The 60,948-nt window shown below is 40.3% G+C and overlaps 4 protein-coding genes across 7 annotated transcripts; 2 read left to right on the forward strand and 2 right to left on the reverse strand.

Moving 5' to 3' along the window:
- Positions 1–3,822: 3,822 nt before the first annotated feature.
- Positions 3,823–10,433, reverse strand: LOC121951675 (deoxyribodipyrimidine photo-lyase-like). The gene is given in 11 exon segments (XM_042498105.1): positions 3,823–4,153; positions 4,156–4,206; positions 4,303–4,462; positions 4,798–4,919; positions 5,117–5,269; positions 6,995–7,193; positions 7,762–7,920; positions 8,286–8,468; positions 9,166–9,314; positions 9,412–9,785; positions 10,223–10,433. Coding segments are annotated over 11 exon segments (1,668 nt in total). The 5' UTR covers positions 10,246–10,433; the 3' UTR covers positions 3,823–4,058.
- Positions 10,434–10,504: 71 nt separating this feature from the next.
- On the forward strand, positions 10,505–17,780 carry LOC121951676 (UAP56-interacting factor-like). Its single transcript, XM_042498106.1, has 9 exons — positions 10,505–10,695; positions 10,846–10,986; positions 11,069–11,232; positions 13,358–13,506; positions 13,736–13,808; positions 15,678–15,733; positions 15,935–16,009; positions 16,423–16,549; positions 17,262–17,780. The coding sequence occupies exons 1-9, from the start codon at positions 10,623–10,625 to the stop codon at positions 17,361–17,363; spliced, it is 960 nt and encodes a 319-aa protein (XP_042354040.1). The 5' UTR covers positions 10,505–10,622; the 3' UTR covers positions 17,364–17,780.
- A 1,203-nt stretch (positions 17,781–18,983) lies between these two features.
- On the reverse strand, positions 18,984–49,756 carry LOC121951677 (TSC22 domain family protein 2-like). Of its 3 annotated transcripts, none has more exons than XM_042498107.1 (4): positions 47,220–49,749; positions 34,494–34,568; positions 23,923–23,974; positions 18,984–21,993 (listed from the first exon to the last, which is right to left on the reverse strand). In XM_042498107.1, exons 1-4 carry the CDS (start codon positions 49,016–49,018, stop codon positions 21,631–21,633), a joined length of 2,289 nt encoding a protein of 762 aa, XP_042354041.1. In that variant the 5' UTR covers positions 49,019–49,749; the 3' UTR covers positions 18,984–21,630. The 3 variants fall into 3 exon arrangements, with proteins under 3 accessions (XP_042354041.1, XP_042354042.1, XP_042354043.1); XM_042498109.1 differs by lacking the exon at positions 34,494–34,568 and adding an exon at positions 24,556–24,670 and having other exon boundaries at positions 21,906–21,993; positions 47,220–49,756; XM_042498108.1 differs by lacking the exon at positions 34,494–34,568 and having other exon boundaries at positions 47,220–49,748.
- Positions 49,757–54,081: 4,325 nt separating this feature from the next.
- Positions 54,082–60,632, forward strand: LOC121951681 (profilin-2-like). Of its 2 annotated transcripts, none has more exons than XM_042498114.1 (3): positions 54,082–54,418; positions 56,180–56,372; positions 58,560–58,854. In XM_042498114.1, the coding sequence occupies exons 1-3, from the start codon at positions 54,290–54,292 to the stop codon at positions 58,655–58,657; spliced, it is 420 nt and encodes a 139-aa protein (XP_042354048.1). In that variant the 5' UTR covers positions 54,082–54,289; the 3' UTR covers positions 58,658–58,854. The 2 variants fall into 2 exon arrangements, with proteins under 2 accessions (XP_042354048.1, XP_042354049.1); XM_042498115.1 differs by lacking the exon at positions 58,560–58,854 and adding an exon at positions 58,876–60,632 and having other exon boundaries at positions 54,088–54,418.
- Positions 60,633–60,948: the final 316 nt, after the last annotated feature.

The following is a 60,948-nucleotide window of genomic DNA, read 5'->3' on the forward strand; positions in this document are numbered from 1 at the left end:
CTGCCTCGTAACTTAATGATACTGGTTGATGTTTACTCATGTATTGTAGCTAGTTTGCTATAATTTGAGGAAACTTTACTTGGGTAATTCCATTGGACTAGTTCATTGCATTTCAGTGGGAACTATTGTACACTCTACTACAGTATATTTATTTAACATAATTAAGTCTCTTTTCAAGGAAATTTAACTAGGCAGTTATCAAATTTATGAAAGGGAGTGCAAGTCAGATAACCTAAAGTTAACCAACAGCACTGTAACAAACGTGATGTTATCCAGCTTGTATCTAACGTTAGCTAGCAAGAAATCAATTGTTCACTGTTAATTTCTCCACCTTTTCATTATAATGCCGCTCCACACTGAGTAATAACCTCTTTCTCTGGGAGTCATCACACTTCTGAAAATAAGTACAATGAAATGCCACTTAAAGTCGAAGGTCTCATGTGTGAACTCAGAGCAAATCAATACCCCGACTTCAGCAGTCTGTCGTCACACAGCGGCATCCATGGAGGCCACAAAGGCACACATTGTAAATGGTAAGAAATCAACCAAAAGTTACAAAAAGTATACTTGCTTGTATCTAATTCAAAATATTACAGCTACTATCATGCCGTTAAACCTGTTCTGCGTGTAAATTGATGTCAAAATATTAGCATTGAGTATTATATTCTAAGATTTCATTAGTATTTATTTATAATATTACCATTAAATGTTTATATATTATTAAAATATAAGGAGGCAGCCCCGCTGATGGTGTAATTGTCAATGGATTAGCCGCAAAAAAAAAAACACTAATTCGTTACGTCTGTCATGTTGTTTCTTTAGTTTTGTGTTGGCGCCTGGTCACTTGGAAGCTGGAAGTTGCAAATCTCAACTGGGAAATTCCAACCTGAGATCGGATGATCCTTCATGATGATGGAGGGGGAACAATTTCTGGGTAAAAGGAGGAGAGAGGAGAGAAGGAGGCATAAGTTAACAAAATTAAAAGCATCCTTTGTCTTGTTTTAGAAAAAGCAGAAGGTGAAGGAATTTTCTGGGCACAGTGTTTTTAGCAAAGCAATTAATTTTGTTTGACATTTACCTGAGGAAGCAACAGTGGTGCTGAAGTGATAATGTGGGTGGGATTGGGATACAAAGTTCATATACAGAATTTAATGCCAGCTTTTAAGTTAGACACATCTCCAGGCTGCACAGGCCATTTGATTGGTAAAGTTACACAGCTGAGCTAATATTTGGTTAGACATCTCATTTTATGGTACAACTTAAGCTGTATACCTTCAGAAACCAAATATCAGCAGCAAAAACTACACCATCAGTTTAAACCTCAGTGTGTAACAAGAAGTGAGGTGTACTCTTGCAAAGCTGTAACTTAGTAGTTTTTTCTATCATTCTGCTACTGTGATCTGTTTAAGAAAGCTGCAGAGCCAGTAGTCCCCCCCAAAAGAGCTTGAAGATTACCAGCAGCATCCTGTTTGAGTCAGTGTTGATGTAATGTTCTGTGTTACAGTGAAATATTGATATTCCTGAGGGTTTATTGTCTCAGCATTGGATAAAATCATCTTTTACTAAGAACATTGCACATCTGTTTACAGTTGTGGCAGAAAAATAACATCTAAATATAGACATTCTTGTCAGCCAGTATATCCACACTCTTCTTTATTATAAGCACGACTTCTTGTTGGACTGGTTAAAAGAGAATTATTGAATAAGATGCATGTTGTGCAACAATGACAACAAAGTTAACCACACATCATAACCAAATTGATTTATGTCATGAAAGGCTGCATTTTCTCTTTTATGAGAAAAGATAAATCTAAATATAATTGATACTCTTCAAAAAAAATAATTGTTTTTTATTCTTCATACTGCTTTATAGGTTTAGGCAATGCAATCACATTCTAAAAACTGATATAGCGTTCATTTACAACAGAACGTGAAGGCAAATAAATAGCCAGTATGACAGAAACATAGAACAATTTTAAAGGGTTAGTTCACCCAAAATCAAAAAATACACATTTTTACACTTAGCTGTGGTGCTATTTAAATTTAGATTGTTTTGGTGCTAGTTGCTGAGTGTTGGAGAACTCAGCCGTAGAGATGTCTGCCTTCTCTCCAATATAATGGAACAAGATGTTGGTTTGTGGTGCTCAAAGCACTAAAGAATACATCTGAAAAACTCAGCTGCAGTGTCTCTTTTCAGAAATCATGATGCGGTTATACAAGATAATCCACAGACCTTGTTGTGAGCAGTTTTGTGCAGGAGCTAAATTTTTTAGGCCGAACTATATCCTCTAACTGAATCACTGCACAGAAGAAAGTGTCCTGGAGTAGACTGGTCATGGGTGTGTGGGTGTAGTTCAGCAGCAAGAAAGTATTTTCTATGTGGAACTACTCAACAAAGTCTGTGGGTTATCTAGTTTCATTATATTGGAGAGAAGGCAGACATTGCTACGGCCAATTTCTCCAGCACACGGCCTCCCACAGAAAACACTAATAAGCTAAATAATAAATAAATAAATATAATAAATACATTCATAATATGTTAAATAGCACTACAGATAAGAGGAACAATCTGCATTTTTGCTATGTTTTTGCATTTTTGCTTTGTGGGTGAACTTTCCCTTTAAGTGCTGAGGACTTAAAACCAGTAAATTACAGCATAAAGCCACACTGTAATGTTCTTGTTCCCTGTAACCATACCAAATGGTTTCAGCTAATTAGCACAAGAAAGCACAACCTTGGGAGAAATATTTCTTTCCCTTGAAAAATATTTCGAACTAACACCACAAAAGGGCCTGAAGCACAGAGGAGGTTTCATATTGTAATTTGTGAAATGGTGTTAAGTGTGTTTTTACCTGAAGGGGTTGTTTTTATCCACACAACCACTGAGGGTGCAGTTAATTAGGTTGGGTAGAGGTGTTTTTATGTTTCTGTGCTTAATTACATCAGTGATCAATTAAATTACATTTCCAACTGTGGTGTAACCCAGTCCCTGAAAATACAAGCCAGTAATACTATGCATATTTGCCTTTTTTGTTTCACATTTTGTATTGAAGAACATGAGTTTTTGTAATCGCATTTTTTGGTATCCATTTGTTAACAGCTCACCTGCGTGCAGGGCACAGTTGTAATTAATGATTATTTTTATTTTTAATTAATATGTTGATTATTTCCTTGAATACCAGTAATTGATAGTTAAGTCTGAAAATTGTCAGAAATTGTTGAAAAATGTCAGTGCATAGCAAAGCTTTAAACTTCTGTTTTGTTCTTTCCATACCCTAAAGATATTCAAATTAAGGTCACATGAGTAGAAAAATAAGAAAATATTCACATTAATCTTCATAAGCACATTATACTTGTTTGTCTTTACTAACTAAAATATAACTCCAACTGATCAATTGATTATGAAATTAGTTGGCTATTATTGATTATGAATTGATTATGAATTTAGTGTAAATGTGAGCTGTTGAAAGAGATTGTGTGAGGATGCATCCTTCGACCAAGGAATAATCAAACAAACTAGGGGCAACATGTATTCAGGTCTTACACATATAATATATTTACAGATGGAGAGCTGTAAAACCAAAAAAGAAACTGATAACACTGAATAAAAATGATATGGTATGAAAGACAGAAAAGAGTCAAATTCTCTTAAAGGACAAAGTGTTTAATTGAATCCTTTGTTAAAAACACCAATGGCAAAGAAAGCATTACTTGTGCTGGATTCAATTCAGTGAACATAAAAAAAAGCAGTAAAAAAAAAAAACTGTAATGTAAAAGTAGCATAAAACAAAGGGCCCGTATGCTAAGTGGGCACCACACAGATCGTAATCTGTTAAATTACACAGCACACTGTACAGTAAACTACCAGTCTTGAGAGTATAAAAAACTAACATATCCAGTAAAAGACACAGCCCATGTATTAATACACCAAACAAAACAGGCAGTGAGGAACAAAACATCCTCTGCAAGAGAGGCTGCACAAACTCTCCCTGAGGTAAAGGTGTAGGAGATATAGGCTGTCAGGCATTTCATTCCCATCCTTCAAAACATCTTACGCTTCAAAGGTTTTTAGGACAGTACTTTCGCTCAAACCCGGCTACGTCAAACTTCCGCATGCAGCCTTTGTAGTTCATGTAGCGGATTTTTCCAAAACGGGTCTCTCTGCCCAGCCCTGGTCGTGGACGCCACAAATAGACCACATGCAACCTGCAGGAGGGAAACACAGTAGGGAGGGCATGAATATGTGAGAAAAGTCAATTCAATACATTAGTGTCACACAGAGAATTTAATCTATGTCCTTACCGACAAACCCATTGGGGTCCTGGCCATCAAGCTCGTAGCGATCATTTAGGTACAGAGCGATTGAGAGCGCTTCCTCTGGTGAAGAAGTCCACTCCAAAATCTTTTTGGCCCAGTACATCCTCAGGAAACCATGCATCTTCCCCTCAGTGACCATCTGGTACTAATGGAAATGTGTTGTGTAAGTTAATACAGGATCAATAGTGAAATGAAATGAATAGAATAAATTGGATAGAAGATGATTCAGGTAAATATAATGATAAGGCAGCCAAAAAGAAAGATAAAATAGAAAAAAATAATAATAAAACATTAAAATAAATAAAGTAAAATAAGAATAGCAATAAAATAGATAAAATACAATAAAATAAGATAAAACTGTTAAAAAATATAGTTGAAATGAAATAAAATGGCAATAAGATACAGGATGGAAAGAGAAACAAAGCCTCACACAGCCTGGTGAGCAAAGTTTACAACAAAAACACTTGAATCAGAAGGTACCTGAGCTCCATTCCACAGTTTGTCATGTGTCTTTGCTTTCTCCAGCTGCTCACGTGTGTAGAGATAGGGCCTCTTGTCTTTGGCGTGATCCTTCAAGGTCTTCTGAGCCCACTCATACGCACCTGAGTCACACACACACACACACACACAATGCAGCACTCAAAATCAACTTCAAGAGCTGAATCATTTCAAAATGTAGTACACAAACTATCAATTTAGACATATTAATTCAGCTTGTGAGCAGATCTGACTGATGTCATAATGGGACACTTATCATAACAGAGTGAACAGGATGCACTTTGATGAGATCTAAACTGACCCTCAATGCTGTCGTATTTCTTGTTGTAGAAGCAGAAGTTGTCAGTCAGCTCCCTGCGCACCACCAGCTCCTCGATAAAGGAGGCCACAGAGTGACCTGCAGACTTCCCACTGTGCTGAACTTGCAGTGCAACACGCTGGGCAGACAGGTGGCCTTTTGGGGGAAATAAGAGATGAGAGGGTAAGAAGAGAGACAGAGATGATCAGAATGAGGAGGCCATGGTTTAAGGATTGAAGTTGGAATGGGGGGGGGGGGGGGGGGGTATTGTATGAAAAATGCCATAAAAATAACGTCCATTTGATTGATTCATTTACTGACTGACTAATCCATTGAGTGATATTCTGTGATCTGGTGCCATGGTTGTTCACTTTGAATTCAACTAAGCATGTTGAATATCTCAATAAACTTCAATAGCAAGCTATTATAACTGAAAACACAGTTAGGCTGATGCCCTCTGGATGTTTGTGATCACCATCTAACCTTTTTATAAAACTTGCAGTAGTGAATATGATAGCAGTCTTGAGTGATCAACCGAATAGCGCAATTGTAAGCATTTTTCTGTGGAAAAAAAAGCTCTGTTCTGATATAAATATGCGATTAGATTTTTAAAAAATTTTTGTACATTCAAGAGTTCAATGTGTTTCGTGGGACAATCTGCTATCTGACAAAATTTCTAATAACTTGTAATGCTGTGGAGCATGGAGTGAAGTAAAGGCACCAAAGCTTTTATGACATGTAGATTTGTCTTTTTAGAGTCTAGAGCAAGCTTTAAATTGATCTGTGGGGCACTAATATTGATCCTTGTGGGACACCAATCTATCATTTGCAGACTTTATTCTAAACCAGGATTCTCAACTTTTTTTGTTAGGCCCACTTCTGATTGTTAAAACATTTTTAGGACCCCCTTCTCAAATACGTTATTAAAAAATAAAACATAACACACAACAAAAAAAAGAGAACGAATAAACTAAGTTTGTTTTAAACCACGGTCTGTTTGTGCCTGAAGCCCATCCCTTTTCCTTAGGAAATATCCGTTGGGCTTCCCAGCACATTTCCAGTGGTTTGTGTTAAAGTCTCTCTGGAGCTTTGATGGTTTTAACACTTAATTTGAAAGGATTTAACCACATTCAACACTTTGTGCTTTTGGTTCAGCATCACTCCCAGCCATTATGAATCCAAATTTAATATATTCAGGATAATTTTTCCCCACCACATGCTTTAAAGCTTTTACTGGCACAGAGATGTCTCCTCAAAACTTTCCCATTTCAAAAACCAATCCATTTTGTGCCACTGCGTTATAGGCAACTTTAGCTGGCATAAACATGTTTGTCTTTACCTGATGATGACCTGATTTTAATTGGTCACTTAAATCGTGCATTTAAAGTTGACATTTTTTAATTTTATGCAGAGTCATGACCATATTTACACATAAAAATATCTAGCTTTGTAAATTACCAAAATTTTTTTTTATTTTTTTCTGATTTTATCTAACCAAACAGCATTGACTCAGTGGCCCACTTGTTGAGAATTGCTTTTCTAAACCATCGTCAACAACAGATTTCTGTGAAGTTGGAGAATAAATTGTACTATAACAAGACTTAAAGCTTGTTTGCTGTGGCTGAAGGACCTTATTTTCCTCCACAAAGACACAAAGATGTGAGTTAACCACGGGTTGTAGGATTTTAGGCAGACAGTGCAGCTTAGATTCAGGCCAACAGTTGTTATGGCCACTAGTGTGGAAGGGAATGTGGGAAAGAAAAAGGTGATAAAAGTGCAAATTTGACCTAATACAGAGTTGCTGCAGATCTTTACACAACCCCCCCCCCCCAAGACATGCATTAAATTCACACCCACATTTTTTGTCATGGTGCTACTGACCGAAGCGGATCCAGGGGGACAGCTGGCTGAGGGCGACAGCGTTTGGGTCGTTGCGTTTGGTGTCAAACAGTTTAAGGCGGACATCGATAAAGGACTCCAACATGGCCATCCCTCCTTTGGTGCCCGGCTTAGCCCACTCTGGCACTCCCACTGTTTGGTCAACCTGCAGGGAGGCCAGGGTTTTATCCCAGTCTACTGGCTGTGAGGTTAAGGTCGTGGAAAAGAGAAGAAAATAACATCAGCAGAGGTCACAACTGACAGTGAAGAATGAAAATATACACTCTGGTTTTGTAAAGAACTTCAAAAGGGGTAAAGTTGTGAGCATTTCACCTTGTTTCACATTATCTGGAGGCACAAGCTAGTGAATGGCATATCAATCAGCACTGCAGTGAAAGCACACACCCCTGCAGCTTTAATATCGAGTGCTGGGGAGGATATTTTAACTTTTGTGCGGTCTACTGTTTTTATTCACTCGTCAATAAATAATGTGCAGAGGAGAGGAGCAGCTGAAGGTTGAAAAGAAGCGCTTTATTACAGCAATCTGACTCCCAAACCCCTCATCAATGAGCTCAGTGACAGCTTACCTTCCCTTATACTGATCTTCAACAACAACAAGAAAACACTTCTGAAGCAATGAATATTTTTATGAAAGGACAAATTATGATCATGCTGTCATAACCAATCCAAAAGTCCTTGAATGTGACATAAAAACAGAAATGCAAAAGCATATTAACTTTTACTAAAATGAACCAAGCAGCAGCACTTACTTTGGCAGTTCTCGTAGCTGTGTGGGGGTGTTTCTCTACTGGAGGAAAGTCTGTGAAGAACTCTGGCAAAAGCTTTGTGATTTTTCCTCTGATCGTCCTGGCACCGTACTCAAGTTTAGGTGATGCCACCCAGCAGGGAACAACATTATGAGCATCAACCTATAAAAAGGAAAATTAGGTTTTTCACTCATATAACAGATAATGAAGAAATACTGACAGCACACAAGAGCACAGGCAATACATGTGATACAAGAGGGAGGCCAATCGCTTCATTTTTCATATCCATTTCTTTATGAGCGAATGTGATGAAGACAACAAATAAAGCAGAGAAACAATCAACGAAAAACAAGGGAGAAATCAAAACTAACTGCAAATAACCCGCAGAGCATCCCATCAACACACTCTTTCTCTGAGTGAGTTATATATATATATATATATATATATATATATATATATATATATATATATATATATATATATATGTGTGTGTGTGTGTGTGTGTGTGTGTGTGTGTGTGTGTTTACCTGTATGAGGGGAATGTCCTTTGGAAGAGCCTTTTTAACACCCTCCAACCACTGCACTGGCTCTCTGAGGGGGTAGAAGTCTGTCACCACTGCGCCCAGGCTGCGGTCTGACACAAAACCAGGGAGAACTTCTGCTGCTGAACCATGTAGCAAGTGGAACTGGATGTCTAAGGTTTTGCACTCCTGTTTGGTAGGAGCAGAAAAACAGAGTTTATTAGACTTGGCTAGCTGGCAATGCATTATTGTAGAGCCTGCATTTGTTTAGTAGTATTGGTTGATCTAGCTGAGATAGAATAAAAGGTCTTATTATGTACAACTTTTCCATCAATAAAGTGAATTTAGGCAAAATGACTGATACATTACTGCATCAGATTTTAAACTCTTACCTTTTTAAGATTGAACTTAACATTTGAAACGTAACCATGTGTGTTTGATATAATAACTAAAGGGCCATTGGTTTCCAAAAGGTTAAATAGCTTGTGAAAGGCATCTGAATGCAGCACATGAAAACTGATGTCGGTCCAGGTATCAAAGGGTTTAAAAAAAAGCTAAACTATGGCAATTTTACTTGATTTTTGGGAGGGCTGATGGCTCACCTTTGAAAGAAGGCAATTTGAACCATGTGTGTAGAGTTGCAAGGGTGATGAGTAGGATTTTTTTGTAATTTGTTTATTTCCAACAATTTGCATTTTTCCATTTGTTGCATGTTGTTTCCATCAAGGACCACTTTGGTAATAAGTGTTTTAGTAATACTTTTAAATGCTCCTCCTTTGGAATTTCAGTGTTGTGAAACTCCACTGAGCCAATGTGCTTAATGAAAACCAAATTAAACTCCAGACTGGAATTTATGGCTGTTGCATTAAAATCATGAAATTAGTACCTTTGCAACTTCTTCGAGACCTTTCAACATAAAGTTGTAATGTCTCAGAGTAGACAGCTCTGATTTTGGGACAACCAGGCAGAAACACACGTGTAGAGGAAGGTTCTCCTTCAAAGCAAGCCGCTGGGCATGAATCAGCGACCAGTTATCTACAACACAGAGGTTGAAACACAACATGTTAACATTGGAGACATGGAGAAAATAAGATCGAAGTCTCTTTGAGCATTAGTTGTGTGAAGTGTTTACCTTGTACTCTGTGGTCTCTTAACATCCAGTACAGGACACCCTCTGAGCCCTGCTTTATCTTCTCAGTCTCTGATATAAAGCGGAGGCGTTTTTTGTTGAATTTCATCTCCCTCCCTTCAGTCCTCTGCTGCTTCAAAAGGTCCTTCAGCCAGCCGACAGCTTTCTCCTTCTCATCCTTTTTCATGGGAGCCAACTTCTGCTGCTTAGCACTGGGCTCTTTTGCAGCAGCAGACTCTGACTTGCGTTTTTTGCCAGACATGATGGTTTGGCTGGTGTATGACTTGGTCAGGCAGGAGAAAACTGAGCTGGGTCTCTGCTGAACGTGGGCAAGAAACCTCAACAATCGTCTTGGTGCAACAGTGGAGAAAGATGAACTGCAGAGAGTCACAGTGGAAATGGTGAAAAACTGCGGTTGAAAGTTGTAGGCACTTTTCCTAATCGATTATTGGTCAAATTAACCATCAATAAAGCATAATTTGAAAAATAAAAACACAGAGTATTTTCTTATTTCTAACAATAGCCTACTAAATGTGTTTTTCCTCAATCAAAGCTCACAGCAACGTATTGCATATAGTATGACGCCACTGAATAGCCCAACACTTAACTGAATACATTTCACGTTCAATTAAATTCTTAATCGATCGTCGATTTAATGTTACCATGAAAAACGTAACGCTGTGTCCGTAAGCAGAAGAATGCAGAAGCCAAATATTTCGAAAACAAGCGTGTGTTTGAAACAACAGCCACATTGCAAAAAGCCACCACAACACAACGAAGACGCCCATTCAAAGGAGCGGTGCCTACAACTTACCTCCTCCAGATGCTATGCAACATGCAATAATTCAAACTTAGAAGTATTTAAAAGCTAGACAAGAAACGGTAGACGACGTGGCTAACACTTTCAGGGTGTACTTATGAAAATCACGTTTGTGGGCGTCGTATTTTTCTTTATGCAACCAGTTACATGAGCACGCTGGAGGCTGTACCATCCTCTGATGTGCAGGTTTTGTAACACTGCTTTTATGTCATCGAAATACATTCCCCACAATGCAAATGGAATGTCTTTACAGCGCATGCGCGGCGCCGTTTACGTTCGGGGGCGGTTCATGTCTGTTGTAGCGTAGCCTCAACAGGGACGAACAGCTAGCACGGCTGCTAACTACTATTGTATCTTTCTTTTTACGCGGGGCTCTTTTTGGTGGTTTTCAAGTATGAACAAGGGTGATTTTATATCCGGTCGCGGGAAAACACCAGCAGTCCTCGACAAAGTCGACATGTCATTGGGTAAGGTCCTTGATAGTAACGTTACTAAAATAGATAGCTAATGTTAGCTACTGGCGGGTGGGAGGATGTCTGCAACTAGCTAGCTAAATAGAGATCATTTGAGCATTCAGGCGCCCTTATTTATCATTGTCCATGTGATACATTTAACAGATGACATCATTCGGTTGAACAAGAAAGAGCAGCAGTTAAAAAGGAAACAGACCACCGTGAACCGCCGACCAGTGAAGAAGAAAGGCCGTTTGACCCAGGGAAAGGGACCCTCATCAAGAACAGCTGGGGCTTTCCAGAGAGGTTGGTGCCAATGCTGCCTCTTTTTATTTTCCATTTTCTGACGAAACAACTCCCTATATGTGGCTAATATTATCTTTACCAGGAGGTGGCGTGCCCCGAGGAGGAGCAACGAAATTAAGAAACAGAAGAGTCCCTCCCGCACCTGGTCGACGACGGGGTCAAGGGGTTATCACAGGACTGGCAGCCAGGCGGCCAGCTGCACTGCTCAAACGAGCTGGCACACTGAACAGAGCAGCAGTCAACCAGGTAACACAGGACATACTGGAGTGCACACACCAAGACAAATGTGTCTGGGCACTGATAGTGGCCTCTTATATTGGCACGAATCATCATTTTTAGACTACTGACAACACTGGCATTTTTGCACAGATCTTATTGAACCGAGCGGTAACAGAAATGAATGAATGGGAGAAAATTTGCTCACCATAGATCCTTCCTTATATACCAGTCAAGTTCAAAGTTGGCCGTAAGGCCAACTGTGGCCCTCACAGCAGTTTTGAATTGTAAATGGCCGTCTGCTTATCGCACAAAATATACCATATGATTATCATAATATTGGTTAATAAAACTAAAGATTTTAATTTGTATGTGATTTTTTTTTTCTTTTATAACCCATATGATGCAAGCTGAAGCAGCTGGCCTCCAGGTGTTTTCACATTATCTGGCCCCAGTTCAACAAAGTTTGGACACCTCTGGTATGGCTTAGTCTGTTGATGGAATGATGCAAAGCAGGGGTTTTTAACACTTATTAGGGACAAGGACCCCATGGCCAAAAGAAAGACGGAGCAGCTCACCCTTAGACATATGGTATATTTTATAAAATGGAGTTGCTTAGTAAATTGGGTGGATGGAGATAATCATGCAGAGGGATATATCATATCATATATCATATCATGTCTTGACCTGTATTTGCTTTATATGAAAGTTAGAGAGGAAAATTCACTTTCAGAAAGAAAAGCTGTTAAAAATTTCTTTGAATTCATGTTAATGTGTTAATTTTAATTTTGTAAAAAAAAAAAAAAAAAAAAAAAAAAAAAAAACATCACCCCCCACCCCACCCACCCTGGTAACTCCAAAGACCCTCTAGGGGTCATGGACTCCCTGTTGAAGAACCTGGATGCAAAGTGTCTGTTTTGGGGGATGATTGTTGAAGCTTCACATCAGGTTATCATTCAGTATGCAAAATCAGTAGGAAGGCATGGACTGAATGCAAAGTATAATGAGAAAACAATTTTTAAAGGTAATGGGGTCAATGTTTACCCCTGTCTGGTTGACAAACACCCATTTTTTCCTGCTGAAATGAGAGATATAAAACACATCACTTCTTTTACAAAAAAAAATCAAGCAGATAAGAAAGTGAAGCACAGAAAACTGTCATAAGAAGAGGAAATAATGAATATTGAGAGTACAAAAAAAACCTTGCCTGTACGGTACTGCTGATAAAGAAATGAAGCTCGGCCAAGTTCAGCAAAGACCTTGTACATGCTTACTGACAAAGAAAGACTCCACAAAGACACAGTTCAGACACTGTTCAAAAACGTCTTCATTTTTTTGTTACCTTGGTAACCAATGCCAGTCTTGGTTGTCTAATATAAGAGCAAGTACACCAGCAAACTGCACTCCTGCTTTGTTGACCTGGCTCTGCCTGACCTTCATCACGCCCAGAGGCAGAGTTTTCTCCACATCCTATCGCCTGGCAACAGACATCGTCTGGTATCCACGAACAGTGATCTCACTGCCTCTCTTGTAGTCTGCTCCAGACAAGTCGACCGTAGACACTTTTCCATTTTTTCCCCCATCATCCCAGAATTGAATCTATTGGAGGCTAGTAGAGCGCGATAAGAATCTCAGCAGATGTGATTGGGTCTTTGAACAGCCACACACTTTATTCTTTTTTCCATTAAATTTCAGTCAGTCATTGCTAAAGCTGCATTTTACATACTTAATATTGAGTTATGTAATTCCACTTTGGGATTAACTACTTTTTCTTATTCTTTTCAAAGTTATCTTTAAATTTGACTTATAATAAAACTAATAATTTTAGTGCATACAGAAATTCAAGTTTGATGCCATACACACTGATATTTCAAAGATAAATGCAAAAGCTTTTTGGGTTGGATTGTTTCAGCGTAGGATATTTATTTATTAAATCAAGCTAATGCTGGTTCTTAAACATGGCCAAAGAACTAAAGAGAAAAAGGAGATTTCTTATAACTGTTTCTCTGCCTTAACATTCAGATTGCTTATTGCTCATGTGACGCAGTACCACGAACTAACAGTGTTGTCTCTTGTTGTCTATTGTTAGAAGCAGTGCGGCTTTTCAAAAGTTTTGCCCTTGGTTATACTTTATCTCTCTTTTCCACTGCACCAGAAAACAAGACCCAAAACAAAGCCCTTCATTCAACGCACTGAAGCCCTGTACAGGAAGCCTGAGCTACAGAGGCGGCCGTACAGGCAGCCCGATCCACAGCGAGGCCAGAATGCAACAGCAGTCAGGAGACCATTTCAGCTGCGACGGCGGTGAGAACACCCCGCAACTACTTGCATGCACTCACACAGCACAGTTGCACTAATGTGTTGTTCTCTCTGAACACAAGGAGAATTGTGGGATTGGTGTAAGACCCCAAAGCAAGTCTTTAGCTGTGTCATCACACACAAGATTTATGTACATTTTCTACTTTATGTGGTTAACTGTGCAGTTTATAACCACACATAGCTGGATTTTAAAACTTGTGTTTCTTTTATGCAGACCACTACCGCCCATCCAGCAGACTCAGAGGGATGCCCGCCAGGCCACTTTTCTTTTTCACAGAGGACTCAAGGTACATGATGGGTGGTATCAAGAGTAAAATGTACTCTATTATTTGTACATTAACTTCAGTGTGTCATGGATTTTCTGTTAGTATGAGTAGTATAACCTGTTCATGTAGACATTTGAAGATAAATGGCCGAAATACATTGGGCATGGACGTGGTGCAATACATTGATGGTGTGCAGCGAGGTTTTTACCTGCCACATAGACTCTGTCTTTGCAGGGTGTGGTTGCTGCCATAGGCCGTATGAAGTGGCACTGAATGATCATTTTAACTACAGGATGCACTGATTTGATTGATTAATTTATAACATTCACAAGGCTGCTGCTTTGCATTGCCTCTGGAACAATGAGGTGTTCTTTGAAGGGCCATGCATACAGAAAAAAAGTAGCCTTGAATGAAGCCTTGAGAAGCCCAGTGCCTGCGGGGGCAAGTGTGGCTTCCGTTGTCAGGACCTTTCCAAAACCGAGTCTCACCCACTGCCACACCTTCTCAGAGCCTGACTCCGTCTGAGTCACCTTTGCAGGTGAATGAAGCATCCTCCATCAAGGTGTAGGGTATGAATACAACAGCATACTTAGAGACAAATGTCTCTCTGTGGCAGAAAAAGGTAGCCGTTGTCATATTTTGTAACCATGCAGAAAAATAAAAGTTACTCCTGTTTAATATTTCCGATATGTATTTGTATCACTTTTATTTGATTTGTGCTGCAGTTTTACAGATATTGGTAGCCCATATTATACTTTTGCTATTAAAAACATATTTTTAAAAAATTAAGAATGTAATCAAATATTTAAATGAATCATTCGGGAAATAAACAATAAATATATAATACATATAAGGGTATAAAGTTTACATTGAGCTGAAACTGGCATTTCCTTTCTTTTTCTTTTTAAATACCTTCTCGTTTTTCGCTCAGTTGTGTATGTTTTTTTAAAAAAAATTATCAACTTTTCCTATAAACATACAACACTTTATGATAAAATAAACATGCCTACCATTTTATAGAGACTAGAAAAGAGTGTATTTGATCCTAAATACAATCTAGCATCTAAGAAGTTAAAGTCTCATGACAATATTAAATGTCTATCTAAGTTTAACCAGTTTACATTCCTGCAGGCAGTCACACAGATCTTTGTTTATACAGAGCGTCTTCGTGACGAATACAATATGGTGTTGCATGTGGTCAATAAATGGGTTGGAGGGTATATTAAGCCACTTCCACTCCCTGCTTGTTGGTTTGGGACACTGTAACACAGAAACGGAGTGGAAGTGGGCAGGGCGAGGGTGTAGGAGGTGGTTTGGGAAAGGCCCTCAGTGTAGCAGCTTCAGCTGATTTATTATGGGATGCACTCTGCTGCTGGCATGCTGTGGCAGATGTGTTGTGCCGCATCCATGCTTCATGTATTTCACCTGTTATGCTGAGTTCCAGTGAAGTCGTAGTTTGGGATTTCTCCATTGAAATGTCCAGCTTTTAACTAAAGCAAAACAAAAGAAATGGCTGACGTTGCCAAGCTTAAGTTTTCCTTTAAGTCTCCCTGCATATATAATCAAAACACTGTTTAACGAGTCACCTAATATCATGACATCTTTTGACATCAATTTACATGCAGAACAGGTTTTATTATACTATGTCTTATTTTAATTGAACACGGAAATATACTTAACGTTGCCTCATATTTGATGGGGCAGATGGATTTGCCCTGAGTTTACCAGTAGGAACTTCAAGTTGCATTCCATGGTACTTTTATTCAAAGGGGGTCAAAAACTTTGGAGTTTCAAGTTGTCTGAAACGCAACATTAAATCTACTTCCAAACTAAATCACACATCAGTAGACCACTATGTTTATTCTTTGTGTGCATTTCTCCATACTACAGGTACAGGCCCAGGTGCAAAAGCCAAATCCTCACAGTCCTCCGGTCCGAACTCGGCAGTGAGTATTCTCAGTCAGTTTTAGCGCCAGTTGTTGAAATGCCTGATTAAGTGCCCGTATCACTTAGTCTTATGTGTGAAGGAGAGGAAATCGCACTGAGGATATGAATCATTGGGAGGGGAAACAAGACCATTGTTTGCCATTTTTAGAGTTGGTGTATGTTTTCTGTAATACAGTACAGCTCTCCTGTTTATCCACCAGGTGGCGCACATCGACAAGCAGCAATGGGATCTTGACTGTTTCCATAGACAACCCCACAGCCAGGACTCAGCCCGAGTAAATATCACAAACTCTTTACACAGTGATTTCACATCATGTCATTTTCACAAGTACGTTTTATTAGTCCTAACTGAAATAGTAGTGCTATAAGTTACATATATAAGAACATTTGCTGGGGCGGCCGGTGGCTGAATTGGTAGAGCAGGTGCTCCATGTACAGAGGCTGTGTCCTCGTCGCAGCGGCCGCGGCCGCGGGTGTGTGTCTGGCCTCCGTCCTTTGCTGCATGTCATTCCCTGTCTCTCTCTCACCCTTTTACACTACATCTGTCCTATTCAATAAGGGCAACAAAAGCCCCCCAAAATATTTTTAAAAAAAAACATTTGCAGACTTGGGTTATGACTTTAACACCAATCATTAAAACACAAGCTGTCTCCAGATGAAAGTGACTGACTGTGTGACTCCTCCGTAGGCCTCCCACTGCTTGGACTCTGCATCCCCCAGCTGCCGTCTCTGCTCCCGTCAAGGTGGATATGGCAGAGAAGAAAATACCAAAAGGAGTGCCTCTGCAGTTTGACATCAACAGTGTGGGGAAGCCGGTGAGAACGTGCTACTTGGATTTCTTTCTAACTTAAAATAGAGTACAAGTCTGAAATGGTATTGAATTCATTAATCTCAAAATAAGGTGTTAATTGGTAATGAAAGAAAATGTCTTTAATCAATGTTTCGTGAAGTCTAAAATGCTAAGAGACGGGAGGTGGGGTTTTATGAATTTCATTTTCTGACATGGCACTGTAAAATCTTAAAATGATCAGTAACATCTTTTTTTTAATTTATTTTTTATAATTTACCGATTGCCTGTCACTTTACTGTCACCACATAAGGGTAGCAAAACCAAAAACGCTCTGGTCAACAACTGGTCGGGATGCTCAGAGCAGAGGATCCACTGTGCCAGCTCGCTTTCACTGCATGGGAGGTGGAAATTGAATGAATGAGCGGATTAATCCTAATTGTATGATTTAAATCATTTTATAGAATTATTATAATTTATAGGTAGTTCGATCATTTGTTTTCTACTTTCCCATTTTTGTGTTTTTGTTTGTTTTTGTTGTTGCAAATTTTCAGGTAATTTTCTTGGACTTTTACTTATTTTTAGCTAATGTCTCTGTCATTTCTTCTTAAGTTGCTCATTGTCTTCTTCCAATGATTTTGAATGAAGTCAAACCAATTTTCAAAAGTTTCTATCCTCACAGTGTTAAAAGTACTGCTTAATTAAGTTAACATGTCTCTGGTTTACTTTTCTTTCCACAGCAAACATCTATCACCCTGAATGAGCGATTCCGCATCCTAAAAGATAGACGCACCGCCACAGCACAAAGCAGCAAAGGCAGCCGATTTGTTACTGTGGGTTAGCCGGCAAGAACAACATGTCAGGTAATGCTCAGAAGCCCTTTTGTCCTGCTCAGACCCACACAGTGAACCCCACCTTTCTGACGAATGGGACGTGCTGACCCAGTGACTGACTTTACTAACGGGAGGGAGGGTAACAGCGGGACGCGAGTACGACATGCACAAGTGCTCCACTATGAGAGCTCAAGTGTGCAAGTGTCAATGGAAGAGTTTGTTTGAAATAAGTTCCCATTCATTGTCGATATCATTGTACTCCGCTGTTGTATTGTGGGTGTCCTTTACTTGGAAGAAAGGAGCTTTTTTCCACTTTGGACTGGAGCTGCTCATGAAGACTGTTGGGAAGTAAGGGTGGCAAGTTTGTTCTCAAAATCTTATTTTGAGAATTGTTTTGTAATGTTTCTTCAAATAAATGAGTTTTTCTTTGAAGATTTGGTATACTTGTACAGCTTCAAATCAGTTTGGAGCAGACGGACACTGAAGAGCTCCATCTCTCGCTATCAAACAGCGCCATCTAGCTGTCAGACAGAAACCAGCCACGTTCCTCTCAATGGGTAACTTTGTATTTAACCTATTTTCCCATATGTTTGTGTATCAGTGACTAATGGAGACAACAATTTTTGGAAATGGTCCACTATCCAGTGAGACTGCTGCAGTTCTATGCTGTAACCACTCAGGGCAAGTTTGCACCGTCAATCCACTTAAAGTCCTTGCTTTTTTCTTTGACAGGCTCCGATTCTTATTTTAGGTGTTTTACAACATTATAGAAAGGATCACTACAGAGATCGACTGTCTTGTTCAAGAGAAACGTCCTTTTTGTGTAATTAAAAAACTGCCCAGAGATTGCTGTCACTAAAGCCACCAGATTTTTTTACATAAAAATAATTCAAACATGTAAAGAGGCTGCATATTTCCCATCTAACAGGTTGAATTAATGGTTTATTTCAACCTAACCAGAGTTGGTGACAGTATCAACAGTGGAAAGAGGAACGAGGATGGCTTTTATGAGTTATTTTGTGTCTGTTGACTTTAACACTCGGGTCCTCCTTTAAAAAAATCACATATGTCCTCATAAGGCCCTTTTAGGTCACTGTATTATATTTAAACACAGTGTGTCTTACTATGATAAAACTGACGTTAATGTAAATGGAGTGTGGTGAGTTTGGCATTAGTGATTTCTGGCCGGGTCTGTTAAAAGGATCTTACTTAAAATAATAGATCGGTATCTTTAGAGATTCTTTCCATAATGTTATCAGACACTGAGAATAGCAATCTGAGCCTGTCAGTGGCAAAAACCAGCACTCAAAGTGGACTTACATTAACGGTGCACAATTACCCAGAGTGATTACATTGCAGCCTGTTTTGCTGCTGCCAGCCGCAGCACTCCTTTGGGAGGGTCTATGCTGAAAAATACCAAAGTTATCCTTAAATGTTTACATTCGAAGTTCTTCAAGCATCAAGAAAATTTACTTACATACATTGAGAATCTGTAAAAGTTTCCAGAAGCTGGCACGTGTTTCAGGTAGTTTATCAGTAAACGGAAAATGGTTATAGATGTTGACTATTTTACAATGTGATACATTCATATACTGGTTTGGTAACTTTGTAACAAAAGAAACTGACATATTTTGGAATCTGAATATTGCTTTTATTTAAATACATTAAAATTTGCAATGTAACAAAACTATTGGCATATGAAATTCAAACACCATTTAAATGAACAAAACATGGCTCACTTCATTTTTTCTGTGACTAGTGTCAGTAACACTAGGTTATTTTTCTCTCTGCTCCGCATCAGTTCACCCCCCCGCCCCCCGCCCCATTTACACTGTTCACAGACTATCTTACAATAAGAGTGCTGAATAAAAATGAGGTAAGAAAGTGGTTTGAAGATTACAGATCATGCAGAACATGCCGAACAGCAACAAAATATTTTGTGAAGGAGGAAGTAACAAAAAAAAAAAAAAAAAATACATGAGTGTGCATTTAAAAAATAATCAATTTACACAGCTTTGCATCTTTGGTTACAAAGTAGGTTGAATGATTTCACAGCTTTTCCCCCCTGGCCCCTTCAGCAAAACATTGGGAGAAAATAACATGAAGGAGGGGGGTGATGGCAATACTAATTCACTTTGAGACAAAACTACCAACAGAATTGACTGTCTTCATCAAATACCTTCTGCAGGCTCATGTTAAGATTTGATGTCAGCGGGTGAAGGGTCACCCATCAAGGCTCTTAATACTTTATACTATACAAAAATGTACATTCATACTAGATCTTAACTTGAGCTAAGCATTGGCAACTGCAGCGTAAAATCTGAGTTAGTGTTAAACATTTTTGCCTACATTTTGAGCAATTAAACATTAAGCATTGCCTCTGGGAAGTGTAGAGAGGCAAAGCCCCTCCCCTCCCGGTGGACCACCGTGGGACCTAATTTGTGGGAAAACAAGAAGAATGGTTGTTAACCGCACAAGACATAATTTTTTTTCATTCAATTTGAAGTATGCCATTATCTATTTTACATTGTTGCCTCCGATACTGCCTTACTAGATGGTGAGTACGTAAATCTATGCACTCATCCGACACTACAATTTATTAACAAACTTTAGAGTAGTTTAATACCTGGATAAATTGGCAGTTTGGCCCTGAAATCAGATCTTTCTCTGGGAAAAAAACTCAATACAGCATATTATCGCAATATTTGTGTTGCACCATTGTTTTCATACACAGATAGCAAGTATGGTTACTTTTTAATTTTTTTTTTTGGTACTCTATTGGCTAATATCCAAGTTCAGGTATCAGAATCGGGAAGGGAAAAAAATCGCATCTGAACATTTCTAGTTGTGCGTGGAACACAGCTGAGTTAACTAACTAAAGTGTTGGTAACGTGCATTGTGCACGACCAAAGACGTTCACTGAGCGGTTTAACTAAAAACTTAACGGCAGTGTGTACGGCTGCATGACGTGCAAAACATATTGAGTTTATTTTGACAGATGCTGCAACACGAGTTCCGTTTTTAGTAGAAATTGGGGGTCTGTACCAAACAAGCACGTTCCCTTACATATGGAATATGATTTGCAGGCTGAAGCATCTCTGTAGCCCCACAATACTTAATTTATAATGGTAGGTTTTATGTTTGATATTCATTTTACCTTTATCAAAAAAATTACAGCTCTGACTTGACCTTGTACTTGACCATATTGCAGTTTAGTTCAAATTTTGGTTTATTGCAGCGTTAGTACTATGACAAACTGACTTTTTGACTTGCAAAATTATTTTAAAATGACAATTATTAAGGGTAATGTGTGGCATAATTTAAACAGGATTAAAAAATATTTTTCTTGCTCTGTTGACTGCCATTCAGATATATATTGTTTTGAGACAAGGTCCCATGGTGGTCGACCGGAAAGGGAGGGACTTGGCCTCTATGGCCAATCTGTTGAAACACTGAAGAAGAAAAGAGGAAACAAGTCACCGGGCTATTGTTGTTAGATGGGTTTTGTGAAATTGTTCATTTATGAAAATAGCAGCCCTGTAATAAATAAAACACTTAACAGTAGAACTCAAAAGACTGATGCAAGAGTTGATGTAAAAGTAACGGCAGCAGTGTGGCGCTCCGAAAAACAGACTCTCTCTCTTTCTCTCCCACTTTTTACTTTACAACATGAAACAGCAAGGCTAAAAATACCCCTTTACCCACTCGGTTATCTCATTTAAAAAAATAATCACTCTCTTTTTGACAATCCCCCCCCCCCATTTGTCCCTTATGTGAGGTGAAGCCCTCCCTTTCCACACCCACGGGTCGAGCAGGTTTCAGGTCAGGTCGTGGGCTGGTCTGGCTCAAGCCTGGTCCAAGAAAAGACATCCTGTCCACGAGCTTGGACCCAGCAGTCAACCACTCTGGGAGCACAGCCAAGATGAAAACAAACACCCCGACCTTCCCTGATACTCTGTCTCTGCACACTTTCTCCGTCTCTGTCTCTCAGTCTCTCTCTGTGATGATTGCATTAACACTGGAAAGGCCCACAGTACAGACGCACACACACTTACATTCCAACACCGATTCACAGTCGCACTTGTTTGCTAACTCACCCTGACATACACACTCACACACACACAAGCACTGTACTTTGTGGTCAAGCTGGTGGCTAAGAAGACAAAGTTTTTTTTTCTTCTTTTTAATTTCACATACACTAATTTTAATAGGTTGTAGAGAAGATGCTCTTCTTTTTTTTTTTTCCCTGCCCTATGCGAAGCAGAGCAGATGCACTTCAAGCGGAGGTGACGTTGGGTTGCATTTGTTGCTGGCCGGGATCGAGCTGAGGCTGAGTCTGGAGCTGCTGGGGTTTGGGGTGGTGCTGGAGCTGGGGGTGGGACTGCGGCTGAGGCTGAACTTGAAGCGGAGGCTGGGTCTGTTGCTGAGGCTGGCTGAGTCCTTGCTGCGGGGGTGTGGCGCTGGAGCTGGCGGCCGACTGGGCAGGCAGCTGAGACAGCTGCTCGCTGTTGGCCAGAGATTTCAGCACGGCGTTCTCCCTCTCCAGCACAGAGTTCCTCTCAAACAGCTCCTTGATCTGCTCCTTTAAGACCTCCACCTCTTCGCGCACTGCGTACATCAGATGGCTTTTCACCAGGTCCTGCAGGAGACATGAAATGTGTCACTGGGTCAAAAACATTAAGAACCAGAGCGGACACAGCAGAGTCACACACTGGCTAATTTATCATGTCACAGGGTTTTTTTCCTAAGTTGATGTGAGGGTCTAAGGACAGAGGGATGTCGTATGCTGTAAAGCCCTCTGAGGCAAACTGTGATTTGTGATAATGGGCTTTATTAATAAAATTGACTTGACTTTTAACATGCAGCACATGAGAGTGAAGCTCAAGGCTTCATTTGTCCATATGTTCATTCTAGCTATGTGTGTTTATACTGAAAGGCAACGGCATACAAATATAAGCACTAAAGCTCTTAAAAACATGGTGAAAAAAGTCAAGACAGCCATGAGAGCTGCATCTAAGAATTACGACTGTTAATCCAAGTAACTTGAATTTAACACCATTAGAGGACAGCGTACAGTGTATAGATTCTGCTCCCTAATGTCGTCTTTCCATGTAACTGAATATCTAATGAAAACATTTCAAAGGTCCAGTGTGTAAGACTGAGGAAAATTTATTGGCAGATAGCAGTGAGGACCGCATTTTGCAGCCAGCAGACACTTCTCCTGGTTAAGATTCCTCCATTGTTCATTGTTGAGGAGATTTGTACCTGGAGCCGAATTATCTGCAAAGATCTCTTCTTCTCTTAAACAAACTGACCAGGTAATTAAAACTAGTAAAAACTATAAGTGTAACAATCCATTGATCTGGATCAATATATCAGTTCAATGAGTCAAAGTGAAAACGTCGATCCATATAATCATCTTTAGGATATGCCTTTATTTTGAAATTCTGTGTTACCATTAAACAGCAGCAGGCAGATGGCAAGCATTCAAAACAAAGATGTCGAGTATAAAGGCTATTTAACCGGGAAAAGTCAGCCCCGGGGAAATATTTTGGATTTCGGAGAAAGTTAGGGTAAAAGGCGAGGCTCAACAACAGGCTGTATGTACACGCAGTTAAAACAGAGGACGTACCAGCCCGGAGCGGCGTTTCACTTCGCTAAATTCAGAAAAAAAACGGAGCCTGCGGTCCGAAATTCAACCACGATGTTCCGTCGAGAGACGCAGCGACTTAAACCAGCGGTGAGTAAAAGAAAGTGTAAGTAATTTGGGTTTTTGGTTAAGCTAAACTCCGCTAGCCGCTAGGCTAATTTACGCAGTGTTAAAGTGCGAATATGGTTGACTAGCAAAAAACAACTGAATAGTTTATGAAGCTCGACTGTTAATATAAGGCCAAATTTTATACTTTTGTTCAGTGATGTCACAGTTAATGTTTTATGGCTGTTTGTAGAAGTTTGTCTACAGGGCTTTAAGCCAGTTAATCCTGAAGTTTTACAGGGAAAGTTTTGGTTAAAACAAAAACATTTCTTACACAAAGAGCTTTATGCAAAAAAAAAAAAACCCCAAAACTTGACGGTTGATTTATCCCCGGTGCTGTCTGCTGTGTTAGTGGAGGCAATTTAAGTTAAACTTTCCTGCACTTAACCTGTAAAAATTATAAACTTTCTAATGTAATTTTATCTTTCATGGCCAAAATAAAAAAAAAAAGAGTGGCAGCATTTTCTGTAACACTGTTGTGACAGTGCTGCTAACTTTAGCGGCCAGTGTGAAAACTTGAATGGCCCTATCTAGGGTCATTGTTTGGTTTGTCCATTCTGGGCTACTGTAGAAACATGGCGGTGCAACAGGGCGATCTCTATAAACAAGGACACGCTCCCTATGTAAATACAAAAAGCTTCTTCTACTGTGACAAAAACACAATGATTCAAATTTCAAGTGATTATACACCAAAGAAAACATACTACATACATACATCTGCCACGTTTATTTCTACACACTGGACCTTTATATTAAAAAGTGAGAAACTTTTACTCAGAGAAGTGCATTATCCATGGTAAATGGATTACTCACCATTGCTTGTTCTATTTTATTATCAATGGCAGCAACATTGGTTCCCGAGGCCCTGTGAAAAAGAAAAGACAGATTAAGTCATTTTAGAATTAATGTAAGTTTCAAGATTCGAAACCTCCTGGGTAGAGACTCATTTTTCTACTCTCAGCACATTTTTTTTTTTTACAATAAAGAAGATTTTTAACTGGAAACTTTAAAATGAATGAAAAAAACAGACATTGGTGCTCAATTAATCCAACCACCGGCCATCAACTCACAACAGGAATCTAGGCCAGATTACACAAAATGACCCGTCACCATTGTCACGTTCAGTATAGCTCCTACCCAGGGCAGGTGACAGAGTTTACAGGAGAAATGAGAGAAGCTTGGCTGCAGGCAACACAACACGTGCAAGTTAGTGCAAATAATGCATCACTGCCATATTTAGTGAAGGTGTGGTGATGTCCCCAGTAACTGCCTGAAACCAGTAACCTATAAAATGCGAACACACATTAATTTCAACACCATCTATGAATGTAAGGCTATGATGACCCCTGATCTCTGGGAACGCTCCTTTAAATTCAGCACAAGTTAATTGTCTTTCTGGCGCACTTTGCAACAAAAGGCACTCTGATCCGCGGTGCCACCCGTTACCTGCAGCGTGTCCGGTATGAGAGCAGCGGCCTGCAGGTCACAGGTCGGGTGGGGTCCCCGGGGCAGCATGGCGGTTTGTAAGAAAATGTGCACGGCATGGTGCTGACTGCAGCTCCTGCTGAAGCCACATCGGCAGCGGAGGAAAAAAAGGGCATCAGAGCGTACCGGAGGCAGTTTAGTGGGGCAACTGTGACCACATTTAGAACAATGAAACTTGAACCGACGGGTGGAGGAGTCAGAGGGGCTGATGGGAGGCGGAGAGACGTGTCTGACATCTCTGCTCCGCCTGCTTCATAGTGACTGTAACAGTAAAAACTCTACTGTAACTTCAGCAGTGTATAGAGGCCAACTCGTGCCAATCATTCATTCATTTAACTTTGTTAATGAATCAAGTCAGAAATCTATAGGGATAGTTAGACGAAAACACAGAACCTAAAACCTAAAAGAAAGTATTTATAAATAAAAAAACATTTTTCAAGTTAAATGTATACTTGCATTTTAATGTTAAATTTATGAATACATTTATATTTCATCAATAGGTATTTTTTGTCTCTGTAGTATTCAAACTGCTGTGAGACAAGTGTGACAGAAATTAGTGTTGTCAGTAATAGAGTACCTCTGAAATGAGTCCTACAACACAGAAATTAGTAAGTATTTCAGTATTGATTCCCTCGTCTCAAAGTCAATGGGTTTTTTTTAATGTGTTTTTTGGTTAGATGACTGAAATAAGGTCTTTGATTAACAAAAGCTGAAGAGACTTTCATGTTTTGTTCTGCGACATAAAATGCGTCAGTTAAATACCAAACTCAGGAGCTTTGAAGCTGTAATGTCTTTAAAAAGGCGGTTGCTAAAAAGTGGGTAAACGAGACTACATACCAACATCACGCCCAATGCGGCCTTACAGCCTCGTTGTGGGATGTTAAGTCACGCAACCATCATGTAGGTCGTTTTTTGCCTGACATCTTTTTTTCTTATGTTGATTGCATTTAGGTTTCAGAAATCCTTAAAGCGGTGTTTATTTGTGAAGATCATCTTGCTGAACAAAACATGAGTATCGTAAACATTTGTTCACCACAGAGCAAATTTTCTGCAATAATCCTACATTTAATGGAAAAATCCAATGCGAGAGGGAATCAGGACGACGCTAACTTTCACATCGGCCCACAGAAGAATGTTTTCCCTGGAGCACTCGATAATGATTTACCAAAAGGCTACATATCAGTTCTGAATATTCAAAATGGTTTCAGTATTAATGTTCTACAGTATCCATACACTGTTTCCAGCTTAGTTTTCTCGCTCTCTCTTAGTGTTCATGTTTACTTCGTTTTTTCTCTTGTTCTCTGATACTAACCAAGAATAACTTTCAATAGCTTTACCAGATTTCGTGGCAAACCATCAGACAGTTGTTGAGACATTTCACACAAAAACCTCATGGTGGCGCTACACCTGCAGTCAGGGGATAAACAAAGTCATGACGTTCATCCTCTGGGAACCACCAGCATCAATTAAAAAAAATTAATGGTGACACAATTTCAAAATAAAGGCATATCCTAAAAATTAAAAAAAATGGAAAACCAATATGTGGCACGAATGGTGATATAGTGGCGAGCCACCACAAATACAGGAATGTGCGGGAAATCTAAATCTAGTATTGGTATATACAAGTATAAGTGACCAGAACGTGCAAAAATGCCAAAAATATGTTTTAGGTCATTTGTAGAAGTTTCACCATTAAATAGTTTTTCCACCAGAGGGCACCGGCAATTGTGAAATGTCTCACTCAGTGCATAGTATCTCTTTAATAAACTAATCTGAATCAAAATGTTTGATCAAAAATGAGTATCAGCTGATACTCCAGCATTAAGTTGTTTTTTTTTTAAATTCAAATATTGATTGGCGTATTGATTTATTGGCCTCAAAAAATCCATTATTAGTCAGGCTCAATTAGGAATCCCAAATGTAGGTTGACGTCTCAACAGTGGGTGAAGGAAAAGACACTGAAAACTTATGCCATCATGAGGCAGACAGCAGGTCGACTACAGACCTGAGGACACAATGTTCTGTTCCTTCACACCATCCAATTTATGTGTGTGAGGCCAGAGGAAGCACTCAGTAGATTGTTATCAGCGGGCTGTAGCGGGTAAGGAATGTCCCCCATACCTCCGCTGCTATGAAACACTGTCACTCACATCCCCTGTGCTACACTTCTGCCTGTGATCCCTGCCAGATATAACTATGTCTAACATGCAAGTACATCACACAATGAGCAACGCACGCGTGTTGAAAGAGATACACATGTTGTCACTCAGCCTCTACAGACAGACACACGGACGTCTCTTTGGGAAATAAATTACAAACAAGAATGCTCATTTCAGCAGGCAGTAGTTTCTCATTAGTGTCTCTTTCTCTCCCTCATAGAGACCACATTATGTGACCCCCCCGGGAGTGGTTACACAACCAAATGTAAGAAAAAACTGCATCAACCTCAGCCTCACCCTGCATCAAATGTGTGTTTAATTTAGACGAGGCCCCCCTATAGTTTTCCTCCCTAACAGGAGTTTTCAATAGTCCTGTGCCTAGAGGAATCTCTTCCTCTGTAAAGTACAGACCCCGAATGGTTTGTCTGGGCTACACCCTCGTTGCCTCACCAGTGGCTTCAAACAGTACAGACAAAAACATGCTTTACCATTAACAGACTTGCACTCCGTAGCAGGCCTCGATATTGTTTCAAAAATACAATACCAGTACACTTAAAGTGAAACCGATACCGTTACAGTACTTTATTCAATACCAGTAATGTGAATGGCGTGGCCTGTAGTACATAGGGGTGTATCTATCAATCTGGATAAACATATTGATTCAAAAATGAATGATGTAGATGGATGGATGCAAAATGATAACACTGATCCATATCATCATCTTTGAGATACGCCTTCATTTTCAAACAGCTGCAGGCAGATGGCAAGTAGCCAAGAGAAAGATGGTAAGAATAACATTGTTACTCCGAAATAAATCAGCAGGTGTTCACATTTTCGATTAGGAGAAACTAAGGGTCAGCAATGACGTTATGGGATTTACAACGATGTACCTGCTTGGACGGTTAACTCACTTTGCTACTTTCTTGCAGCAACACAGAAACATTAGCTGCTCTCTATCAACAGTAAAACATACTTCAATTCAACTGCCCTGTTCTGTCGGGAGATGCAGTGACTTTAACCAGCGATGAGTAAGAAAAAGCATAAATAATACGTGCAATTTGTGTAGCTAAGCACCGCTAGCTGCTAGGCTAATTTGTGCAATGTGAAAGTGCTTAAGACTCGTAATAAACAACTGTTGACAGTTATTGTTAAATCTAATTTATACTATTTTTAAACACGTTGTCAAGTCATGTTGTATGACTGTTGGGAGAGTTTAGCCCTCATGGCTTTGTACTAGTGATCTACTGAGCTAGAGATCGCGTGTTTTTGAGGAGGCACAGCAGGCAGTTTCTTCTCTTTTTTCTTTTTTTTTTTTTTTTTTTTATAGATTTTTGGTATAAAAAAATGTGATCAGATGTGGCTAAGGATTGTTGCTGGATGTTGCCTCTTGTTCTGGGTTTTTGTCTGTCATTATTGCATCGTGGTCAACCAACGGGGTGCTTTCTTTTTCCTCCACGCAGCTGGAAAAATGGCATCCGCAGTATAGGAGCACGCTTTCCCCACCCTACATTCAATACCCCCATTAAGAGAAGTACAGTACAGTACAGTGCAGTACAGTACAGGTAAAAATGGCAAATGTAATGAAGTTCAAAGTACATTAAGGGTAAAAAAAAAAAATATCAGAGTAGAAGAAAAGTTATAAAAAATAACATGAAAAGCACTTGCTTTCTAAAAACACCTACCCATAACTTATTGCGTTGTTTGTAATGCGTCACTACCAACCCCGGCTGTAGTCTCTTTAGCAACTGTCTTTTTTAAGACACATAAAAGCTTTAAAATTTATGGGAGGGGTATTTATGAACTTTAATGTCTTAGAACAAAACATGAAAGTCTCTTAAGCTGGTTTTAACCACAGACCTCATTTTTGGCATTAAACAGAAAAAAAAATCAAAAATCCCTACCGACTTCGAGATGAGTGAACCTAAAGTAATTTCTGCATTTTAGTACTCATTCCCGCAGCAATCTGAAAATCAATCAGAAAATAGAGAAGAATGCCAATTACAACTTCACAGAATGCAATTCGACATATTTAACTTTAACTTGCTTATTTTGTCCATCCAAAACAATCAAACTAGAGATGTCAATGGTTAGTCGTTAATCAGAATCTTTATGACTGGTTACGCATGTCAGTCTAGAGGTTAATTTTGCTACTTATCTGACGGGAGCTAACATTAACTAGCAACGCCGCTCATTTGGCGATTTCCGCTTGTAACACCGTCCCGATCCAAAGCTCGGCCTGATAAATACGGGGCATAATTTTGAGCCTCAAAGCTGTCATTTCAGCCCCACAGTAATGCTTTGTCACAGTTCCTTGCCTCGATGTCTGTGTATTTACTTACTGCCATTAAAGCAGGGGGTATGACGCTTTTCTCCAGCTGGCTTCATTAGAGGCAATAACACGATGGACTGACACCACAGATCAAAAAAAACAGAGAAACACTCACAGTTCCCATGTGTGCCGTCAGTCGGATATGTGACAGGCGAGTGATGGGATAGTAACTGTGGAGACTGGAAAACATCAACAACACAATAATACTTCTCAAAGTGTGAGAGAGATACACAGTGTCCGCAGTGAAGTAGTTCTGCTTCCTGGAGTCAAAGATGAGTTTGTTAAGTCATGATGGTTTGGGCGGACACTCTTTACTTCACGAGTTACACTGAAGCCAGCAGGAATAACAATTAAGTCAAAACCATATTAGGACACCATCCGGCGCTCAAGGCAGAACTTCCAAGAACAACTGGCACTGGGGAGGGGGGGCGGTTCTGGAAACCACAACATAAGTGAGTGTGCCTGGTCAAAGTACTGCTCCTGACACACATGATCTTGTTTAAGCCTCCAGATCTCACGCCAAAGCCAAGAACTTGTTTGAGCAGCCTACTTCAAAACATAACATTGAATGCATGGTAAAGCCTTTGTTTTCCCAGCGTTAAAAAGCAAACAGTATATAACATCTGAAGTAAGTAAGGTCAAGCCCTGCGGGGCAAAGGGCTGGGCTGAGATGAAACAGAATACTAATGAGGGTTTGAACTTAGACTGCCACTGACTACGCAGCTAACGCTTCTGTAATCTTCACCTTCCACATTAATATAACTGACTTTTATAAGCTGCGTTTAGAGTTTGGTGCTCCCCATACGATGTAAGCTGTAAAATAGGAATGTCAATAAAAAGTCCATTAGCAGCAGAAAAGTTTACACTCACACGAAGCGTGGGCAAGTGGAGCAGCCAGGGTGAATAACTCATCTCTGCATTGAATAGTTCTCATTCCTTGCCTCTGGCAGAACTGCTGGCATATTTAAGAGCTGTAGTAAGTTTCCTTCAGCAACACAGTGAAAACAAAGCAAAGTCTATTTTACTCTGAGACATGACGAGACAAGCACTGCTTCGTAGGACGGGTCTGATCATATGCCCAAAGGACAACAGGTGCACAAGTCCAACTTACCTAGACACTTTTCACACATGAAAAACTCAAATTTTCAGATTTAAAGGGACAGCTCAACCCAAAATCAAAGATACATTATTTTCCTTGTACCTGTAGTGCAATTTATCAGTCTAGATTGTTTTGGTGTGAGTTGCCGAGGTTTGGAGATATCGGCCATAGAGATGGCTGCCTTTTCTCCAATATAACAGAACTAGATGGCACTCAGCTTACGATGCTCAAAGTGCCAAAAAATTAAAAATAAAATAATTAAATAATTAAAAATTGCAAGCATTGTCTTTTTCCAGCATTCATGACTGGGTTACTCAAGATAATCCACATACTTCGCTGAGGCTGTTGGTGGGTTCAGTAGAAAGAAAATAGGTCCAACATGAAACTGCTTAAGACAAGGTCTGTGGATTATCTTGAGTTACCGGTTTATGATTTCTATATAGTCTATATAGTCATATCAGATGTGCCTACTTTCATTTCATGCAGGACCTGACAACTTCCACTATTTATGTTACATTATATGACACAGCTGTGCCTGTAGCTTGCAGTAAGACAGCAGAGAATAAATGAGGAAGTGTGAAAGCAACCAAGCATGCATCTGTTTTGAGAATGGCACGACTCTCGTCCAATTACAGAGTGATAAATAGATAAGACATCATTATGGAGGGTTTATTTTTGAAGTCTACTATTTTTGTCTTATCAAGACAAACTCTATAATAATGCAAATGATGAGATTCAAGCAGATTTAATAAGAAGTAAGACTGAGAGCATAATAGACAAATTTAGGGTGCCAGCAAACTTCCTGTTCTTTTAATCTTGTATGCGTGTCCCTTTTTTTTATCATTCTGTGCCCCCTCTCTAAATTCAGTGCAGGCAGAGCTTTTCACGAGTTCTTTTTTTCCTCAGTAGCTGTTTGTGCAGTTGAAGTCGCGGGATGGATTACTGATATGTTAACCTGGTCAGAGGTGATCAGAGGAGATGAAGCGATGAGAGAAGCAAGCAAGCGAAAGCAAACTTAAGGTCCAAGCCAAATTAACAATGAAGTTTCACTGCCATTCTGCTGACTGGTCTGTGTCCAGGGTCTGCTTTGCACTCCGAGAAAAGTTTGTGGTGGGCTGCCACAAATAAGGTTACCAGTGGGCAAAATGCTACCTCTGTTTCCATCAAGAGGAGGTTGTCTTGTCACTACTAACATTTGCACTAATGTCCGTTCAAATAAATAAAAAGTGTCCTTATGCACTGTTTTCTTCCCCCAGTTGTACCTAACTTGCACCAAACCATAATTCTTAAACTGGGGCATAAATTGAAAGGTGACTTCTGTGTACAGTTACACCCCTCATATGTGCATTTTGCTTAATTGTTGAATTGGCAAATTCAAATGTTTTATGTCCTGTATGATTTTCTAATAAGCCAAGATTAATGAGGAAGAAAGAATATAAAAGGAGAGGCGTAACAGGATGACATACTGCAAAAGTCCTCGGCCAGGAACATGTGCCAAGTGAGCCACGCGGATTCATTTTGACAACAGTCTTCTGCAATGCACGTTCTACTGTGCAGTTGGTGAGGCTTTAAAAACAGCATAGAGACAGGAAAAGTCCCCCATAAACAAAGATGAATATAAATGTGTCTTTGTATGTCATTTCCTCTACATTGCAGGAGAGCTACAATCATCCCGCTGACCGTGTGGTCTGACTCTCACTGTGAAGGGTGTGATCAAAAACTTCATTTCCATAAAGGGACTTATAAACAACCACAAAAGGATATGTGGGAAATTTAAGGTCAGTGTCTTCATTTGCCAAAATGTCACATGTTTTTCTTGCACATTTTGTCTTTCACAACCTCTTATGACTTCACTGGGTTGCCTCTGACTTGATCTGAAATAAACCTGAATAAATTAGACTGATTAAGGGTCAATGCCAAAGGCCATCACCAAGATCGACCAAACACAGTTTCAAACAAAGACCTGGTTATCTTTGCTTCCATGGAAACAAAAGCAGCCTTTGGCAGGGCAGTGTACCCACAACAGCAACACTGAAAAAAAAAGAAGTGAAGCATGTGGCTCAAGTAATTTTCTGTTGAGATGGGAAATCACCTTAAATTGGGCGAATGGCACTAACAAAAACACAGTGAATACAAGTAAAACCTATTGAGTCTTCAAGTAAAAACCCTACACACATTATCCCAGTTTAGATAATGCCATCACAATGTTTATTTACCTGTTTGCAGCGATATAACAAAGGCTGCTGAGGCAGCAAATGGACTAATATTGCTCTCTCTCTGTGTGTGTGTGTGTGTGTGTGTGTGTGTGTGTGTGTGTGTGTGTGTGTGTGCGTGCGCAGTTCCTCGGTGGCTGGTGATGGTGTGTCAGCTCTATATTTCTCTAAAAACAGTTTCATTTCCTGTCTCACAGATATGGTTTCTTGTGCTTCCCTTTTCATTTTTGTAAAAGGCATCATAAAAATGTTGAAGGCACTCCCTCAGTGTGACACGCTAACAGCTTATGTACATCAAAGTGTCTGTATGAACACATGAGCAGCGTCTAGTGTCAGTTATCTATTCAAAAGCTCAATCATGAATTCAAAATGCAGCTGTGATTAACAGTCACTTGACAGGCACAGTGACACAATGGAGAGAGTGTTGCACTGCAAACTAGGCCGTACTCAGGCTGTTATTTCAGGCCTGTGTTACAGATAGCATGCACACACTCTGCAGCCGCTCTCATCCACTTGAAAGCAACAAGCTGAGGATGTTAAAGTTATTCATTTCTGACAATACTAACATTTTTATAGTTTTGGCCCTTTTCTGTAAAGGATAAAAACAGTACTAAACAAACTATTACTGAGATCTTGGGATGTTGAAACTATAATGAAATCTAACACTGCAAGTAACGCGAGCAGTCAGATGATCAATTCACTTACTGGGAAGTAAAAATTCATATGAATGATAACATTATTACCAAGTGCCTGTTCAAAATGTCAAACAGACTGCATTTCTACTTCCTGCATAATTTCGATCATCTCGTTTATAGTTAAAGGGATAGCTTGGACCTTTTGAAGGTTTTTATCCATAGTAAGTGTATTACCTACAGTAGATCGCAGACAGCATGCCCCAGTTTGGAGAAGCAGACAGAAGTACTGCCACAGAAGATAAGTAATGTACTGCGGTGGAGAGGACAGCAGCAAAATGTGATTCAGCCACTTAAAAAACAAACAAACAAACAAAAAAAATCAATATCAGTCTGATTCTTCAGACGATACTATATTTGCTGATATCACAAAGTCTGCCACAATGCAATTTTTATTCTATTCAACTCAGGGGCCTGTGATTAATACAAGATGATATCTGTAAATATCTGCATCATCTTTTTCTTTGCTTCTTGCTATTATTTGCCCGCCGCTCGGCTGCAAGAAATGTTAAGAAAGATTTGCACTTGGATGGATAATGCAACAAAGATGTCCCGTGGAAATTTCACAAATGAAGATATGTGTCTGTGTTTCCACCTTGAATCAGTAATCAGTATTGGTTTGTTGAGGCAATTGATATATTGACCCCCAACTGATGTACCAATTCACTCCTACATTTTGTTGTTGAGAAATCAACTTGTTGGTGTTCAACCTAGTTTAGTATTTCTGTATGGCTATTTATTTATTTTTTATTATCAGTCAACATATACACCCACACCCGCAAACAGCTAATATCAGCCGAGTATCAACCTGAGAAATGTATCTGTCTAACTCTGTTTTATATCGTTCTAAGCTTAATACCTTTGGGCTTTTGGATCTCTGACCTTTAACTGATAGCATTATTGATTGCTTAATTGAGAAAAAATAAATAAATTGATGATAAAAAAGTAATTAGTTGCAGATGTACTTTGGTTAACCTTGTTTACAATCTGCTGAACTGTTTGCCTACATGTGTTGCTTGCCCTGTTGGATTAAGTTCTATTGTTTGTCTCTGCACAGCAAGATCTCAGTAATTATGCTGTAATACAAAAGAGATGGTAGCTAGTTGTGTGGATATAACACCCAGGCAGTAAATTAAAACTAATTCTTCAGCGACACCGACAATATACATACATTATAGACAGAGAGTGTAAAAGAAAGCAGCAGACGAAGAGATTTGAGGGAGCAATTACAGAGAGACAGAGAGGTTGTTGAGAAGTCTATTGGCCAATCCCGCGCTTGCTGCCAGCCTTTGTTTCCAAACTCAATCCATGCACATGGAGAAAGCAAAGCTCGCTGCTACTGAACACTGCACACATGTTGTTACACTCTTGCAGGTCTGTCCAGCCCATTCCAGTATAGTACTGTACCTATCACTGTGGGCCTTTGAGTCCCTTAATCTGCTGCCAGACTGGAAGGCCTGGTAGAAAGCCTTGGAGGGGTTCCTGTGTCCACCATTCAGGGAAAGAAAGAAGAGACAGAAATAGCCAAGAGTTGAAACAGTGAAAGTGGACAAAAGTTCTGATTCTTAGAAATGCTTCCTTATCTAACTTCATATCCCCTGAAAAACACTCTTTCGCTCGTAATTTGTTCGCTGGAGAAAAGGCTCTTAGCTTTCAATAAAACATATGGGACATTTAAGCAGAGTAAAGCAAAGAGGCTGCAGGAAGGAGTCTTGACCTCAATGCAGGAATGTGTGTTCAAAGGTGGGACAGCTTCATAAACTTTAAGGGCCTCCCCTCAGGCCCTTTCTCTACAGTATGTTGGCCATCACTCATGCTCAGGCTGTTTTCTTCAGGAGCAAACACACACAAAAACATCAGCCACTCCCTCGGGTTTTAAGCTGAAATTTTTAAATCCCTCTCAGCTCATAACTGAGTTGACAAATTAGCAGTTCATTCACAAAGCTGAAATTTGTTGCCCTGTCATGTTATGAAATTTATCCTTAAAGGGACAGTTCATCCCAAAATAAAAAAAAATCCATATTTTCCTCTTACCCGTAGTGCTATTCATCAATCTAGTTTGTTTTTGAAGAGCTGCAGAGTGTTGGAGATATCGGCCATAAACATTTCTGCCTTCTCTCCAATATAGTGGAACTATATGGCTCTCAGCATGGGGTGCTCAAAAAAAAAACTCAACAGCAATGTCTCTTTCCAGATATAATGATCCGGTTACTTAAGATAATCAACACACCTTTTTGTGAGCAGTTTCATGTAGGAACTATTTTCTGTCTGACTGGGCCCACCAATCATATCACTGTGCAGAAGGAAGCATACATCTACTAATGGAAAAAAAAGCTCGTGCTTGTGACAGTGTAATATGTAAATTAAGTCCAGATGAAATGATAAATGCCCTTTTAACCCTTTAGGTCCCATTCCCAACCATACTGTACACCTATTTAACAATACATGTAAAAAATTAAAAAAAATACAAAAACTAAATTTCTCTTTATGCTTATATCAAATCCAATCATGTTTTCTTCCTCAAAAACAAAATATGTTGAACACGCATTCCTGCATGTAATTACAACAATCATGTCAAAAAATTCCTCCTAATGTTATACCCCTCCTGCCTATCCTGTTTCACTCAGGAATATGTAATGATACTCTCAACATAACCTTTCACCTGGACCTAAACTGCGTCCTCCTCAGCTGACGAAGAAGACGCAGCTACACCTAAAAGGGTCCCTACATACATCCATACATCCTACACAACTGCTCACAACAAAGTCTGTGTATTATCTTGAATAACTGGGTCATGGTTTCTGGAAGGAGGCACGGCTGTAATGTTTTTCAAATGTATTTTTTTTTTGGCACTTTGAGCGCCACAAGCTGAGTGCCATCTAGTTCCTTTATATTAGAGAGAAGCCAGACACCTCTGTGGCCGATATCGATATCTTTAACACACTGCAACTGATAGCAAAACAATGTGAAGTGATAAAGAGCTCTACAGGAAAGACAAAAAATGTTATTTTGATTTGGGGGGCGAACTGTCCCTTTAACATTACCTCCTTGTTCCTGGCGATCACCTGCAAGTACATTGTGTTCCATGCCAAGGGATGTATATTCGGGAAAGGGAAAGGAAATCCCTACTGTGACCCCTACACTCGTGCACGCGCACGCACGCACACACGCATGCACGCACACGCGCACACACACACACACACACACACACACACACACACACACACACACACATATTTAATCTACTCCAGGCCTTTGCCTTTCAAAACTAACTGTGTCTCTCCCACATTAACACAAATGTAAATGCACACTGACATGAGCATATGCACACAATGTGCAACTACACATACAGAGGAGCAAGCCAGGGCAGGCAGAGTTACACACACACACACACACACACACACACACACACACACACAGGAATGAGGAGTTGATTTACAGCATGTGTGTGAATATTATAGCAGCCAAGGCTCTTTTCCTAGAAATCCTTGGCACAAACTCCCCTTGTCACATTACCTCATGACCAAACACTCTAACAAACCTCCCCCTATGCCTCTGCTTAATTTTACTTTGCGGGCAGTGGCCCTAGAAAAACCTCCACAGGCACACACGTGTGGCGAGCACACACCTCCACAGAAAACCTCTCTCTTTTTTTTTTCAGAGCTAAAACTCAAGAGCTCTGTGCGAGCCAGTTATCGGCTGAAACTGTGGAGGTCAAATGACTTGAAGTCCAGCAACCTCTTCATGAATGAGGTAAGCACTGGAGGAGTCATCATTCCTTGTTTTCAAGTAGCAAACACTCGCCTCTCAATAGCTCTCTTTGTAACTCGAAAATCTAACATGTCAATATCCATCTATGAAAGCCCCTCTTTGTAAACCAACCAATGTGTTGAGCAGTGGTTAAGTGCCATCTCCCCATAAACCCAGAGTATGTGGTGTGAGGAGGACAGAAAGACAAGGGAGTGACCCACCAGATATGTACACATGGGAGCCAAATCCTCTTCTTCCAAACTTCATTCTCAAAGCACACAAGCTAACCTGACACTAAACAATGGTTGCACATGTTCAGGCTTTGCCCACAACTGCCCCAAAGCAAATGTATGACCTGGCAGCAGACTAAAATAACCTTTTGGGTGCATTCTTGGTGGTTGATGTCACACTTCTAGCTGGAGCACAGCTCATGGTTTTTCCTTGAATGTGCCTGCGCTGCAGACCAGTGGCTGCGTCAAAGGTTAAGTTTCACTGTGTTGAACCTCTTTAATAACCTTGCAAACTCATTGAGCAAAAGAAAAAAACACAGTAGCTTTACGTGATGAGCAGATGGGGGCAGGGGGATTTCTGTTTGAAGGAAAATTGCAAATAAAAGTGAAAAATGGAAGAGTAAAGAGTGAGAGCAAAGTAAACAGAAAATAAAAGTGTTATAACAGAGTTTCACTTCTGTGTCAAACCGTCAAGCATTTGCTCCAGCAGAGAAAAAAAATTGGTTGGCAAAAAAAAAAAATTGGCAATTGGTTGACTTGGGCAGCTTATGTTTTTTTTTGGAAACAATGCCAATTCAAAAACACAAAAATCCAAAACAAATACGACAACAGCAATTTGCTGCAAGTGAAAAACAAGTGCTTTAAAAAGAAAAAAAAACATTTACAGCAAGCACACGGCAATCAGAACATATGCAAAGTCAGAAAGACACCAACCATGCAGAATTAAAGGTGGCTGCTTTTGAGTGACAGGTGGGTGCTTTCCATTGATTAGTTGCTACCATGGCAGGTAACATGATGCAATGTAACTACGCTGCAATTGAAACTCCTCAAACTGCTGTTGAGGGAAAAAGTACTCAAGACGAGCTCCATCTGCTCTGTGTTCACAGGCTGCAAAAATGTCCAAATTTAGAGAGGGGACACAGAATGATAAAAAAGGGGAAACACACACACAATGAGAAAAAGGGATCCCACTGCATATATAAAAGTATTATGAATCTCTGTTTTAACCCCCCCCATCATGAGCTACAGCCACACTTAGATTCTAATTCTGTATGAAACACTGTAATTATAATGTTTTAGTTGCTTAAAAACAGTCTTCAGCATTTGGTTGTACCAAGAGATCCTCCCAAGGAGTCTGATGTTCAGTTTTTGCCGGAAATACATTTTATTTTACTGGTTTCCATCCTGCTTTTGGCTAGCGAAAATAGCATTATCACAGTATTAACCATAGCTGTAAATGCTCCGTGTTTACCAATTTAGCAGCTAGTGTTAGGGTTTATCTCCAGCGTCTTTCTGTCTCAAAAAATCCAAAATGGCAATGGCCGAAATGCCAAACTAGAAGTTTTACAACTGGGCTCAGTAAACCAATGGGTGATATTACAGTGGTGTTATTATATAGGGTCTTTGGTTTTGGCTTTCTTGAGCATATTCCCATTTGTTTTGGATTTCATTGGCCTTTTTGAATTTGGCATTGTTTCTTAAGCTGTTTTTCTGATGGAAATATTGTGGGCTGTTGTAGTGCGTTTGCCCTTTTCTGCCTCCGTACTCAATTTGTTGAGGCACAGGAAAAAGTGCTGAGGGCTAACGAACAAAGTGGGTGTAGCAGTAGACGGACTTTAACTGGTAGTCAGAGGGTGCAAAGGGGGAGGTCTGAGAATGGTGTTGAAAGCTCTTACTGTTGTAGCTCATGAGGCTTCAGGTTCTCTGCACCATCCATCCATCTGCCACACAGCAAAAGTAGGTCAAAACTATTTAGATTCCAGCTGCCCTGTGGGAGTTTCTGTCAGCAGGTTCTGGGTTGTAGACGAGGGAGACGGAGAACAGGGAGGACCCAGAGCCATTGTATGATTACAGTCCACAGGGGGCCACAGGGGGCCACAGGGGGCCACTGGGATGCTAACAGCCCACTAGCATAAGCAACAGGGACCTTTATCACCGTGAAAACCGCTGGAACCAAGTTCAACTTTCTGATTGTTGGCCACAGTTCCCCCAAAAAGTCCCCTCTTCCTGGGTACTTCCAAGGTACTTCCAAGAACCACCAGTGTGGAAACTGGTCAAACATAAGCTGCTTTGTGTACAGAAAGCAGTTGAGCTACAAGCGAGCACTGTTTGTAGTATCAGAGGATTTAAATTTATATTACAGACTTTTTTTTTTTACACTGAAAAAAGAACAACGGTTGTGCTGCCAACTTCCCGAAAAACTAGAGAGATAATGAGAGAGACTGGGTGAGCAGGACAGGAAGTGAGAGACACTGAGCTAAAATTTAAAGCTCATTTGTTATTGCATATGTGAAATATTGTATAAAACCTATTGTATAAAACCTTAAGCGACGTAAAATCTGATGAAGTGCCCCACATCATGTCACTCAAGGATCTTAATTTTTAAGTACATGATTAGATAAAAATAACAGACCAAAAAGGAATCTTAAGATATAACTTTGTTATTTTTAGAAAAAAATAATGAATACTTAAAATAATATAACATGAAATCATTATTAGTTTTTCTGCTCAGCTGGCGAAAAGCCAGAAGTATAAAACAGCTAAAAAGTGAGTGTTGGTAATCCTTCAAGTTACTCAAGTCCCATTTTCCAAAAACAAGATAACAGGCACATTCTCAGCTAAGCTTATCTGCGGCACAGTACAGCACATCCCCAGTTAAACAAGCCATTAAAACCTTGGACTGAGCCGCTGATGTTTCTCTGCTTGTCAGAACAATGGAGGGCCTCCATACCTAGGGCGGGGTGGAGGTGATGACTGAAGCGAAGCCTACAGACATACAGATTAGTAAAGTTGGCCCAACCAGAACAATACATCTTTTTTTGAAAACAGCTCTGAGGGAAAGGAAAGAAGGCAGAGTGAACAACTTGTGTACACAGAAACATAAAAAAGACACAGTGTGTTCATAGCACGAGCAGAAGAGTGATGTGGCTAAATACACTCAGCTGTCACTTTAGATCTAAAACAACAGACGTCCTTTGAAACAATAATAATCTTGCGTTTTTGTTGAAACTGGTTTACAGAGACTTTTACTCTACTTTTTTTTGGGGGGGGGTGTAGTTTGTTGTGCTGTTAAACTGTGCCCCATATTCATATAAATATTAGGAATAGGGCTGCTCAATTATGCCACAAATCATAATCACCATCATTTTTGTCGATAGTGAGATCATGATTAACACAATTACTCACTTACTTTGAAAACATTTATTGCACTTTAATAAATGTAAATGTTTTCTGGGGATTCTCTACAAGGAGGTGCCCCATGGAAAGTGTGCCTGTGATCTACATACCTTTAAGGGTTTTTTGGGGGTTTTTTTTGTTAAAATTTGCACTGCCAATAGAAACACTGAAGTGACGTCCTGTAAGCTGGCCAGCGATTGGGATAACAACTAGAGTTGTTCCAATATCGATACCAGCATCAGAACCGCCTCAGATACTGCCTAATGTGCTGGATCGGGTCTCAGCGAGCATGCCAGTCCAAGCACCAATCCAATACCACGACTTACAAAAAACTAAAAAGAAGTTTCATACCAAGATAAAAGAGATGTTTTCCCCAAAATGTTCACTGCTCTAAAACTGTAGCCTACACAGCAGGTGTAACTACTATTTTAGAGCACCAAAGAAGAATTGATTCTCACTTTAAAGTGTATGGTTTAAAAAAACTGCCAGCAATTTGGTCATTTCTTTGGCATTCATTCTCTGTAGCCATACACAAAATAGCCAACATTTCACATCCAGTCAGGGTTTGTAGTATACAGCCTTTTTTTTAACGATGGCGTCAGATCAGTCCTTGGTATCAGCAGATATGCAGGTTCAGGTATTGGAATCAATATCGGGAAGGAAAAAAATGATACCGGAACATTTAGTGGGTTTACCTGTATTTGAAAAACCTGTGTGCACGTGCAAATTTTGGTGGGAAAGCCGTATTAGTTCTTGACACAGCAAAAAAGGGGGGTCCTTAAAACGTTAAAAAGTTCCTTCAGTAAAAAAACAAAAACGCCTTGTTTTCATAATCACTGGAAGCCAAAATAGTCATGGAAAATACAATGCGATTAACCGCCCAGCCATAATTAGAAACTCTTTTCGGTATAAGACAGTTTCAATAACGAACGCCACAGAGTGTACAGTTGCAGGTTATTGCTCCGTCACAGATAACTAGATGTGGTGCTGTGCAGCTAAAAAAATGTACAGCATGGATGAAGGTGGCTGGTTTAAAACTCAAATTACTATTGAGTCCAAAATTGTCAAGCAAAAAAAAAAAACTGCGTACCTCTACTTCTGTGAGGCACTCAGGATAAAATGTGCCCACCAAATGTCATATGATATGACCAGAAAGCCTCAGTGCGGAAGCGGTGAGAGAGCTGAGGAATATTAAATGAATAGAAGGTGGAGAGCAGTGTGAGGGACTCAGACTGAAAACAGGATACAGCAGTAAACCAGAGGTCACAGAGGGGAGGGAAAGACCCTTTGCTACACGTTGACTCGCTGTATCACTCTCACACATAAAACCCACACTTCTTTCACTGTGGCTTAAAACGAGTAAGCCGTTGGTGAATAGTGAATTCGTCAAAAAAGTAAAGCCTCGGTTCCTCAGTAAGTTCCCCCCGCCACCACTATCTCCACCCCCAACGTGGATACTTGTGCACACAGAGTCAGCCCATCCCCTTTCACAGACACACCCCTCATCCACCCACACAGACAGTCTCTCAATTCATGTTGGCAGTCACTGCTTCACTACATCCCTCCCCTCGCCTCTCCGACCTCCTTAGTCCAATTTTATATAAGCTCCCATAGCGCGAGGACAATAAACCATACCTCCCCAGCACGACTTCGATTACACACAGAACTACAGATGCAATACATTTATGCAAATGAGCCCGCAGCACAGAAGCAAACTCCTGTGTGAGTGCAGCAAAGACATTATGACAATCCACCAGGGTTATTTTACGCCTTCAGTTGTTGAAAGCCATCTGGGAGACATTAAGCTGAGCGAATCATATTCTAAGTATGAAAACAACATCTTCAAATCTGCAGTCTGTATCTCCACTGTTTTGCTTTAATTACTTGCAGGGAAAACTACAGGGTGGAGGAAGACAGGGACAAACATTAGGGCCTACCAAATGGCCAAGAGAGGTTTTCCAGGTTGTGCAAGCTGAGGAAAGTCAAAACTGTGGGCATAAATGTATAATATCTTTCTGTGTTGTGCTGATTATAGATATTTGTCACTGAAGGAGTCCATTTGAGGAGTGTTTTTGTTGTGTGTGGCGGACAAAATAAACAGTGCAGCGGAGAAATTAAGCAAGAGCTCAAAAAAGAAGGCTGGGAGAAGGAGGGGTAGGGGTATACCAAGCATAGCTAAAATGCCTGGTGAAGTGAGGCACAACAAGTTTCACTTTGCAGCTTCCTCCACCTCTTGTGAACATACCACAGTTGCTGCTGCAAAGGAATGTCATTCAACACCTCATGTGTACATGAACAACTGTTGTGCCATGCCTGTCAGTCAATCAGTAGGGTGGTAGGTGCAAAGCACCAGTCGCACTGATGCTGCACCAGTGCTTAGAAAACTAACAAACCAGCCGGGGCTCTGAGTGGATCAACAAGCCCACAGCTCCAACAGGGGGAGTGTGCATGTGGCTTTAACCGTGTTCAAAGGTCCTGTTTTAAGGCCACATTGTACTGCAAAAGAAAATGGTCACGACGTGCCGACAAGCACAGTTGGTTGACACACCCCACTGTCATGTCTCTTATCGGCAGAATAGAGGCACAGTGGAAAGACTACTGCTCAATGTCTGATAGGGCTTAGCTGTCGTAAGAGGCTCCTGCTGTTATCAGCCTGGGAGCTGGGTCCCCTCACAAGCAATACATAGGTGCTCCAAAAACACGGCGCCTCAAGGCAGCTGCATTGTCACAAACTGAAGTAATTTTAATTGAAATGGCAGAGCTGACCTATATCTAAAGTATTTGGCCTGTTACTACAAAACAACAGATAGATCATGTGAGGAGCAAGTGAATGTAAAAGACTTTTTTTTTTTTAAATGAACCTTTAGCCCATTCACCAGAACAAAATGTTGGTATTGTACATTTCTGCAAGCCACGAATATGTTAAATTTGCACGTTTCATATATATCAAATCAATGTGTCTAAAGTTATGTAATATATAAGCTGAGTTTGTCATAGGGACGTGTAGAGCACTGGTTCCCAACTGATGGTTTGTAGTTCAAAAGTGGGTCGTGATTCCATTCTGAATGGGCCGCTAGTGAGCACGAACATATTAATTTTGTAAAAACACACTTTATTTTGACGTACAGTTCATTTCTGGCACAGAGCTTTTATTTTGAAGTGCCATTTCTTGCTGGAGAGTGAGATTTTCTTCCAGTACAGCGACTATTAACATGCTGAGTCTCTGCAGATTTTGTTATTTCACTGACCTAGTAATAATAAGCACTTTTTGGGTTGTAGTGCTATTTATTTGTCAAGTTTGAAGTAATTCTTGCGATATGTTTTATTTCTCTGTGTTCTAGGCCCATGTGTTGTTTACATTTTGTCAAACAGCATTGAGTATGTGGTCATTTATCTAATATGTGGACCCTGAACTAATGACTAAGGAGAAATATGGACCCCACAGCTGTACCAGTTAGGAACCACTGGTGTAGAGGATGGTGGATGATGTGCCATCTAACGGAGAGACAACTACCAAGCTGCAGAGCACTGTTAGGAGACAGCAATGACTTGCTAAAAGACAACCTGTTTTTGTTTGTTTGTCTCAGTGTTTTGCAGGCACCAAATGTGGGTTTATTTAGCGACCTATCACTGTTTTTCCAGAGGGGACTGTGCCACAAAATGCAGTTGTTTTTTACAGAGACATTGCTGCTGGGATTGTGCCCCCCAAACTGTGTATTTTAAGTCAAAGCATAATCTTTTCCTGACTGTGACCAAGTGATTTTGTGCCCAAACATAACCACACATTAACCACAGGGTTGTTGAAACAAAAAGTTTCAACATATCTACTTAATACATAATATTGTGCAGATGTAAGATATCCGTGGTTTGCAGGAATTTGCAACATTTTTTTTCAAGTGATTGAGTTGATTGCTTTACTATTTCATATTTGTAAGTACTTCCTGTACTTCCTACTTTGAGGAGTAAAACAACTTTGAGGAATAAAATAACTCTCCCATATACTAAACTTGAGTCGGTGAGTCAGGCGAGTTAACAGATGGGCATGGAGGGAGATATGTGAGGCAAAGGTACAGCTTAAGGAACTGGACAGCTGCGTGCGCTTTAAAAAAAACAGGATTTGGGGTTTTGTGCTTGACTTGAACACAGACACGACACACACATTTTTAGATTCAGTGTGACTTACACTAAATATGATTATCTCCCAAAACCTTCATGAATAATATCCATGAAAATACACTAAGAAATCAGAGAAAAAAACTCCAGAGCTTGCTTTAATTTGCCAAAATGCAAACCAATACAGGCTAAGAAAACAGGGCAAGTTGTAGTTATGCTGTAACTTACTGAATGCAGGGCAACAGGCCTGTTTATATCCAGAAAAGCATTAAGCAAATTGCAGTACTAAAACTTGGAGTATGATTACCTCTGGAAGACAGACAAAGAACAGCAATAGAAGGGAGAAAATCTATTAATATTAATTGTTCATGTTGCACTATCGATATGGAGGAGGGGCACAGTTTTCTCAGTTTTGCCTAAGGGGGCACCCTAGTGTCAAACCCCTCGTCTTCAGAGTCAAAGTTACCTCTGACACTCGCCATACTGGCATCACCCTCTGGTCCACAAACCACTGACACATCATGGTCAATGTGTGTGTTTAAAGCCATTTAAGGTTTAGTTGGTGGATGGCACAAAAAAGGAAAACAATAAAGTTGCGATCAACGATTGATAGGTGTGGGGCGTCTGGTGGCTCAGTGGCTAGAGCAGGCGCCCCATGTACAGAGGCTGTGTAGGCTGTGCAGTGGCCACGGGTTCGATTCCGCTTCGGCCATTCGCTGCATGTCACCCCCTCTTTCTCTCCCCCTTTCACGCTAAGTCTTTCCTATACATTACAGGCATAAAAGCCCCCCAAAAAATCTTTTAAAAAAACGTCCTTAAAGTGAGCAGCATACTCCACAAACTGTTCAGGAGAAAGTCAACCCACATGTGAGGAAAAAAGTAGAGCCAGTGTTGTGCAGTCTGCATCCCCTGTCTGCTCTACAGTCTGCTTTATCTGTGAGACTGTAAAGGGAAACCACTGAGAGATTTCAGACACTGTCATTTCCGCACTTTTGTGCCATCTACTACAAGTGACATTAATTGTAAACTTTTATGAATTAAATGGACAGTTCACCCCAAAATGAAAAACACATAATCTTACTCTTACCTGTTGTGCTATTTAACAACAACATTATTTTGGTGCGAGTTGCTGAGTGTTTGAAATATCGGCTGTTGAGATGTCTGTCTTCTCTCCAGTATAATGAAGCTAGATGGCACTCGGCTTGTGGTGTAGTCTCATCAGTAACTAGATGCACACTTCCTTCTGCACTGTAATACAGTTGGTGGGTGTAATTTTGTAGAAAGAAAATAGTTCCTGCATGAAACTGCTCACAAAGTCTATAGATTATCTTTAATGACCAGGTCATGATTTATGGATAGAGACATTGCTGCTGAGTTTTTCAAATGTATATGTTTGGTGCTTTAAGTACCACAAGCCAAGCGCCACATATTTCCTTTGTAATGGAGAGAAGGCAGACATTTCCACAGCGGATATCTCCAACACTCAACAACTCTCACTAAAACAATCTGGATTAATAAACAGCGCTACAGGTTAAACATGTTTTTGTTTTTTTTTTTAAGGTGAACTGTCCCTTTAAGAGAAAGATTATTTTTGCAAAGACAACAAATGTTATGAACCACAATAATTCATAAAAAAGAATGTCGCTTGTGCACAAATGTAATCATATTTTGCTGCTCACTATCTAGCAACTTAATTATCCCTAAATAACAAAACCACATATAAATTATTAAACGTCTGCCATAATGTCTACTGTGGGTTATGTTTCTGTGCGTGATTACTTTAAGATTCAGTGTGACATACACTTTTTAATGAAATCATGTTCTCAGATGTCCACTGTATGAATAAATGTGTGTAACTTTTCTTTAAAATCAAAGAGCTTGCCTGAGTCTGTGCAACCAAAAAGATGATTCAGCAACATTATATCTCCTGTACAAAACTGTTATTTCAGCCAGAACTGTAAAATCCTCTGAAAACACATTCCTGAGGAGAGCCCGATGGGGCTATGAGTGGAAATTATGATATCATAAATGTGGCAACACAAAATCAACCACTCTCTGCTATGTTAGTAGTAGACAGTCTCTTCCGGAGCAGGAACTAACGTATTAAAAGGTCAAGCACGCAGCACATTTAGCAAGTGACCAGAAGTAGCCTGAGGCTAATAGAAAGATGAGCTAACTCTCTGCACAGTGGCAACAAATAGCAACACATCACTGATGTTTGCAGCCAAGGCCAGCGCCTCAGACTCTGTCTTGCAGGGTGACATCTGAAGTCGGAGGAAAAGGAGGTTGGGGACCTGCAACAAAAGGCTTCCACATAAACCAAATTCACACCCTTACACACACAATGCATCGTATTATAACAGGAGTCATGTTTAACAAGTTGCTGCCTGTGCACTGGAAGCCATGGATGTTTACCGCAACTGTGCTACACTGCACTGACTTAGGCTCTAATGAACAACAACAAACATTAAATTTCCTTCCTGTGTGCCACTTCTCTTCCTTTTACGCATTCCTCCTTCCTCCATACCTCCCTGGAACAAAGGGGGACACCCTGTAAACTAAATTACTAACACTAACTGCCTTTGCTGTGGCTTTCGGTCCTAGCAATGTCTGTAAATCCTACAAATGTCCTAGAATCTTTGAAATGTCCTAAAATCCCAGAAACATGTATGGGGACTGGCCCTGGCCTCATTTTGCAAAATTGCTCCCAAGCAAAGTAAGTTGAGTATCCCTGCCTTACACCATCTGTGATTCTTCAAATCAGGAGTATTATTGAGTGATAACATTGCACAGGCATTGTGATAATGCTCAACAGGGATGAACATTTTTTTAACTCTTAACATTAAGATCTAGAGACGATTACCTGTCCATATCACCGTCGACAGGTATGTGGATTCCAAACAGGCTGTTGACAGTCGGAGTGGCGAGCTGCAGGCTCTCGGGCATGAGGGGCCTGCCCGGCTCCTTCCCAGAAACGACAGGAGACACTGCGTTGATGAGACCCTCTGACTTCCCTCCGCCACCACCACCACCACCCTCATGTCCAAATCCAGCTGCTGGGAGGCCCTGTGCCCCCAAAGCCACTAGAGTCCTGCTGTGGGGGATCTGGCCTGGAGGCAAACTGGAGGTTGTCACATTTGGCATGGCTGCACTGGAGGCACTGGGCACAGCAGTGGGCACAGTGGTGGGCACACTGGAGCTCACTGCGATGGCAGGCACGTTTTGTACACCGGATGATGCGGGATGGAGGCCGAGGGGTTGAGGCTTTACAGCGGCTGGATACTGACTCACGGCCTGCTGCTGCAGAGTGGATCCACCGACCAGCATGGAGCCTCCGACGCCTCCCATTCCTCCAGTCTGCTGCTGCAGGAGGCCTGGAGCTGGCTGTCCAGGAGGCACAGATCCCCCTCCTGCAACCTCTCCAACCTGACTTGGCACTGAAGTCCCTCCAGAGGCTGGGGGCAGGACTGAAGTGTGTCCTTGTCCAACAGGCTGTGGCCCAACAGAGAGGCTGGACACTGGGAGGGACTGGACAGTGGAAAGCCCCGGCTGCATGGAAGCGGGCTGCTGATAGTACTCCGTCTGGTTCTGGAGCAGTCCAGAGGACTGGCTGGTCAGGTGGTGGCCCATGGGAAGCTGCTGCTGGGGAGGGTAAGCAATGGGCTGGGCTGCAGGAGGCATGATGGGGGACTTCTGTAAGTGGATGACAGGTTGAGGCAAGCCGTTTTGTCCGACGGGCAGCACGCTCTGGGGAGCAGAAGGCTGGAGACTTCCCACTGCTGGCTGAGCTGGGACAGCTGTAGGTTTAGGGCTGGAGAACGCACTCTGTGTGGCCGACCCACTGACACCATGCTGCCGGGTGCTGTAGTTTTGATGTATTTGCTGCTGCGGTGGTGTCTCCATACGGGATGAAGCGAGAGAAGCATCCGCCACAGAGCCCAAGCCCTGACCTGAGTGTGCTGCGGGGGCCACCACAGATCCTCCTGTATGCCCGAGCCCACTGTCTCTGTCTGCGGCAGGGTCCAGCGTTGCTGCACTGGCATGCCTGATGCTATCTACAGTCCTACTAACAGCAGAGCCCTCAGAGTCTTTCTCGTAAAACTCTGTACACGTCCACCTGCCTCTTCGAAAGGGTTCCCCGGTACCATGATCAAGTTTGATGACCCTGAAGCGTGAAGTGCAACTCACAGTGGAGGTGGCAGGAGGAGGAACTGTGCTGGTCACTGCAGCAGGTTGGGATGTGTTTACTGACACACTGGTTGCAGGAGCAGGCTGTTGCAATGCTCCAGGCTGAGTGATGACACCAGTTGTAGCTCCGATCCCCTGCGGCTGCTGACCACCTTGAGTTGAGCCTCCCACCTTCCGAAACTCCCCCATGGCAGACACCTGACCGGCTTGAGGTATGTGTGATGGTGCCACAACACCAATCGCCTCTGGCTCTCCAACATTATTCAGGGCTTCTTCAGATGAACTCCTGTCACAGGCAGGCTCGTACTCAGCCCGGGACATGTCGTAGATCTCTGAAGACACATCTTCAGTCCGTGACTCGTCCGGGTCGTCCAGACTCTCCGTGTCGTCTGCAGCACCTATAGCCGCCACCTGGGCCTGAGTCACACTTGTGATCTGAAAACAGCTCTTTTTCTTAGCCGGCATTTTCGACATATTGTCAGCCTGATTCCAAGTCCAGTATGGCTATGTTTATCCTCCGTCAGAAAGAGACGAGCTGGGTGCAGCTTCCAAAAGCTTAGATCATATTAAACAGCACACTTGTATTTTACTTAGCCTAGCTAACTGTAATCGAGATGAATCTACGCCATCCCTCTTCCTCTCTCGGTCTCCTGTTGCGTTTCATGAGCTCATAACGCAACGCCACACTTCGTGTCGTCTTGTCCAGCAATGCGGCTTTAGACAGCGATACCAGCAGCCTGGAGGATGATCGATCCGGAGCTCTCTGACGGTCCGGACCGGCCTGCTAATGTCCCGGCTGTACAGTTGTCAGGCGGCCGTTGTCGCAGAGAGTGTTGCCCAGCTGCAGGACCTACTTTAGGCTGAGGAGGGCCCGCAGCCCTCCACTCACCGAGCTAGCTAGCAAGTCAAGCCAACTGGCTGCTGCACACTCCCCCTACGTCGGAACAAGTATGTGAGACATCTTCCCGAAAGCAGTCCTTTGTATCCACTCACCTCACAGCTCAGAGTCCGTCGGTGGCGACAATTAGGTTGAGGCTAACGGCGATCGAGAGAGGAAAACGCTGTAATATTTGACGCTTTAAAACAAACGAGAATCCAAACAGCGCCTACAGTTACCTCCCTCACTCAGTCACTCTTGACAAGATGGCTATGTTGTATGCAACCGCGCTGCATCGTGGGTAGGTAGAGTGCGCAAGGATGTTTACGTAGGAGGCGTTTGAGAATCCCCCCCTCGTGCTGCCTTCAGTACACCGTCGGAAAAAGTACAACTGCAAAGCGCGCGCAGTTAATAGACTATTATAGGTGAGATACAGCCATACAGCACATATATAGTTTCTGCCCATGATAATAGTGTGGTTTTGTTTGGGTTTTTTTTTTGGGGGGGGGGGTTAAGAAAACCTGTCTTTAAACCTGTCTTTTTGGGGTACTAGGGGTAATTAAAATAAATAAAACTCCTAAACCATTGAACCAACCATTGAAAGTTGAAAGTCCCTCCCCTTAGCCAAATAAAAAATAAAATAAAATAAAAAAAACAACAACTATCGCCCCACTGTTTAAAGAATTATCTGATGACCCCCCTCCCCTCTCGTAAATAACGATTAGTCCCTTACCATCACTAGAATACAAATTTTCCTGCCAACCAATCCCTTCACTTAATTAATTATCTCACATTTTATTAATTATCTCACATTGATAATTTAATTCTCTCTCTGGCTAAAAGTGAATGGTCTGATGATGTGTCAAAAGAGCCCCTGCTAGAGTTTAACTGGGGGTGGGGGGCTTTTGTCTGACTGTAATGCCACTGTTTCCTCCCTATTCCTCCCACTTTCTGTGCCTTTCTATGCTGAAATACTACCTCATCCTAGATTTGCAATGAGGTAACAAGATTTAGAACATTCATTTAGGAATACGAACCATGGAGGCACAAAAATGATATAATAAAGGTCTTAAAATTAGATGGAATTTTATTCTTTAAGTCCGGGCCCCTAAGATCAGGTTACATAGACCTAACATAAATGTCCTTATCAAGTATGCTCATTTTGTCCTCAGTTAATCATATTTGATAACTAATCTTCAATTAAATAGCACAGACAGATGGCAACAATGAATGAAAAATAGTGATGGGACATACTGTTATCAGTACATGTGAATAATTGACTTTAAGTTACATGCTTTTATTAACATTAGTAAAAACATGTACCTTGTGATTAATGATAAGACACTGAGTTATAGTACATTTTCCTTCTACCTGGGTTGTTTTAATTCTGATACAAATCAGTCGTCAGAATATTACTATATCGCATACATTCAATTTGACTATTCTCACAATTCTGTGACCCGTCTATTACCAAGTTATTCCTTAAAAAAACATAAATGTCAGACTTTAATGGAATGCACTTGAAGGCATCGTCTCTCTCTCTCTTTCTTAGTATTTGTGTATGCTGCAGTGTTACCATATGCCAGTTGATATTATTAGAGCTCTTCTGCAGGAACATTGCATACTGGCTGTACAGTAGTCTCATAAAAAGGGATCAGTATTACAGAATTGTAGAAAATTCCTTGTGTGCACTCTACCCCTATTGAGTCATGTAAAGGATCATTAGAGGATCACTACTTTAGGGGTATAATAAAACTCTGAAACAATCCCACAGCCAAATGTGTTGAGCAAAGTAAAGTTGGTTTATAGTGCTCCCATTGTTTTATGGATTCAAAATTATTGATACAAAGCTACCATTCACAATACAATCAGCTTGTCTGCATTCACATGACCTTCAATACAAGTTAACCTTTTTGTTCTAAACTGGTTTCAGTTGAACTCTTTTGCTCTTTTATGCTGGGCCTTAGTGTGTTGGTTCTGGGGTACTCTGAGAGCCAGCATATGACAGAGCATGCAGTAACTCCTGGGATCACCACATTGTTTGTATTCTTTACCCACTGATCAAGACTTTTTAAAAAAATACTATTGTATAAAATAATATAAGTAAATATAAAATTATTGTAAGTCTGTCACAGAAAGCAGCTGGTTTTGGAAGATTCAACTAGTTTGACTTACAAGCGGTGTATGAAGGAGTAGTGTGCATCGTGTACGAGTAAGTCAACACTGCATTGCATCTGCAGCATTTGGTGAGGTTAAGAAGTGAGCTCAGTATGGGGGGTTTATAATCAGACAAGGTCAACAGGAGCAATTTTGAAAATGTTTTCAGTTTTTTGCTTCTTTTTTTTTTTTTTTTTTAAAAAAAGGGGGCATTTACAATACATTTCTATAAATAATAATGGGTTAAATACCTTCCTGTTTTTCTGACTTGTTTTTCATACCTCTGCACCAGAGAAGTATACTGTGGACCAGTCATCACAAACCGTGGAGAGCACTGCCCCTGGTGGCCAAGGAGTGAATGTTTGACTTTAAAGGTTATGCCTCTTTTTTCCTTTTTTGGTTATCTTCGATAAACCTTGAACTCTCCAGTACCTGAGATGGCTTAATACTGGTAAAATAATAATACCAATACTACTGTTTCATGGCAGTAATTAATGGCCTGCATATTATTAACAAATGCAAATTCCAACAGTGCATTAGTCTATTGTTTTTGATTATTGTTCTCCAAAGTAGATATTATGACCCAACGGCATGGTCAAAAAGTACCATACTGTATGCTTAATAGATATAACGCCATTGATTTTAGACATGAATATATACATACACATAGGCTACATACCACCATACACACATTTAAGTCTTAGTATACTTTTTAATTAACTTTTTTGCATCAAGTTATTATTGTGATGTAACACATTGGAAAAGAATAAACAAAAAACACTGCACAAGATATTAAAATAAAACCCCAAAAGGTTCAGTGAGGGATAATTTGTCTCTCAATTTAATTATTTTAACATATAGGGGAAACTGGGGATAGTTGCAACACTGGTCGTTATTAGTAGCCTAAAGACACTGGTAAATAGTAAACTATTTTTGTTTATTATACACTGAATAAGTTATCTAAAAGTCAAAATTTAATTCTGTGCTGTTATGCAGATTTGAGCACGTTCGAAATGTCTTGTGGACTAGTCAGATTGCTTGGTAGGAACTACGTGATGTTTTTATTCACAGCACAGTGGACACAGAAGTTCACAACATGCGTGTAGAATTCCTTCTGAAGAACAAAATTAAGAACAAGGTTTTATACTACTACATCAAGGCTAGCTCAAAACAATGGGTTGTAGGCTGAGCTAATCAAGAGGTCAGACTGAGTGACAACAAAAGTGAATAGAACTCAACTGATTCAATCTGCCCGAATCCATTCAACACTTTAAAACCTGTATTCCTGAATGAGTTCAAGATGTACACACAGTGATCTGTTAATCAATATGAAATAGTTTGTCTCAGCAAAGAGCAGATGTCATACAGAACAGCAGGAACTTAATTCAGTGAGCAGGAATGACAATAATTCACTATAAAATCAAAAATATTAGGTAATACATTTTCTTCTCCAGTATGTTGTTTGAGCTGGTCTCCTGGACCCCCAAACAAAACCGTATGTGGATGAAACTTAAAATGACATTTAGTGTATCACAAATACTGGTGAATTGGGGCTGTAGCCATGGACTCAACATTCAACTGTCAAAAATATGGAATGAAGGCAATGAGCAACAAAAAAGGGAATGATAATGATGAAAATTGTTAAAGGAAATTACTTGCAAAAATGCTCTAAATTGCAATTACTCTATTACGTAATTTCAAAATATGTAACTCTGATAATTAGCTATAAATATAGTTTCCCTATATTTTCTCCATATACATTTCCCATAGACTTTAAAAAAACCCCAAACAATTTTCTAAATATACTTATTTCTTGCATTTTTTTGGAAAATTTCTCTCCAAGCTGCCTATTTTTTTCAATCAAAAAAAACCCAAACAAACAGAATAGCACAAATTTGCTCAGTAGTTCTAAGTTTTAAATACATGTGAAAGGTGGCTGTAAAGTGATGTTCTAGATTTCAAAGGGTAAGAATATATATTTATAATCACATAAATATATAATATATATGGGGGGAGTTGAGCATATTTGAAGAGTGGGATGTGTCCCCCCCAAATAGGCCTACATATTATAATAACCCTGTCATGAGTATCTAGTATTTAACGGGGAAAACAGCTTGGTAGGCTTAATAGTTATCATGGAGGAACCTCCAACCATGCTCTTCCTATTGAAAACATAAATTTTGCTCAGTAGGTTTATGAAAGTGAGAAGTTAATTTTGGTATCCATTAGCCACATGCTCCTCGGGGCACAGCCTGTCTGCTGTGCGCACTGACGGTATCCTCAGCTAAGTAATGTGACTGTCTTTGTCACTATTCCTACAACATAAACATACAATCAATGAATGAAATAATGATCGACTAAATGATTCAATCAGTAAATCTTTATCCGCCCCGATGAGTACCCCGGCATTCCCTCAGACAGTTGCCTGTTGGTTGAGCTGATAAGTCCCTCTTTATTCCGCCGCCTGCTGCCATAAAAGCGCCGGGCGGGGAGCTCATTGTGCGGAGTGATCTGATACGGACTACACCCAGCCGCTGCCTCACTGCCCTGGCTTTCTTTGCTGCCCCAGCCCTGACGTTGGTGAACGTCGAAGTGCGGGTTAGATTGGAGACTCTAAATTCGCCTGTAGGTTTTCTCCCGATTTGGCTGTCTCCTGTTTGGCTTCCGAAGCTGTAGGGATTTTTTTTATATAAAGCATCAGTTTCTTGAACATGTCTTGGCAAAGCTACGTGGAAAACCTGATGGCCGATGGCAGCTGTCAGGATAGCGCCATTGTTGGATATACGGACGCCAAATATGTTTGGGCAGCACATGCCGGTGGTACTTTCAACAATATCACGGTAAGAGGTCAATGTGAGGTATTTCGTGTTTAACTGTGGTTTCGGTTGACAGTGTTGTTTATGTATCACCCACGCAGCCGCTCGTCAGACTGAATAGCGTTAAAACCGTTACCTCGCAGGGTCTAAATGACTAGCAAGCTAACGGTACCGTGCTAGCTTACGGCTAGCTAGTTTATCGTTGGCCTGTCTCGGGTATTTCCTGCTAAGGAAACGTTGCGGGATTAGACCTCGTGTTGATCAGATAAGACTTCACTCATTGTGGCTTCCACCTATCATTAAAACCATGAAACAGTCAGTTGCAGTTAACAAGCACTTATAAAAATGTCAACGTGGTGCTTTTTATTTACCAAACGCTGAATTAAAACCAGCTAGTAGACGGTGTCTGTCTTAAGAAAGCGTGCATGCTTTTGTGTGCACGGCCGCTTTGATTAGCTAACGTTAAGCTGCTGCTTTACCGGCTACCTGTGGTTAACAGGCTAAATAGCACTCTCGGTCGTTTGGTCAGCGTATAGCGAGGCTTTATTGTTATTAAAGCTCGTATTCAAGCCGCAAATTCACACATGTATCATCATTTTAGATGGGAATGACAATGTGTTTTTTTTTTTTTATTCATTGAGAGGGATTGCATGAGAGCTAGTCCGGTGCAGAGACGTCACTTTACTTCCGTTACTCAATGCAGGGATGAGATGTGTTCAGTCACAGAAATTCTTGTGCTATATCAGTAAATTTGCAAGTTTTCAAATTGTCTTTTTAAAATTTAAAACTATTGTAAAGAACCCCAGCATGATATTAGTGCTAGCGCAATGGTAGCTGTTCAACTAAAATTTTGAATGGGGCCACATCTAACATTAATTTTAATTATCGATTATTCTCCTGACTATTTAGTATAGTTTAGGGTTGTGAATCCTAAGCATTTTCCTTAAAATTAAGAATCGATTGATCTTAAAAAAAAAAAATCCTCAGTCAAAGCTCACAGCAACATATTGCATATAATTTTAGAGCACTGCAAAGCCTGCTGATTGATCAATTAAATTTCACGTTTGATCAGTTCTTAACATCTGATAAATCGATCAATTGTTTGTCCAGATTAGTTTAGTTGATTTATTTTGACATACATGTGTGTGTGTATGTATGAGTTGAGAAGCAAAAATGGCTTTTGGAGGTACCTCCCCCATTAAATAACTAACATTATTCATACTTAGAAATGATACAGAAATTGGCATAACTGATCAAAATTTGAAGACTAAGAAATAATTCAAAATTGATATGAATGTACAAATGACAAAGGTTATGTTTACAAAGTGAAGTGCATTACAAATAAATCAATTTTCTATAGATTTCAGAAAAAGTGAAATATGTTCTCTGTAACTTAACAGAACCCACAGTTGTGTATTGAATCAGATGATGCATGGGTAGACGATGTCATCAAGAGAGGAAATAATTTCCTCAAACCCTGCTTCGTTAAGGTATAAAAGTTAAAAGGCCTTTTAACAATGCCAGAAAAGCATGGTTTTATATTATAGTACAGTCATGATAGTAAAGGCTTTTTCCCTGTCTTTTTTTTACCTTAACAAAGCTAGGTCCTTTAACTTTTGGTGGAATTTATGTCCTTTCTTGTGGACACAAGATAATTTATGTACTTAATATTTTTGTGCCTGTTATACTACGACTATGCAAGTCATGTAACTGGAAGCGTATTTGTTCGATCTGTGTGAGGCTCTGACTGGTTGTCCCAATTCTGTTGTTTACTGTGTTTTTCAGTCTCAAGAAATTGATGTCCTTGTTGGTAAGGACAGGGAGACCTTTTACACCAGCGGTCTCACTCTGGGCTCAAAGAAGTGTTCGGTCCTCAGGGACAGCCTCCATGATGACGGGGACTGGACAATGGACATCAGGACAAAGAGCCAAGGAGGAGAACCTACATACAATGTCTCTGTGGGAAGAGCTGGAAAAGGTAAAAGTGTAGTTTCAAAATGGTTTACTTCATTGTCATAACTATAAATAAAGGTGTCTTCAAGGGTAAAGACACCTTTTTTTCTTTTTTTATTGATGTAAAAAATAACGGGTATGACAGTTACCTCATGTGATTTTTGTGACTTAGGTGCAGACTAACAATTAGAAGTCTGTTTTTTTTCAAATTTATAGGCCAAATATGTGCTGGGTCCATCTTCTTGGACCTTCTTGGACTCATCTTCTTTTCTTTGTCATGCAAAAATAGCTTTTGATTTTTGTCAGACAAAACATGACATTTAAGACTGTTGCTTCGGGCATTGGTAAATTATTCAGAGCACTTCAGGATCTGTCAGCATTACATTAACAAAATGATTCCTGGCAAATAATTCAATAATGATGATGAACCTATAGTTGCAGCGTTTTTGCCAATTAATTTTCTGTCAACAGATAACTTTTCAGTGATTTCAGCTCACAATTATGCTCACAAATAGCTTTAATAGAACAGGGCCCATGAGTCACACATCATATGATAGTCTCAAACAAAGCCTTTAGATGCAGACTTGTGAAGTTAAAATATAACACACATTTACATAATTGTCTGCTTGTCATCATAAACCTCATGTAAACCAGGGTTTGCCTCCTCCAGTCTGTTTGCCTTTGTGGTCCTCAGTGTCTGATGTTGCCTCAGTGTTTCTCACACACTTTCCAGCCCTCTGCTAAGGCTTTTGATCAAAATAGCATGCATGTTCACAAGCTGTTTCAGTCTGTACAGGTGTTCATGGCTTATAAAGATTTGGCACTCTTTTCTGTCAATTCTAACTTCAGATTGTATTTTGAAAAAAAACCCCAAACCCTTAACTGGTTTGCCAAATGTTAATGTGGGAAACACTGATAGCAATCAAAACCCAACCGTTTCCCTTTTTCCTAACACTGCTCCTTCTTCTGTTGAGTTTTCCTTTCACTCTCCGGCTTTGCATGTTATACTTAACAAACGTGAGTTAAAAGAGCACAAATGCAGCATTGCATATTTAAGTGGTACCAATAAATGCTGCAGATTACCACATTATTTACATGCATATCTGTATGTAAGAGAGCGCACCCTAATAATTCCCTTGCATGTGTCTGTCTAGCCACGTCTGGATGTAGCAGAATGAGCCTGTTGCTTCTGGAGCGCTGTACCCTCTATAAACAAATGTTTACTTAGCAATATCCAGCAGCTCATTAGTGTAGAGTTACATCTAGTTTGCTGTTTAAAGCAAAGGTCAGCAGAAGCTGTCGTCACTGATAAAGTGCACCAATCTCCCCTCTATATTTGTTGCATTAAAGAGAAAACAAGCTACAATGGTGATGTTCAACTGTGCGTTATAGATGACCAGGGCTGTGTGGGATGTTGCTCACATGTTCACTCAGTGAATATTCCCTCTTTAAGAAACACCACTGAGTAAAAACTTGTAACGTTTAAGTGGAACTCGATCAAACTTTGGACTCTGAATTCTTACCTCACATTGTGAGATAGGAAATGTATAGATGCTACTTTCCGTCACATGATAAAATTACATGGGAAATCACCAAGGTATACACGTTGTAATTCCCCTTCACCTTATAGTCAATTTTACTAACTGGAGCTTGAACGTACCATAATGTAACTCAGTGCAACCTCCAGTAAGCCGTTAGTACAGGTTGCCAGCTGCTAACGTTAACTAGCTTTCCTCCAGCTGATTTCAACATTGATTTGTTGTTCACCATGTAACCTTATCGGTGAAAAAATAGATTGATAATGAGCATCCTTTCTTCCTGAAGGCTTTCCCAGGGAAGATCTCTGTTCATCCCAAACTCATTTTCTATCGTCCCTGGGACAACAGAACAAAATTAGTCTGGAGCCCTGCTCTGTAGCATACACAAAATGTATGTGACACAACAGAAAAACATCAGCCACTGCCATCTGTCAATGCCATCTTATTGGCAATAGGGCGATCGTCCGATACGGATGCTCTGCCGATAAATCAGTGCATGCCTGAAATCACCTACTGCAGTCTTTTTGATAGCAAAGACAGTACGCCCTGTATGGCAGACAGTTGAATATCCCTGGACTGCACACCTCTGGTGGTAATACTTATTACTTGGAATGCCTTTCTTTTACCCTTTTTGCTTTTTCTTAACTGTCCCTTTTCTATCTCTTCTCTTTCAGTTTTGGTTCTTGTAATGGGCAAAGAAGGGGTCCATGGAGGCGGATTGAACAAGAAGGCTTACTCAATGGCAAAATACTTGAGGGATTCAGGGTTTTAATGTTTTCAAGCTCACTTAGATAAAATTGAGGGACAAAAAGAAGAGAAAAGAAATATTGCTGTTAAGATTTCTCCTGCAAGCAGTCAAAATGTCTTGGAAACTTTTAATAGCAATGAAGAGTGGTAAGATACTGTGTCACCTGTGTTCCCCCCTTCGTCCTGTAGGGGGGGAGACTCTTCAATTTTATTCATTTCTCTTTTTTTCCTTGTGTGCTCCAGTATTGGTTTTAGTCATGGGAAAGGAGGCGGTCCATGGTGGAAATCTTAACAAGAAAGCACATTCAATGGCTGAGTACCTGAGGAAGTCTGGATATTAAGCAACCTCTCCACCCATCCATCAACTTAACAGCTCACTCCCTCCCAACCACATTGTGTTGACACTACTTCCAGGATTAGATGGCATATGATGTTACTTCCTCCTCAGTCTACTTTTATAAACAGCCTTTTGTTTGCTTAAATCCTTCCACACTCCTTTTTTATATAAACCTTCCCCACTTTAACATTGTACTTCTCATATTTTTGGCACTACAGTAATGGCATGTTCATTGAATTGTTTATTAACCAAAAGATTGTGCAAAAAATGATTGCAAAGTGTAATAAAAAATGTTTAAAAAAAGTACAAAAAAAATTGGACTCGCCTTGTTTAACATTCACTTAGCAACTGGCTTATATTCCAAGGGGAAGTACACATGTAATGGTGGTGATAGTTTGCATAGTTTTGCTTTTTGAGCATTACTAAAAGATGCCAGGTTTTTTTTCTTTAGCATGTGGGCATTTAAAAGTTGCATGCATACCGTCTTTAGCATACAGATCCCAGCCCTGTCCTCTCTCTGTCCCAGCATAATATTCCAGCCAAAACCATATTCTCTTCTGCCTCCATAAAAGAAACGACAAATTTCCTCTGACATGAGTCCTGTGTGTGTGTACCGCCCTCAAGCACAACGTCTTTTGCCCTCCATCACACGCTTTTGCTGTTGTACCTGAATGTGGTCTTAAAAGTTAATGATGTGGTGTTGGGCTGTTGTTTGAGTTGTAGTGTAAGGCCAGCATTGCTGAGGTCTCAAAGATATCGCCACGATGCTTCGCCACATCCTGGAGTCTCAGTGGACATTCCACCTCTGTGACAGCTCAGTCGTTTATCAGTCAGCCTCTGCTATTTGTAAAATGTTCTGTACGTCACAACACACGCCTGTTAACATGGCGTTATTCTCCCCCTCCCCTTTGGACCAATTGTCAATATAAAGAGGATTATCAGAATTACTTTAGCTTATTCTGATGGATGATTGTTGGCATCACCTGTTGACTGTAAATCATTAAGACAACTTCAGATGACTGTAAAACATTTAACTGCTTCCTTAGAGTTCAACACTACTTAAACTTTTCATCACTAATTGATTTGTTGCTAACCTCATGTCCATTAACCAATGAAACGGCAATGTCATTTTACTACAGTATGAATGCATTTTGACTGTAAACCGAGGCTGTTGCGCTCCAACACCTTGGCATTATTTGCCTTGTGCTTTAGTCATCAAAGGTGTATTCACAAATTGTCATAGTACGGTACTTAGAAGTATATTTAAAAGAAAAAAAAATGATGCTGTGTACACTAAACATATTGAAAATGGTGTTGGTTGGAATAAGAACATTTGTAAGTTGTCTTGTGAAAATTTTCTGAGAATAACTGTGTACTCTGTGCCATAAAATCGATCTGATCTGTTGCTACTAAGTTGGATTTTTAACTGCTGCCCCAGCAAGAAGTAACTTTTAATGGCACTTTCCTAAGGGATATTTTGGCATCAGTAATCTCCAGACTTTGTGGAATATGTACAGAATTAAACAACAGAAAAAAAGTTTGCAATATTTTGTCTTTTTTGAGTTGGAAATTCCTTCTGCCACAAAATCTGCTATTTAAAATGCCATGAATTGATGACACATCTTGTTTACAGACAGATCAAATAAAAATTATTCCAACCAGAGGTAAAGCCGGTATGTCCTGTCTGTTGCCTTCAGAGTCCAAACTTGTATGCTGACTAATTGAAGAGCTTTAAATTATCTTTTTAGGGAAGATACACTGTGAAATCTGACAAGGTGGTTTTACTTAATAAAATCTAGGTTACAGAATGCCTTGAAAAATGTAAATATAACTGACTCTTTATTTTTGTTTACTTTATATTAAACTATTAGGGTTACTTTAAATTTAGTAATATTTACTTAATTTTAGGAAGCTGTTGCAACTTAAAAATGACAAGTTTAATTAAATCAGTCTGTCAACACACAACTCACAGATCTCCT

Source organism: Plectropomus leopardus, chromosome 12 (genome assembly GCF_008729295.1).
Source record: "Plectropomus leopardus isolate mb chromosome 12, YSFRI_Pleo_2.0, whole genome shotgun sequence".
NCBI lineage: Eukaryota > Metazoa > Chordata > Actinopteri > Perciformes > Serranidae > Plectropomus > Plectropomus leopardus.

Bases quoted from the DNA above. Each gene is read 5' to 3' on its own strand.
- LOC121951681 (XM_042498114.1), top strand. From the start codon at position 54,290: ATGTCTTGGCAAAGCTACGTGGAAAACCTGATGGCCGATGGCAGCTGT. The intron at 54,419-56,179 runs GTAAGAGGTCAA...TGTGTTTTTCAG, and splicing joins GTACTTTCAACAATATCACG to TCTCAAGAAATTGATGTCCT. The intron at 56,373-58,559 runs GTAAAAGTGTAG...CTTCTCTTTCAG, and splicing joins TGTGGGAAGAGCTGGAAAAG to TTTTGGTTCTTGTAATGGGC.
- LOC121951676 (XM_042498106.1), top strand. From the start codon at position 10,623: ATGAACAAGGGTGATTTTATATCCGGTCGCGGGAAAACACCAGCAGTC. The intron at 11,233-13,357 runs GTAACACAGGAC...CCACTGCACCAG, and splicing joins ACAGAGCAGCAGTCAACCAG to AAAACAAGACCCAAAACAAA. The intron at 15,734-15,934 runs GTGAGTATTCTC...TTTATCCACCAG, and splicing joins CCTCCGGTCCGAACTCGGCA to GTGGCGCACATCGACAAGCA.
- LOC121951677 (XM_042498107.1), bottom strand. From the start codon at position 49,018: ATGTCGAAAATGCCGGCTAAGAAAAAGAGCTGTTTTCAGATCACAAGT. The intron at 34,569-47,219 runs GTAATCGTCTCT...TGGTGGACACAG, and splicing joins GTCGACGGTGATATGGACAG to GAACCCCTCCAAGGCTTTCT. The intron at 23,975-34,493 runs GTACAGTACTAT...TCTTTTTCACAG, and splicing joins TCAAAGGCCCACAGTGATAG to GGCCTCGGGAACCAATGTTG.